General features: G+C 38.8%; 1 pseudogene across 1 annotated transcript; it reads left to right on the forward strand.

Moving 5' to 3' along the window:
* The first annotated feature begins 35417 nt into the window (after window positions 1-35417).
* On the forward strand, window positions 35418-49933 carry LOC308551414 (large ribosomal subunit protein eL42 pseudogene; annotated as a pseudogene). Its single transcript has 2 exons — window positions 35418-35528; window positions 49586-49933. The product of its transcript is annotated as a large ribosomal subunit protein eL42 pseudogene (transcript).
* The last annotated feature ends 22156 nt before the right edge of the window (window positions 49934-72089 follow it).

The raw sequence follows: 72089 nt of genomic DNA on the forward strand, positions 1-72089 counted from the left end.
CTTTTAAATATTCAAAAGGTTAGTTGATAAATCAAATGACCCTCACCACCCAGACAAACAACCTACTTCTGTCTTTCCTGTCTCTACTAGCTCATCTTCATTCTCTCTACCAGCTGCTCAAGCCCTCTAATTATTCCACACTTACCAAACTCCATCATCCAAATCAGTTTCCCAGTGAGTCAACATCCCCACCATTTACCCACACAATTTTCTTGCTGTTCAAGGCCATGCCCACCAACTAACCTATCTTGCTCCTAAGTCTTTCCTTTTTTAAATTTATCTTTATTGTTGAAAGTATAACAGATGTCTTCCTTTTTTCCCCCCACTGACTCCCTCCACCCCGCATCCACACCACCCCAGGCCTTCCCCATACCAATGTCTGTGTCCATGGGTTATGCACATATGCATATAAGTTATCTGATTAATCTCTCTCTACCCACTTCCCCACCCCCCACCTTCCCCTGAGATCCCTCAGTCTATTCCATGCTTCTACGTCTCTGGATCTATTTCTCTGCTCATGTGACAAATGCAATTCCCTCCAACCCATTTCTGCCATTACTACCCACATAGACTGGCATCCTCAGACTATCAGCCTGATAAGAGACCCCTGGGGCAGAACACATCAAGTTGGCCTTCTCGCGAAAGCAGAAAAACCAAGTTTGTTAAGTAGATGTGAGCACAGAGCAGCAAGTGTGTGTGGGGAGTAGGTGGCAGTCTTCAGGCCATGTCAGGAATACAGGACAATTGGTAACTCTGGGTTAGCAAATACAGTTCTGTCCATCATTAACCCATAGGTGCAAACAGAAGTCCACTGGTGGGCAAGGCTGGGCGAATGGTTTTAAATGCAAAGATAAATGTATTGAATAAAATATTTTATTTTCTCCTTAATCTACTTCATTAACCCTGTGAAAATCAGCATTGAGAAAGTGTGCTTTGGTTACACAAGAAGAAATCTTTTTTTTTCTGATTTATTTTCTTTACATATTTATTTAACAAGAAGCATCCTCAGAGGGAAAAGTCCCTTCTCTCTCTCTCTCTCCCTCCCTCCCCCCTCTCACTTCCTTCCCTCCTTCCTTTGTTCCTTCCTTCAAACTGTTTTTTTAAACTCCGTGCAAAGAAGTTCAAACTGCCTGAAAATGTCCTGGCTTTGATCAACTCAGCTTAATGAGGGAGAATGTGTCACTGAAGGTCATTTGGTTGTAATTTTTTACCTTTCCACCAGACCCCTTTTATTATCTCCCCTCATGTTCTAGAGGGGCTTCTTCTGACCCAGCATATTGACCCTATCACATATTTGCCTTAGGATCTTTGGAAGTAGTTCTCAGATATTAATATCTCTGGAGACTCCATTTCTACCATTGGTCTAATGTACTCCTTTCCTTCGGTGAAAATTTTACATAAATAACATTAGCCATACAAAGAACATTTCTTTCTCTCAAGGACAAAAAAAAATGGACAAGCCCATTGTTTAAGCCACTGATGAATAAAACAAATAAACAGAGATCGAAAAGAACTGGTCTTCTCCAATAAACCATTCTTCATACACTTGAAAGTGTGTATGTCTCTCATTGCCCTTCTGTTCCCTGGCTAGCGTAGCAACTTACTTAAAATATGACCCTTTTATTGTATTGACTCAAATGTACATTCATCAAACCTCATTTCCCAAAACCCATCTGTGTCCAACAAAGAGTTCGCAGGAACAACCGAGTAGGCCTGAAATAAACACCGGTTCCACCTCCTAACACTGAAAGTTTCACGCAGAGGTTATTGTATTTTCTCTTGACTTTGCCATCAGTTTGTTCTACTCATCCAAGGTTGGTATTTCTTCTAAAGTGCTAATTGTGCAAACAGAGTAAGCTATCACTGGGTATTAATCAGAGTTCTTTTCGCAGAAGACAAAAGTTATTTAATGTAACTTAAGCACCATAGTTCACATAATCAAGTCCTACGGACAAAGTAACGTTCGCATCAAGGTCAGTTGCATCCAGGGATTCTAAGGGCATTCGGCCTCCCTGTCTCCCCCTCAGCTTCTCTGTGGGCTGGTCTCCATCCCTCAGGCGGAGAACATAGCTACTGACTGCTCTGAGGTCACATACCAAGAGCTCAGAGTCTAAGGAGGAGGGAATTACAGGTTTAGTGTTCTTGGAACCACTGGAACAGGTCTGGCCAGGATAGCACCACGTCCCTCAGAGGAAGGGTGGTGGTGCTGTCAGCAGGGTGGTGATAAGATGGAGAAAGTCTGCTGGGCAAAGGAAAGAGCCATGGCGATTCCGTGTAGAAAAAAATTAAAATATGAAATCCTGAATGTATTTTCTTACCTTTCTTCCTCTTAACGAGCACATCAGTCACTGAATACTTAACATTATTTTCTTCGTTCTTTGTCCAAGCATAAACTGAATTTCTTCCTAGATCTTCTTCAATGGATATCTTGCATTTAAACTCTTAGCAGTTTTTCTCTGCTTTTTCTTGGATTTTGTTAGAGAAAGCCATGGTTTGACATTCTCCACATTTTGAGGGTTTGTTTTTGTTTTTTCCTAGTTTCCTGAGTCCTAAGAAGTTCTGCATTTTTCCATCCATTGTCTGGCCAAAAAGAGGAGGAAGGTGATGGGGCAGGTACAGAAGGCAGAATCTTTCAAATTTCACTAATCATTAGCCTGACCTTGAGAACTTATAAATCCAACATGAACCTCCCTCAGCTTTAGAATGTGGCTCCCGATACTTCACACTCTCAAATTCTGATGTTTAACTAATTGCTTCTCCACGGTTATTTAATGATCAGTTATCTGAAAACACAGACTTTCTTTAACCACTATTCCTAACTCAACAAGTATATGTATTATGTATTGAAAAGTCTTATTATTCCCTTTCACAAAGCATAACTTTAGAAAAATAGCTACATAAAGAACTGGGATAATTATTTTTCTAAAGCCACTATTATAGAGAATAAAATATACTACTATGTTTCTTAAAAACACAACTCCCTTCTGTACAAAACTTACATTTATATCAGAAAAAGAGACTCTAAAAGGGATTTAGATACAAGTAATTCTTTGATAAAAGCTCCAGCTTTTCTGTAAAAGTACATCTACATTGACCCATGATTTTTCTCTCTGCTAGGCCTGGAATAAAAGGGAAAAGAATCCATTTCTAACATCTATCGCAGAAAGTCCACCTATAAAGCTCCTCTTCCAAAGGAACCCTCTGGGATATTAGTGCCCTGTCTACAATCTGCTGCAAGAATTTGAGGAACTGGCATGATCTGTGTGTTAAGTGAGGAATAAGTGTCCTTTAAAACCTTTCTCTAAATGACTAAACATACACACACACATATATATACATTTAAAACTATAATTAAAAAAAAAAATCACTTTGATTGTGTATACTGTATTTCGCATAAAACTGAGTTGGCTACTGACAGCCTAAAGATGCTTAATGGAAAAACAAAGCATATGAAGTTCATCTTGTGTATTCTGAAAGTGCTTTGTAGAGAATTTGTGAGAGTCAAAACAAATCTGTGATATTTGTTTTGCGCAATAGAACAAGAATCTTTGATCTTCTGTGTGAAACATTCCAAAGAATAGGACTTGGTTTCCATAAAACAACAACATTTAAACTAGACAATTCCTGAGGTCTCTCAAATATTCTTTGGTTCTAGGCCTACTCTTTACCTCTAATTTTTTAAGTCGTTTAAAACCAGAAATAAATTCAATTATGGTTAGAGACAAAAATATTGCTTAAGTAATCAAGTCTTGTTTTTGTTTCTAATTTTATTAGAAAATGCCTTTGAAGTATATTGAAGAAAAAAAAAAAAAGTGACAGTAATACCTGTTTTGTTCTCTCTGGTTTATTTATATCAAATAGACCTATAATCATGATTTGAAGGCTGATGGGGAAGGGAAGGCTTTGGGATATGTTCTGGACGTAATGATTTCTCTTTCCCAGAAGTCAATTAAAGGATAATTTTTTTAAAGATTAATTATGGCTTCTATATAAATATCAAATAAACATGCACCATAGATTATATTTAACTCATTAACTAATGAGTCAGTAAGATATTACAATAACTCCAAAGGGCACTGCGACCAGCAGACACACACGCAGAGAGTAAGGAACTCTGAAATGAATTTGCTAATAATGCAAAATGGGCCATCCGTGAGGCAATAAGTAACTGCATTTCACTGAACACAATTAATTTGCAATTCTATAAATAAGAATCTTTTATATTATCAGTTTGCTACAATTTTCAGTTGTAAAATAACTCAAAACAATGAAAGACAGCAATAACCCAGATGGATGAACTAGGCAAGGCACCCACTTATCTTTCTTTGCCCAGTTCAATGTCTTTCCCTGCTTTTCCTGACAGGTATTTTCTCTTCAATCCAGAACTTCTATAAATCGAAAATACAGTCAGTAGGAAAGGTTAAATAGAGAGCTCTGATCATCTTCAAATTGCTCAATCTGAGCAGATAGCTTCCATATTTTCTGAACAGTTTACTTACATAAAGCAGATGGGGTTCTCATCCTGTCTTCTTAAAAATACCACATAGTACAAACCAACCAACTCACACTCAGATTTCTTTTCTCTGGGCTACAATTTTGCTTTTCTCCCCAAATGACTATTTTTCTCAAGTCCTCTGAGATAGCAGGGAGATGTTAGATATTTGAGATTAACATTTCAACAGGTTCCAAATCTGCATATTCTGCCAGATGCCCCTGAAGTGTATCTAGTGATCTAGAGATTACTACTGTGTGTGGTCACAAGGGATTTTTAATAGAAGCATTAAACAGGGAAGTAATTTTAGGACTACTGCTGAAGCAGAAGGTTTAACATGAAGCTGGATGAAGTGTTTGCCATGCAACACATTTGCCAAGGAAGGGGAGATTTCCTTAAGTAAGTGTCTTTTCCTTTGCAGGTTCCGGGAGTCCCAGAGAGACTGCATATGCTCTATTGCCTACTGCTCAGCTGGAGCAGAAACCCCATATGCACAGCTCCTGGTGCTGCAAGCTGCAATTAAGTGCTACCATTGACTAATGTCGGTTGCCATTCATTGCCAATGATAGAATATTAACCTCATTCTCACCAAATTAAACCCAAGCACTAAACTCCTTGGTAAGAATGAATCTTGTTTGTTCTCAGCATAAAGGCTTCTATTAAATAACTGGTTTTGTTACATTTTCAGAACTTCAACAGTGTTAGACAATAACTTGTCTTTGCTTGAAACTATTTCTGTCCCTCCTGGGCACATCCACTAGAAAGTAAGCTCCTTAAGGGCAGAAATTGGGCCTAACTTATTCCCCTATTATATCACCAGAGCCTAGCAGAGTATCTAGTGCACAGTAGTCACACAGATATTTGTGCAATAAATTACAGAATGGAAAATATGCACATACATACTATAAACAAGAATGAAACCTCACACTTCAGGCTGGGCTGTTCAAGGATGCCTTTGTCTTTATAGGACAAAGAGCTACTTTATATCCCTCCCCAGTCTGCAGAGCCCTGGCACTGAATGAAAAGGTACAATGAAGGGCCTGGAAATTTCACCAAAGAATAGAGAATGAAGGCAAATAATCTATGAAACAGGGTGCCAACCACTTTACATCCATTATATCATTTAATATTTTTAAGGCATTTTACTTTGATTTTCAAAAGATCAGTACTATAAAACATGTGAAATATCAAAAAAACATGTAAAGGAAATTCTTTTTTTCCCCCTAATTCTACCCCACATTCTGAGGTAACCAATAATAGCAACCTAGTATGTCCTTCAACACTTCCTCCTTGCTCAAGTATTTACGTATCTGTAAAACTTATTACATGTTTCTCTGCTTTTTTTTTTTTTCACCAAAATGGAATCATAGTTCCCACATTACTCAATACTTTGACTTTTCCTCTTAAGAGTTTATAATGAGTATTTTGGTCACACCAAAATCATTTTCTAATTTATTTATGCCTATACTCATATAATAGAAAAACATGGAAAAACACCCTTTTTTGCAGGAAATTAGCAGCTAAGGCCCTAAAGAACATTATATTAAGTGAAAGCTAGTAACTGAAAGGCAATTTTTACATGACCCCACTGACATGAGTTATCTAAACTATCAAACTTATAGAAATAGAGTAGAATGGTTGTTACCAGGGACCAAAGGGATGGGGGAAAGAGGAAGTTACTCATCAATGGATACAAGTTTCAGTTATACAAGATGAATAAGTTCTACAAGCAATAGATTGGAGGTTCCCACAACCCCTTCTTGGACTGAAGATACAAGTTGCTACTCCAGGTTATTACCTGAACTCTGACCGACTGGCTATAAATCAGAGATTCCCAGGATCCCCTTTTTGGGTTTAATTAATTTGCTAGATCAGCTCACAGAACTCAAAGAAAGGTTTTACTTACTAGATCACCAATTCATTATTAAAAGATATAACTCAGGAGCAACCAGGTAGAAGAGATGCATAGGGCAAGGTAGGCAGGAATGGGCAAAGCTTCCACACCCTCTGGAAACATACTATTCTCCCCAAATCTTCACATGTTCACCAACCCTGAAGTTCTCTGACCCCTATCCTTTTGAAGTTGTATAGAGACTTCATTACATAGGCATGACTGATTAAATCCTTGGCCATTGGTAATTGATTCAGTCTCCAGCCCCTCTCCCCTATGGAGGTCAGGGTGTAAAACTGAAAGTTATCCAATTACATTTTGGTTCCCCTGGCAACCAGCCCCCATCCTCAGGTGCTTTCCAAAAGTCACCTCATTAACATAACAAAAGGCATCATTATTGCTCTCCTCAATTTGGAAATTTCAAAGGGTTTTGGAAGCTCTGTGCCAGAAATAGAACAAAAACCAAGTATGTATTTCTTATTATAAATCACAGTATCATATTACAATTTTTAAAAAAATAATGAAATTATACAGTACACTGCTCTTTGTGTCTGGTTTCTTTCTCTTAGAATAATGCCCTGATGTTCATCTATGTTGTTGCATAAATCAATTTTTTTTCCCCTGAATTGTATATTCCATGCTATAAATATACAGGGTGGAGAAAAAAGTAGGTTTACCGTTATGAGCATGTGAAACACAGAGTTTATTCTTGTATTATTATTTATTGTATTATTTTCCTATGTACAACTATAAACCCACTTTTGCCCCACCCTGTACAACAATATGATTACTCACTAATTGATGGTCATTTTTGTTGTTTCCAGTTTGAAGTAATAGCCCCAATAAAGCTACCATTAACATTTGCTTACCCATATACTAGGATATCCATTTTCATTTCTCTTGGGTAAATATAGAAGAGTAGAATAGTAATTACAAATAAAGCTGCTAAGAACATTTCATACAATTCTTTGTGTGCACATGAGTTTTCCATTTCTTTGGGAGTGAAATTGCTTGGCTATTTGGTAAAAGTATATTTAATTTTATAATAAACTACCAAATTCTTCTAAAATGCCTGTACCAATTTTACCCTCCCACCACTTTTTTTATATATTTTTATTATTTTAATATGAAACAATCTAAACTTACATACAAATGAAAGGAATAATACAGTGAATGTCCAAATGCCTACTGTTTAGATTCAAAAGTTAACATTGTGCCACATTTACTTCCTTTCCCTCTCTCTCCCCCCTCAAAACTTCCTTAACCTGGTAAAGAAAAAAGACACACAAGTTCAGGCAGCACAGAGGGTCTCAAACAAGATGAACCCAAAGAGGCCAACACCAAGATACATCATAATTAAAATGACAAAGGTTGAAGACAAAGAGAGAATCTTAAAAATAACAACAGAAAGACATTTTGTTATCTACAAGGGAGCTCCCATAAGACTGTCAACTGATTTCTCAACAGAAACTTTTCAGGCCAAAAGGGATTGGCACAAAATATTCTAAGTGATGAAAAGCAAGGAACTACAACCAACTCTTCCCAGCAAGGCTCCTTTAAAATTGAAGTTGAAATAAAGAGCTTCCCAGATGAAAAAAAGCTAAAGGAGTTTATTACCACTGAACCAGTATTACAAGAAATGTTAGAGACTTCTTTAAGGAAAAAAGAAAAACATAGTTATAAAAAATAAAATGTCAAGAAATACGTACCCATCAATAATCACTTTAAATATAAATGGATTAAATGCTCCAATCAAAAGACATAGGGTAGCTGAATGCAGAAGAAAAAAAGATCCATATATACACTGTCTACAAGAGACCTAAATCAGATCCAAAGATACACACAGACTGAAAGTAAAGAGATGGAAAAAAGTATTTCATGCAAATGGAAACAGAAAAAAATAAAGCTGTGTCATTCTTTTTTATTTTATTTTATCTTCTATTAGTGGGCCAATCAGAGGATGGGTTTCCTGGAGGGCACATCTTAACTTGCTCAGACTTGAGAACAAGTCTGTTTCTTTAATTTCACCCCTAAAAATCATCCAAGGTATAATACAAGAAGACCATTATCACCACACCCAACCATGTTCTGCCTTGGGGCCACCAGTCCAATTATAGGAAAACAGGTAACCAGTGCCACTTATACATTTGCCTACTGCATTCACAGAACTCCCTAATGGGCTGCTTTTCTCTCATTTAGTGCTTGCTGTTTTGCTCAATTCGGTTTCAGGTTATGAGTGAGCTAAGAGGACTTAGAAAAGCCATTCTTGAATTTTTCTTGATAATCCAAAGCCATTCTATAGTACAAGTTTAAAAGAAAATGAAAGGCAACACCAACTAAAGAGCATTCAGAAGACAGTGCTTTTTTTCTTAGGGAACGTACATGGCTCTCCTAAAATGAGTATCCTTATATTAGGTTCATCTTAAGTACCTGAAAGCATTTTCTGATAGGTCTCCCAATTAGGTAATGATGCTATGCCTCAATCTTCATCCCAAATCCCTCTGCATGGTTTGCATTTTGTAGCTGTGAGTAGAAAACAAATAGCAGTGACATTTCCCCCTACCTCCACTCAGGGGCTTTAACACAGGTGCCTTACTCCTTGTCCCTTACTCCTAGCCAAAGACTTCAGTAGAAATGCTAAAGCCCACATCTGATCTCAGGAACTTCCCAATGTGTAGAAAAAATGATTCCTCATCATGAAAACTGAGCTGGAGGAGGAGGAATAGGAGAGTAAGAAACCTTAAAAGGGTTCCATCTCCAACTCCAGGATCTGTCTACCTTCTTATTTCAGGCACAGTGACCTTCAGTGTAATTGTCTCTGACCACCCTGCTTTTGAAGTACAAGAGGCCTAATGGGCTCATAGAGCCAAACATTATTCCCAGGACGTCTGTGCCAAGTATTAGCATTTCTATCTCTTCCTGAAGGAAGCTTGCTTGTCCGGAAAGTGCTTTGATGACTCAGAGATCACAGTGTGTTCCAGAGGCAGAGGTGGGATCGGAGTTGCATCCAATCACCACCCCAAACTTGGATGAATCCCATTTACAGGTCAAACAGTGCTCTATCTCAAGGACACAGTAAAAAATTCAAGTGACACATGGATATTGACTTAATGAAGTAGAAGTGAGGCAGGATGGTAAGAAACTAAGGAGATTCCTTGACAAGTGGAATAAGGGAAATTGAGACATTATAATTAAACAAGGACAAACCATCTTAGCAATCTACAGCCAGCTAATGAATCACAAGGTTTTTATCTTCCCTAACCAAGGACACTTAGGAGCAAATGACTTACACATTCCAGACTGTCATGGGACAGAACAACCTTGGTCCCAGTCCCTCTTCAATAACATTCTTTAAAAACAAAACTAACCAGAAAATAATCCTGGCCCCTTATACACACATTTTGATGAATCAACATATTGAAGGATACATGTGAAAAGCTAATGAATATTCTGTTAAGACCCTTCTGAGAACTTCCCTAGGATTGTGGTAGGTCAAAGAGAGATAAAAAGCCTCAAGGCAAAGGAGCCACTGCGTGCTCTCACAAGAGCACTCCCATGCCTTGTGTCTTTGCTGATTTTCTCCTAAACTCTAAGGGACCCACGAGACTTGCAACCAGGGGAGCCGTGGGCAGTGGCAGCTCAGCCCAGGCTAATCCCTTGAACCTCTCTCCAAGGCCACATTTTCTCTAACCTTTCCTCTCCTGTTGCTTCTCCTACCTTAAGCCCTCCCTTTGTTTCACTGTTCCCAGCTTTAATAAACATACTCTCAAAAGACACCTGGACTCATGTTGTGAAATTCTTTCTTCATGAAGTCAAGAACCCATAGACCACCTGTGGGCCATAGACAGACCCACCCGGGGCCCGGACCCCATCCACTAACAGAAGCATCCAACTTTTTCCCTCAAAATCATTTTTTGTAATTTATTATATATTAAATATTAAGTGTAAAAATAATTTTATTTCTGTGTTTCTACCACTCAGCTCAAAAAATAAACCGCTGTTAACCCATGTGAAATTCTTGTGTGCTCCTCTCTGATTCTTCACCCTTTCCCTCCTTAGCTGTCTTCAGAGATAACCACTATCAGAATTTGAAGTTTACTATGTAGCAAAAAAAGAAAAAAGAAAATGCATGGTAATATGTCTAGATTGCTGGGAAATGTAGGATAGGCTGTTTAATGTTTTTAAATCTTACATTCAAGGTGTGATATTCTGCAACTTATTTCTTTGGTCAGCTTTATATTTGTGACTTTTATGTACGGCTATACAGTATTCTGATTTTGTTTATACCATAAGTTTTATCCATTCTCCCACTGAAAGACAATTAGGTTGTTTCCCATTTTCTTTTTAAATTACAGATATAGCTGCATTAAGTACTATTCTACATGTCATTCCGTGCACCTGAGGGAGAGTTTCTCTAGGGTATATCTCTAGAAATTGTATTGCTGGAGCAGAGGATAGGCACAGCTTCAACTTTTCTTGAGACTGCCAGGTTATAGCCCAACAGGATTGTGGCATTTTATATTTGTACCAAGATTGCTCTCCGTTCTAATACTTGCCATTTTGGTGACTATAAAATGGTATGCATGTATAGTTTTAATCTTGAATTTTCCTGATGAGATGTATTCAAGTAGAAGTTTCATGAACAAACTTAAACAGGGTTATGCAATAGTAGACAGAAACCAAACTTCAGACTGAATTCAAATCTGCTGAAACAAAGGCCAGGAATTTTCAATGCTGGGGTGAGCTGTTAGAAACATACTGGAGGACGTTAAGAGGGAAGCTGATCCAAGGGATGTGCCAAGCACATTCAGTTACTCTCACATTGGCAATTTTTTTCTCTGTGACTAGGCTACGTATGCTTTCCCTTCCATGGAACCTGGGAAGTAGCTCCCAGGTCCCTGAGAAACCATTTTAGTTTATAAAACTGGCAGGAGGCTTTTTTAAAGATTTATATCTCAAAGGTGCAAAGGAAGAATTTATAACTTGAAGTTTTCATAAGTAAACACTCTAAGAAGATTTGGAGATTTGGCCTACCTGAAATTTAGTCAAGCTGAGGAGGTCAAGGCCCTCTTGGTCAGAGGTTATCAGTCATTCAGTTTTCTGACTCTGAGAACAGTATCTTTTACCCAGTTTTCTACTAAGTTGTTAGTTTTAATGATTTGTCAAAGTTCCACACATACTCTGCATACTATTCTTTTATCAGTTATATGCATTACATATCTCTCAGTGGCTGGTCTTTTGATTTTTATAGTATCTTCTGATAAAAAGCAGTTTTTCATTTTAATGTAGCTGAAGTTATCCAGTAATTTTCCTTCTGGATTGTATTTTTTGTGTTAAGAAATCCTTCCTTATCCTAAAGGCATAAAGACAGCCTATTTTATTCTAAATTCTGCTTTCCAAATTTAAATTATCTAGTGGTTCTTGTGTTTGGTATATATGCCTTTGGAAAACTATTTGTTATATATCAAATTTCCATGTGTGCAGGTCTGTTCACTGACTTATTCAATCCCAGGGATCTATTTTTCTGTATCTACACCAATACCACGTGGACTTATAAAGCTGCAATAGACAAATCTTGACATCTAGTAGCCCAAGTCTCCCATCCCCCCCCCAAAATGTTCTTGCGTTCAACTGTTTTATGATTAATACATTGTTACTATGTTTAAAATATCCCAAGGAAAGAGTACATTGAAGTTTGTTTCACCACTTAGGGGAACATGATTCTATCAGAAATTATTTTGGTAGAGAACAGTATGCTATGTGTACAAGTAGAAATGGAGATAGGAGTTCACTAAGAGGAAAAAGCACTGAGAATGTCCATGGTCCATGTCCCCTCGTCATTACTTTGGTAAGTCTGGCCCTACAGAACGCAGCGTATCCCCATTTTACCATTCTCCAGGAACACCCAATTCTTTCTTCTATTCCTATGCACATCTCTGGAAAGATTCTATCACAAAACAAAAACTTTCCTCAATATATATAAATGCACCTGAGTTGAAACTATGGGCATCCAGAATGAGTCTCCCCAAAATGTCCCATGCCAGCATGCAGCTATTTCTAGCTGAAAACAACTTAAGCCCAAAAAACTCAAGAACAGCTTTTTAACACACACCCCCTTTATCTGCTTAAACAACTTTAGATTAAAGAAAAAAATTAAAACACCTTAGCATATTTACTTTAGCATCTATGAATTAAGTGTAGCCGGCAGGGAGATTTAAATCCAGCAAACCCTATTTGTTGGACTCCCCTCTCCTCTTTATCTACCTGTGAATTGCCTGCTTTTCCTTTGAAACCTTAGACTCCTGCCTCCCACTCCTTTGTCCAGAATGGCATGTGAGCCTCAATGCGCACTCTGTCCTGGGGTCTATATGCCTATGGAACCCGTGTATGTACATATGTAATAAATTTGATAATTTTCTCCTGCTCATCTGTCTCATGTTAATTTGACTATTAGCCCAGCCAGAAGAATAGTGGGAAGAAAACTATTCTTCTGCCCTGACAACACTCAGCAACTAAGGAAACAGTAGGGGTTGGTAATGGTATTCTAGGTCATAACTGCTTCCTTGGAAATACACTTTCTTGGGCATCATTTATTAAACACTAACCCTTTCAAATGGCTATTTCATTACCTACAATGTAACGACTACTCCTTTATCCTTCAGCCTTAGTAACGTCTTACTGCTACCAATCGGATGATATCAAACAAAGAGATGCAGCAAGATTTTCCAATAATTGCCACATTCTTTGTAACCTCTGAAAGTTTCATCTCTCGGCATGCAGAAGGCTGGTGGCAGAAACTAATGAATAAATAACAGCCATTCAAAACCTCCTTCATTCTCCTTAAAAAAAATAAAATTAGAAAAGGCAAATTTAGCTGTTCAGCAATAAACTTTCTTTGAATGGCCACATAACCTCAGTATAAATATCAGGTCTCTATGAGATTTTGACAGCTCTATGGCTTTTATATATAATATCCCTTCCTTTCCTTGAATTCTACTTCCCGAAACACATTAGCCCTTTTTAAATAAAGCCAAATAAAGTGTAGATTTTACTTTTAAAGTGGCATGTGCAAGTAGGAGTTCAACGAGGTGCCCCAAATGCTGCTTTCAGCTAACCTCATTTTCTGTTCCACTTATTTTTTCCCCTCCCTCTCTAGGAAATAAACAGGACAACCGAAAGCTCCCTACCAAGCAGAGATGGTAAAATCAACTTTTACTCGCTGGGAATGCAATTTTCCAAATCGGAATTGTAAATGGGTAGGTTTCCTTCCACTCTCAAAGCTGGGTTCTTTTCCCCGACAATCCCTCTGAGCCCCTCATGAGCCAGTCTGAAATTTCCCTTATGAAACTCGAATCCTCGGATTGCATCACCATGAGCATTCCACTGCTGATGTGCCTCCCAAATAGTTATCAGGAGCGCTTTCTTCTTTAATAAAACAGGATGCCCTCCCTGTGACCTCTCAGTTCCACCTACGGGGACTTATGCGAAGGAAATAAAAGCAGAGGGGTTAAGGGCAGGGACTCTGGAGCCAAGCTGCTTGAGTTCAAACCCTCACCTGGCCATTTACAAGCTGTTTGTGTAAGTTACTTAACCTCTTTGTGCATCAGTGTCCTCATCTGTAAAATGGGGATAACAACAGTAAAAACCTCCTAGGGGTTATTGTAGGAATTATTAAGCTGGTATATTTTAAGCATACAGATGGACACTGACGTACAGTAGCCGGCACATGAGAGTTTGCTGTTATTAAATAATTAAGGATAAGCATGCTCATCCCAGTATTGTTTCTGATAGCAAAAGTTCTTTAAAAATAATACAGACATGTATTGATTATCATTTAGTTAAATAAACAGGGGACTATTAAGAAGCCATTAAAAATGATGAAACTCAAATCCTCGGATTGCATCACCACGAGCTAAACCATATCACTTTAAGGAAGGCTGGCAGCATGGTGCTCATACCCAAGCTAAAAAGCAAGACATGCTCTTTAAAATAAAGTATGTTTACCAACTGGAAAGGGTTAGACTTTCAGCATGAGTGCTCGCACTACAGGGTATGTTTTGGCATTGGAACAGGGGTGGAAGAAACAGGCATTTAAAGGCTCAAATGATTTCCCATGCACATCTTCATATAATATTGCTTGAGGATGTCTTTCAGCAAACACTAAGAATTTTAGAGTTAAGGAAAACATGAGATCCAAAAAATAGTAAACATAACCAAAGAGGGAAAAGGTTGGAAAAACCAAAATACTAGGAAAACCTGAGCTGTCGACCTAGAAATTTAGACCCAGTTGATCTAGACTAGAACAAAATCCTAGCCCTGAGCAGGTGGCTCAGTTGGTTGGAGCACCGTCCGGTACACTAAAAAGGTTGCAGGTTCAATCCCAGGTCAGGGCGCATGTGGGAGGCAACTGATCGATGTTTCTCTCTCACATCTCTTCCTCTCCCTCCCCACCTCCCCTCTCTCTCCTTCTTCCTCTCTAAAAAAATCAATTAAAAAAACATATCCTCAGGTGAAGATTAAAACAACCATCTGTACAAAGTAGTTTTAACAAATATCTCATTTAAGATTTAGTGATGAGCTTTCAACAACCACAATAATTAAAATTAAAACCCCAATGAGGGAAAAAAGCCAAACAAAAAATTATGGTCAAAATCTGAAGCAAACTGAAATATAACATGATTTTAAACCAAGTGAAGGCAATAAGACAAAAATTCTTTTATCTTCATGCTTAGGACATTTTCTACAAGCAACAGAGCTTTAGTCACATAGGAATCTACATTTCCATTTTTATTCAATAAATATACAAAGTTATCATATTTATTGGTTTTCAGGTTTCAGAATAAGCGTATGAATACTTTATTATAGTTGCAGAATACACTACACAAAATGTATGAGTCTTGTCTCTTTTTAGCCACATGGAGTATTTGTGTGAATTACAAAATAGCAGCCCTTCTGCAAGACACTTGACTGCAATAGCTACACCAATGTCTGATGACTATGAATGAATGGCACCCCCTGGAGTTGTGTGCAAAACCATCAACTGTGGCCCTGTATAAACTAACACAACTTGTAGAGAAAAAACAAAAGGGAAGGATTGCTGGAGATGCACATTTATATGTATTACCTAATAGGGAGTCAAGATATATATATATTTAAAGGTTTTGGATCAATAAAATATACTTAAGTTTATAATTTAAAACTAGTATTAAGCAAATAGAAGCCAATATATTTTCACTAAAATTTGCAAGTTAGAGGAGAGGTGGATATTAGTATATGTGAGCTGAGTTTCTTTCATAGTGTGGGGATCCACTAATCAATCCATAATAGAATTATGAGATTATTACTGGAGTTATGAAAGTGGGTATCAAAACAATAAAAATAGAAATAGTCAAATACTACTGCATATACAAAGAGAGATGAGAGAATGGTAATGGACAGAAGACTAGTTTTTTATTTCATAACATCCATTACTGTTCTCTTTTAGTCTTCATCTTAGATTGTTTTTATAATCCTTTTAAATGATGCTGCACCTTTATGAACAAGTGTATAAAAGATAAATCAATATTAGTTTTGTTTATGTCTGGGCTTTGGAGCTAAATGATTTTGTTTAATTTTGGATTTTGTCTATTTTTAATTTTTCCAGCCTTGTGTACTATATTTATAAAAAATAAATAAGTTGCTATCATCAAAGATTGAGATGCTGAAACTCCTATTGTAAGAAATTCTCTCCCTTTCCTTCTCTCTGCCTATGTTATCTCCCTGCATTTCTAACCAGTGGAACTACTACTAGTATGGAAACCAAACCAATGCTCTGACCATTTTACCAGTAGAGACTCCAGCACATGTAATAGGCGATGGCCAGGAAAGGCCAAAGGATGCCATCACTGTTAAAGGGCACGCGCGCACACACACACACACACATATATATACACATATACATATACATATATATATAGTTTTATTCTTAGTGGGGTAAGACTACATATTGGCAAATCAAGTTATTCCTCCCATATGAGCCCAACTGTATGAAACAGTACTCTGGAGAAATTATATATGCTGTTATGTTAGTTTTTGACACAATAAAAATGTAGAGTTTACCAGACTATTGGCATCATGTGAGCACATTTGACATCTACAATTGACTCATCTGTCTTCCAAAAGACCCACAATGGTGTTTTTCATATAGAAACACTAAATAGTCATCATACTAGAAAAAAATGAGTGAAAGAATGAAAATTTTTCAAAATATTAAAAATGGAACTGCCTTTTGACCCAGCAATTCCACTTCTGGGAATATACCCTAAGAATCCTGAAACACCAATCAGAAAAAGTACATGCACCCCAATGCTCATAACAGTGGTATTTGCAATAGCCAAGATCTGAGAACAGCCCAAGTGCCCATCAGTAGGTGAGTGGATAAAAAAGCTGTGGTGCAAACGCATGGAATACTACTCGTCCATAAAAAAGAAGGAAATCTTACCCTTTCAGGCCCAGAGAGGTTACGCAACTTACTGAAGCTCTCAGAACATGTAGTATTCAACTAGATGCTGGCATCCAAACTGCTATCCTGCCTCTACTCTGTATTAGTGGGGAAGAAGAAAGATTCCTATAAAAAGTTGCTACTTAGGCCCTAAAGGGTCTCAGGTTCAATTCTGGTCAAGGGCATGTACCTTGGTTGCAGTTGCTACTTAGGAAGACCTGCTCATCTTTAGGCCAGTTGTCCCCAAGCAGCTTGAAGCTTGACAAAAGTAGTTGCCAAACCAGGACCTCAATTTGTGCAGGACCCCAGACAGTTATAGGGTTTTTAGGTTGACATCAGTCTGGCCTGGAAGCCCTTTAACAGCATAAGGAGGCTGCTGCAGTGCTGAGTTAACTTCCAAATTGGAAAATCGAAGCAGAATCCTTTATGAAGCTTCCCCAAATACCATCTATAATTGTAAGTGATGTGTAAGCTCAGGTTCGCTGTATTTGTGAAATAGCCACCCTGAAATATGGGCTTTATGGGAAAAAATACAAGTGCTTTAATTCTTGAAGGAATATTGCCACGGTAGGCAAGGGTTAAGAGTAAAGCAGGCAAAACTCATAAGGGCAATACTGAGCTCAAGGACAGACATGGGAAAGTCTTCTGTAGGAAGGATTCTAAGGTCAAAGGAAGGATTTGGTGCCAAAGCTTCGTCCTTAAGAAAAAAAATTGCCTTTGTAAACCTCCAAATACTTAAAACAGAGTCTTCAAACTGAATTCCATTGTTTCAAAAGATTTAGTAAAGACCAACTTGAAATAGGAGTAAATTACCCTCACCACCAGTCCTCAGTATCACAAGACACAAAGTAGGTGGAGATTAATCATTTTCCACCCCAGGTTAACCCCGGCTATTGACCCCTTAAAGAAACCTGCCACTCTGAAAAGCCACTCGAACGAGAAGGACACGGTCAGCACTGCTTCAACTACAACCAGCAGGGCAGACACCAACATCTTCCTTGGTGCCAGGGAGTGATTCTAAGAGTGGCGCCTATACCAGGAGGAGGGAATGACACATCTATTTCTCATGAGCTAGAAAACAAGCACAATGCTTCCAAGTAGAGAAAAAGCTACAGTATATGTCTAAAGTCTGAATTTCCACAAAGATTTCTGTTGCTGTCATGGGGGAAAAAATAAATTGCAGGATGAATCTCCTATAGCCTCATGGAAAGATCAAAAGTCAAATGACTAGGAGAGTTTGGATTCTACACAGGAACTCTGGGAGTCATTTGTTACTGCTCTTCTTGACCCATCATTGGCCGGCAAACATTAAAAAAATTAAAGCAATGCAAACAAAATATAACGAAGTTTCAGAGCTTCATTAGCTCTGTATGTCATGGCAACAGAGAAAAGCCTGAGCGGAGTAGAGAGACTGGACGAATCCTTGACTTCTGCCTCTCACTGTAGGTGAGGTGGCTGTCAGGGTCACACCTAGTGATGATGGAAAACAGAGAGATGCAAGGGATTCCAGAAACTTAAGATATCAAGGGGTCAGCCAACCTCAGCAACGAAGAGATTAAACCACTCCTAGAAGAGATGCTCCCTGCTGCTTCCTCAGACCTTCCAGGACCATGAGGGATCAGGTTCATCTTTGAAACCTGGCACTTCCCTCCTAGTCTTCCTCAGGCTGCATCTCAACTCAGGAAAGGAAACAGATTAATTTTTTTTTTCCCCAAGTTCCGTTAAAAAGGCACATGGTGATTCTAAGAAAGTAAAAGGTTATCCAAAGGAAATTAATTATTTGAAGCAGCTCATACACTAATATAGCACTTAAAAGAAAACTGACATTTCTCTCACACCAAGTCTCAGAATTACCAGAATTCACGCATCACCAAAACAATCGGATACATTGACCCCCCGTGAAAGCTGCAGAGAAAGCTACAGAGCTTGGTCCAAAATCCAAGAAAGGCACAGAGGTGACTGAAGTTTTAAACTCTGTTGTAATTCACAGACATGGAAATAAACATTTAGAGAGGGTGCATAGTGGAGAGAGATGATGAACTAATGAGAAAGGTCGTGGGAGCTCATGAGTAAAATTACACATCTTGCAAAGTGAAAGCTCACTAACTGAAAGGTTTTGAGGAAGATGGGAATTTGGGGCATTCGTTCTCACCTGCTGCCAGGCAGGAGGGCCCATTTTCTGAAGATTTTATTTTGTTTTTGAAACTAAACATCATCCAATGTTTACCAGTTCAGTAGTCATTCAGTTTGGCCCCACCTCTCCGCTCTGGTGTCCCCCTCTTCCTGTTTTATTGAGATTATGGACATAAGATTGTTTTCATTGAAGGAGTACAGCATGATTTGAATTGTGTATATATTGCTAAATAATCACCACATAAGTTTAGTCAGCATTCATTACCACACAGTTATAATTTTTTCCTGTAATGAGAAATTTCAAGATCTACTTTCTTAGCAACTTTCTAATGTACAATACAGTATTTTTAACTAAAATCACCATTTTGTACATTAATCCCAGGACTTCTTTTATCACTATAAATTGGTACCTTTTGACCACCCCCACCCTCCACTGCCCACCCTCATCTCTGGCAACCACCAATCTGTTCTCTGTATCTATGAGTTTGGGGTTTTTCTCTTTCTTTTTTCCCCCAAGATTCCACATATAAGGGAGAAAATATGGCATTTGACTTTCTCTGCCTGATTTAGCTATTTAACATGATATCCATGACACATTTTTCAAATAAAATTTAAAAAAAAGAATGGACAGGCAAGCAGATTATGCAGGTGTATATTTATTCAGAGGGAAAGTATTTTATATTTTGTGTGAAAATTTATAACTGGTTACTTGGCCTTAAACCACATAAAATAGCAAATAGAAACCAGCTTGACAACACAGTATAATGATGTCCAGTTGGAGGTTCTGAATTTTATTGAGGATAAAAGCAACTGCTGAGACTAAGTCATATAATGAATCTAGCCACATAGTAACTGTTTCTGTTAATACCCCTACATGGAGGCAGACACACTGTAAAATAGTTCAATGTGTGATTCTGCAAGACCTTAACCTACCTGAATGACTGAAATCCTGCCTAATATATTGGTGAAAACTGTAAACTGTTTTTGTTTAATATGAATGTTATAAAATACACACAAAATTGAAATCATTTAAGAGGTATTTTGGCTTTTTAAAATTAAGGTATAATTACATGCTGGATTGTTAGAATCGTTTGTCCCCAGCATCCAAAGTATGTCCAGATTGTAATTCCTTTAGAAATGAAGTTATTTAGAAGGGACGGGTCATTTTTAGTTTAATTGAATGTATTTAATGTTTATCCAAGATATAGGATTCCGCTTCCTTGCACATTTTTTTAACATCACAACCTGTATGATCTTCCTATGTTTTTAATGCATAGTGTATAGAGCAAAACCTTTAATAGTTATTCTGTGCTAAGTTTTGGGATACTTTTTCTGAAGGAATTACAGTTGAAAAGGGAATAATAGTCATGTAAACCACCCAGAATAAAACAACACACCCCTGATTATTTATAGCTCTTAAATCTTTATCATGTAGCAATTTATCATGTATATTAATTACATGATTATAGATGATTATCTGAACTCGTTTTCCTTCTAAAATTGCTTTTGCTCTTATCTTCCTTATTGCAGTAGAAGCTGCTTACACCCAAGAACCATGGCTTGATTCTCTGGGTGACTGCTTTGTTAATTGCATTATTTCTTCATCACGCTTACCTAGGAAGTCATCCTTTACTACTGCCTGATGTATTCTGAAATGTCTTCCATATTTCAAGATTTCTAATGCCCTTCTAAAACTCCAATTAGGTTAAAATATTCAGACGAAAATGGAATAAAATAAACTTGCTCTGAGAACCTGTTTTGATGATGTTAATCTCCAGAAACCTAATTCCATTCATTCTCTCCTTCTGTAAGCTCCAGAAGGGCACAGACGGGAGGGGAAGCTCCTGTTTATGCCTGTGTTCTCAATGCCTCAGACATTTCCTGATACGCAGTAGATACCAACATAACATATACTACTTGCGTGTTCAATTAAAACTTTCACACCACTCAAGAAAATACAAGACAGGATTCTTCAAGCCTTAGAGCCTATGAATCTGATATCTTGATGATCAATTTCTCCAGATGTTATTAGGCCCTACAGTTTAGCTCTTAAAATTCAAATTCATACGAAAATAAATCGTGTATCAGCTTTCAATTTTTCAAGTCAAATATATAAGCCAACTTTTACAATACAATTTTTTACAATACTGCTATATTCAAAGTCTGTGTGGCCTATAACAAGTATATGAAAAGATGGTCAACATCACTCATCCAGGAGATGCAAACCAAAACCAAAAGGAGGCATCACTTCACACTTAGTAGGATGACTATTATCAATGTGTGTGTGTTGGCATGTAGAAAAAGGGTGTGGAAAAATTGGGATCCTTATACACTACTGCTGTGAATACTTTTTTTAAATGGTACAGCCACTATAGAAAGCAATATGAAGTTTCCACAAATTGAAAGTAGAACTACCATGTGATTCAGCAATGCCACTGCTGGGTATGCATCCAAAACAAGTGAAATCAGGATCTCTAAGAGATTAGCACCGCCACATACATTGTAGCAGTATTTACAATAGTCAAGATGTGGAAACAACCTAAATGTCCATCAGTGGATGAATGGCTAAAGAAATCGTGATATATACATACAATGGAATATTATCCAGCATTAAAAATATAAAATCCTGATGCCTGGCCAGTGTGGCTCAGCAGTTGAGCATCGACCTTTGATCTGGGAGGTCGAGGTTTGATTCCTGGTCAGGGCACATGCCCGGGTTGCAGGCTCAATCCCCAGTAGGGGATGTGCAGGAGGCAGCCGATCAATGACGACTCTCTCATCACTGATGTTTCTCTCTCTCTCTCTCCTTTCCTCTCCCTAAAATCAATAAAGACATATTTAAAAATAAAAAAAATCAAAAAAAACCCTGTCACATGTGACAACATGGATAAGCCTAGGGACACTACACTAAGTCAAATTAGCCAGTTGCAGAAGGATAAATATTGTATGACTTCACTTCTATAAGACATCTAAAATAGTCAAACACATAGAAATAGAGGAATAATGGTTGCCAGGACTGGGGAGATGGAGAAATGAGGAGTTGCTCTTCAATGGGTGTAAAGTTTCAGTTGACGAGATGAACAAATTTTAAAGATCTTCTGTACAACATTGTGCCTAGAGTTAACATTATGATATTGTGCACTTAAAAATTGGTTAAGAGTGCAGATGTCATGTTAAGCATTCTTATCACAACTTAAGAAAAGGCTTTGTGTGGTCTGTCACAGCAGTTGGCAGGCTTTGATCATTGGGCAGGACATATTCTTCCTGGGTTTGAAACACATCAGAAAACTAATAGGTAATTTCATTATTTGCTTGGAAACTACAGCGATGGGGCAAAAAGCATTGGATACAATTGAAAGGTTCTTCCTTCCATCAAGCAGGGGTAGGCTGGTGAAGCACTTTTCCTCTTTGTAGAGATATTCTTGCCTAACAACTAGAATATTCTCATTCTCTAGTGAAGGACTTTCTCTTTGAGATACTGTGAGAGAGACACCAGTAAATCCTTATTTAACAACTCCATTTTCCCTGCAATTACAAGTTGTGTCCCCAAAACAGATATGACAATGTCTTAGCCCCCAGTACCTCAGAATGTGACCTTATTTACAAAGAGGGTCTTCACATAAATAATTGAGTTAAATTGAGATGACTAGTTTGGGTTCTAATCCAACATAACTGGCATCTTTATATAACAGGGAAATTTGGACACAGAAACCAAATACACACAGAGGGAAGACAACAGTGAGGTACAAGAAAATAAACAGGTAACAGGAGTGATGTATTTATGAGCCAAAGAATGTCAAGGGTTGTTGACAGACATCAGAAGCTGGAAGGAGCAAGGAAGAATTCTCCCCTAGAGTCTTCAGAGGGAACATGGTCCTGCTGGTGCCTGATTTCAAACTTGTAGCTTTCAGATCCATGAGAGAATAAAGTTCTTTTGCTTTAATCCACCCAGGTTTTGGTACTGTGTGAAGGCAGCCCTAGGAATCTAAGATACCTGCACTTAACACTGCAAGCCCTTCCTTGTTTCACTGTACTTTTATTATAGAACATGATTACATATTTTGTGGCTTAGTAGTTATATATGTAAATGGATTCCTTTCTAATGATGCTTGGAAGAAATAGTTAACTGATATTTCATATACCTCCCTCCAAAGAGATTCTCTCAAAGTCACATCCCTTACCCTTCTTTAAATCATTCCTTTCTCTGTTCTTTTGGACTCTTTGCAAGAGTGTAGATGACGCTCTTCTTTCTTATGGCTATTATTTGGTACAAAATAAAAAATGACATATGTATTAAACTACATGAGAGACATCAATCAAATAGGTTTTCTAAAGTCCTTTTACTTTCGCCCTGGCTGGTGTGGCTCATTTGGCTGAGCATTGTCCTACTTACCAAAAGGTCACCGGTTCAATTCCCAGTCAGGTCAGGGCACGTGGCCAGGTTGCAGGCTCCATCCTGGTCGGGGTGCATGTGAAGCCGATCGATGTTTCTCTCTCTCCCCCTCTCCCTTCCTCTCTCTCTAAAATCAATAAAAACAAAGTCCTTTCACTCTCAGTCCAAAATAATATTGAATAACAACTGAATATTAACCAACCTATTCCTCAGAACTCTACTGGTAATATTTACTTCCCTTTTCAAAAGTCCACACAGTTTTGGGTACCTGATAAGAACAGAAAGAAGAAAACTTTCCTCAAGGCCAACATTTAAGGGTTCAACTTAGAGTCTATAGAAAAGGAAATGGGCATTCTGATCTCTTCTCATTATTTATCCCAGAGTAGAAATTACCTATAGAGATGACATCTAATTGTAAGATTTGTTTTCTCATGTGAGGCACTAAGAGGCATTTTCCCTCTACTTTCTAAAAAACATTAATAGAGCAAGCATGCATAACAGAGAGATCATCATTTAAATATATGTGAGAACACAATACCTTTTAGTTTCTTTCACTCAGAGTAACAAATATACATTTCCTCTTGACATGGAATGTTTAGAACGGTGTCATCTACACTTCAGAAACAGTAGTTTCAATTTTCCAAAGAAAAGGAAAAATTATCAATGACAAAACCCAAAAGACTCTCAGCCCCACACCAAGACTAAGAATATTCTGGAAACATCTGAACTAATATGCCCTATATACTTCCAACACTGCACTGAACACCTGACGCTATTAACACCTATGTGTTTATAAGACATGTATGTTGAGGGGGTGTATGCCTGATCTTTTTCTATAGCTATAGCAGATAACACACTTATTAGTTGAATGACTGAACACATTTTCTAATAAACCCATCTCTAGATTATACAGAAAGTTAGAGTCCTGAGCACGTTTCCAGTGAATAACTTCACTCATGACTTGTGGGTGATGTTGTCTTCAGCGTCAAAGGGGTACCCTTCCATAGTGGAATCTCTTGTTCTCTAACATTTTCTTTTCACTTCTGACCTGTGCCTTTTTACTACTGACACATCAAATCAAACTGGATCTTGGAAGGCCATTCCTATCACTTTTACTCAATGTCAAATTCATTTCCTGACTATAAGATTGATCACTGCAAACTCTCATGTTCAGCCTTTCCCTACAATCCTGGATGGCAGCTCAAGTTACAGCAACAAATATAAATCAAGCATCTGCTTGGAGAACACTTTGTAAACACTGTGAAAACATTGGGATCACTGCATCCAAGGTGTTTACAATTTAGTCAACTTTTGAAAACCTAAAGACAATAAGATTTTTGATTGAACGTTTAACACAATTTTTGTCTAATAATGTTGTCTCCTCCCCCTTCCCTGAAGTCCTTTAAACCAATTCAAGAACAACTTTGTACAGGAAGCTTTCCCAGTGCACAGACTCATCTGTCACCACACCCCAGAATATAGTACCCAGGAGACTTCTCCTGACGTAACTAAGTAGAGTGCAGAAAGCTGAAGCTTTGTACAAGCAAATCAGAATCCTGGTTCTGCCCCACTAAGTCTACAACTTTGACAAGTCAATTAATCTTTCTCAGTCCCAGCTTCCTCATCTATAAAACTGGCAGGATAATGTTTACCCTATGAAATTATGATCAGACAAACTAACATTTTCACATAACCATCACTAAGATATTTATAACTATTCCATTTTCTTTATGTGTTTATTCATGTCACTGGAGAGTCTGCATCTTAGTAATTTGTGTGTTATTTATTTTGGTTCTGTTCTTCACTAGATGCTACATCCATTCAGAAAGGAAACCACCTCTTAAAATCTCCAAAGTGTGTGTGACCAACTCCATATACACACACACACACCTCCCTCAGAAAAAAAATTAAAGGATAAAAGATTTCTTCTGGTTTTGCTAGAGCCAAAGATAACCCCAGGACTTCAGAAAGCCAAGATCATACACATCACTGCAGAGAAAGTTGAGAAATCAGCGCCCACTGTGTCTTTATTTCTAGTAAACAATTTTTCCCTGCTAAAATTCTCTATTTTCATCCCACTTTCATTTGTATTGCTAAGCAACACCCTGTACCCCCAGTTTTATTTCTGGTCCTGCATGTATTGTCACAGACACCTACAAAGTTACATCCCACATACTAGAGTATTTTTAGGTTTCATCTGTGAGCAGTCATATGTGCTATCAAGTACCTCAAGTCACAATAATAATGTGTTGTACTTGTACAGAAGTTATCTTCACTGGCAAACATACTATAAACTTTCTCACCAATTTTATGATTACTGAACTAGTCCAAGAGGCTACCTCTGGTGATCTCACTATATGGAGAGATGGCTCACCTAAGACTGTGACATCTCAGAGCAAAGGCAAACACTCGGAACAAAGGCCCATCCCAGGTTTCCCACCCCTCGTACAACTCTGAGGCCCATCACATGTCAGAGAGGTCAACTTACTGATCTAAAACACAGAGATTTAGCTTGGTCATTTCTATGCATCTACATTTTGCACAGCATCTAACATCTCAAGGCCCAAGAGAAATTCCTTGCTTCCTGGTGACTCACTGCCTTCTTCCACTAATTTTGAAAATGCAAGCAAATGGAAATTTGGCTTATATTTTATAAAAAACTGATGAATATAAAGATGAAGCCAAGGAGATGACACTTCTTAGAAGAATCTTTGCAGAAGAAAGAGTAGACAACTAAAAAGAAGACATTCTTGCCCTGTCTGGGTGGTTCAGTTGGTTGGGTAATCATCCGGTGCACCAAAAGGGTTGTCAATCCCCAGTCAGGGCATGCACAGGAGGCAACCAATCGGTTTCTCTCCTCTCTCTCTCTCTCTCTCTCTCTCTCTCTCTCCCTCCCATCAATAAACATATCCTTGGATGAGGATTTTTAAAAAAAGATATTTTTGACTTAGTTTTTATTTGACCCTTCATCCCATTTCCTAAGTATCCTAGGATCAGTGAATACCTAAGAATATTTAGAAAATGCTGTCCACCAAGGATCAATAGTTATAGTACCAAAAGCTCAGAGAATCAATCATAGGATTTTAAAGTCAAAGAGAACTTTGAGACCAAGAAATCATGAATAATAACCAAAGGAACATGTCACAGGACAACAGTTGGTGATTTAGGACATGGATGGGAGTGAGGAATGTGTCCTGGAGGCCACACCAAAGACCACTTCCTAAGTGGCCAGAACTATAATTGTGAGCTCCTGTGAAAGCCAGTAAGAGGAACTAGAAAGAACAGCAAGTGGCTGAAATATGCATGCAACTGTAGCTTTCCTAGTTTGCATACAGGTTATTTATTTATTATCTTGTCTTATTCCCAAAAAAGGGGGAGGGGTTAAAGCAGTTTACAAAGACTCAGACAATATAGCAGTTTAAGGGAACTTTTAAGAGGAAAAACAGTAAGGCAGAGGAAATGTGAAGGTAGGAGGCATATTGTTTTAACTCAGATTCTCCAGCACTGCAGAGAAACACAGATTCATTTTAAACAACTGAACTTCACTGTTGTGGCAGGAAGCACAGTCCTTAGCACAGTGCCTGGTACATAAATACTCATAAGTTATAGTAATTGCTATTCGTGTTATTTGTTATTAGCCAGCCCAATGCTAGTTTTCTTCCCTAACTGACTCCCAAGAAAAAAAGGCCAACCTTGTCATGATGGAAAACTTCCTTCCCTGTCCTACCCATTTCCTCCCTTCCCACTTCCTTCATGTCTCCAAATGCCCTAACTCTCTAAAATAAATAAAACAAAATAAAATGAACCTTCAGGGGCTTGCAGCCAGAATCTACACTGTAGGCAATATAACCAGCTCTTGGCAAAGCTGTGAAATTGGCCACATTTCTCATTCTTTTTTCTGGCTTCCCTTTTCTGCCCCTTTATTCCTGGTGTTGTGCAGCCTCATGGAGAATGTCTCAATCTCCGTTCTAGACCACCAGTGTAAAACACATCCCTTACCCTGAAGAATAAATATGTCATACTAGTTTAAAGCCCCATGAGGGCTACATTTTCAAATGCAATAAAGCTTTACAATAAAGGCGTTAAGTTCTTAAAGTGGAAATCGAGTTGTCCATGGGCGAGGGGGTATAGGAGGTGTTTTTGTTTTGTCAGAGAGAGATATGGAGAAGTAACTGTAAATCATTTATTGGTTATAGCACACAGATAGACTTACCCAAGTAACAGTATCAAAAGAAATGTTATGCTCATACCCTTTGAGACAGCATGGAGGGACCTAGAGAGTATTATGCTAAGTGAAATAATAGTCAGAGGAAGGCAAGCCATCACATGCTCTCACTCATATGTAGAATCTAAAGAACAAAATAAACTGATGAACAAAACAGATCCAGAAACATAGACAAATGGAACAGACTAATGAATCTCAGAGGGAAGGCCAAGTGTGGGTGGTTGGCAAGAGATTAACCAAGGAATTTATATGCATATATGCATAACCCATGGACACAGACAATAGTGTGGTAAAGGCCTGGGGGGGGGGCGGAAATGCAGGGAAGAAGGGGTCATTGGGGAGAAAAGAGGACATATGTAATACTTTCAACAATAAAGGTAAATTTGAAAGAAAAGAATTCACAATGGAAAGTCCAAAAAAATTTAATTTACAAATTTAAATCTTTGGCGTGAGGGGTAACTACTGCAGGGGTTCAGAGCAAGTCACCTCACGATGTGCTCTGTGGTATGCAGATTGTTTGAGTTAAAGGCAACCAAGACCCTGAGGGCTCAAGAGAAAATTCTGTCTCTACTCAACTACCTAGAGTTTGAATTAAGGGCTTTGCCCATAATAAGAGATTATCAGAGAAAAAAAAACAACTTTTTTTTAACCTATCTATAGGACAGGGCAAACTTCCAATTACTGAATATCTGTGTTTCTTATTGTTCCAATATTACCTTCCTTCCCCCGGAAGCTCCAACGTGATTCCTAGCTCAGAATGTTATATATAATTCCCTTTCTGTCCTTGAACCTCCCACCTATGTGGTGTCTCTGACTCTCGTGTACGTTGTGTTTCCATGCATATGTGTATAATTAAATTTGCCCATTTTCTCTTGCTAATCTGTTTCATATCTATTTGATTATTAGACCAGTCAGAAGAACCATGAGGTTAGAAGAAAGTTCCTTCTTCCTCCATACTATCTACTTTATATACAGCAAAAATTGTTTCAATGTTTTGTCCATCTTGGCCATGCTCACTCTCCTTTGATGGCACTGTTTCCCCCTAAATTCTCTAACTCAATCCCAAATAAAAAAGGTTCCTAAAACATTGATTTCCTGGCCCCTTTCACTTTCTGGGACTCTTTCTCTTGCTTGAAATTTCTTGCTTTACTCCAAGCCTCTAGCCCTTTCTACCCAAGGGCATGATTAACATAACAAAAGGCCAGTAGCAGCAGTGAGACAGTGACACTGCCTTTAAAAGGCTGGCAAGGAAGAGAAAGAGAATATCTGGCCCTGCTCTAAAGGTAAAAAAGAAGATTGCCACTGAAGAGAGAATGGAGGAAGGAACCTAGAACAGGACCTCTCAGAACCAGGACCATGTGAGATGGCCTACTGATGGGAAAGGAAGATGTACTAATATTACTAAGGCCTCAATTTCATGAACAAATGGCAATAACAGGCATGCTCTTTGAAGAAGAGCGTGTATAGCCATACTTAACGCCCACTTTTTCATGAACTATAGAGCCCAGCACATCTCTAAGAGTGAAACATCTCAAGGTCAGCACTGAGCTGTTATGTATCCTAAAAAGATTATCTCTGTACCTTCAGGAGGTATTTGTTCTAGACTATTTCCAAAGAGAACTGAACAACATTGCTTTCCTCTTACTACACAAAGCCTTTGGTGCCCAGTGCCTTCCTCTTCCAAGTGCCTTCTATAGTTTTGTATGTGTATTTTATTCCCACAGCCACCATGGATACTTCACTCCCACAGTCACCACGGGTAAGTACAAGACCCTTCAGTCAAGTGCTTGCGTCAATTGTAGAAATGAAGACCTTACCTTTATTTATTAGACAAGTTCATCTTTCAGAGTTACCTCCCATTGTCAAGGGCAAGAAATCTGCTCTGAGTATATTATGGGGCATTTTACATTGTTATAATACACAGCTGTAACTCAATTTTTCTAGACTTAGATGCCTGGAAATTTTACCAAAAAGCGGTACTTAGTTGCTATGCCATTTAGCCATAGGTATTCATAAATATTTACTTTCTTTTTCCCCATGCTTCTTTTACTTTCTCAGATTATCTTTTTTTATTTCCACAGGCCACATAAAGAAAAAAGAATAACTTGTACTGCAGCAAAAACAACTCATTGCTAACTTTACCCAAATGTGCCACGGCATTACACTACAGGAAATAAAGAAATTCAACCACCACTAACATTGAAACTAGAGAACCTCCAGGATATAGCCCAATGCCCCTGTAGTTCAGTAGCTATTTCTACCCATGAAATCATGTCAAAATCACCCAGTGTTGGTTTTCATTTCCAGTTATTATAAAGAAGGATAACAGAGCCTCACTCCTGTGGTAACAAGATAAACCCAGATAAAATAAAATTTTATTTTTCTATAGGGTACAAAAAGCAGTGGGATTAATAAAATAAGGATGAACTAAATTCTAGTAGGAAAAGATATCTGCATAAGTGAGCAGAGAGCTGTAATAGCATCCATACCTGGTTGTGTAGGAACAATCAGAGAGGAGACCTGCTGTGGCCTGGGAGATGTTTTTTCGACATGAATACAGCACTGGATGGAAGTATGGGCTGGAATCTGGAAAAGCCCAAAATGTGAAAACAAATCACTTTACCCAATAACTCTCCATCCCAGAAACAGTAGTGGATGAAGGACTATGAAGCGGAGAGAAACTGTCATCCTGCGCGTTCTCATAGAACTTCAGTCCTAGCATCCTGCCAGATTTGAATATAAAGATAGAACAATACCCGGTATTGAAGCCCAAACCCTTCCCACATAAACCAGTGGCCAGATCAAAGAAGCAGTGGTGGTGCAGGAGGTTGTGGTTTTGGTTCAAGAGATGAGTTCAATCTAGTTCAAGTTGCTACCTGCCCAGTTCAACCAGATCATAGGAGAATCTAAATGATCAGCCCTTTACCCTAACTACTTCATGGAGTAAAGGCCATTCTCTAGAAACAAAACCAAAACACTATAATTCAATCTCCACTGTTACCTACTGAATATTATGTATAATAGAGTAAAAAGTTGACACATGGAAAGAAATAGACAAATGTGATCCATAGTCACAGAAAAACACAACCAGTAAAAAATCACAATGACCCAGTCAATGAATTAGCAGCCAAGGACTTTAAATCAACTATTATAAAAATGCTAAAAAATTTATATGAAAAAATAGATGTAATATGTGAAAAGAAGGTATTTCAGAAGAGAACTGTAAACTGAAAAAATAGAAATGCTAGAGCTTTAAAATATAAAGTATATGAAATAAAACACCCATTGAATAACTTAGAAGCAGACTGAACACTGAATGTAGAAAGTTAATGGCCGGAAATCAATCCCAACCCAATAGGCATGCCCCTTTTTTATATGACTTCGCCATTCCTCTCAGTGGTAGAGAATGTTTCCATACCCCTTAAACGTAAGTTGGCTTTGCAACTTGCTTTGAGTAAGAAAAAAAAAATGCAGCAGCAGTGATGTTAGTCTTTCTTCTAAGGTTAGGCCTTCAGCTAAGGCTAGACCTAAATCGACACCGAACATGTGATGCCGTCCCATGAAGCGGCCTAGGATGAAACGCCATGTAGACAGAGCCACCCCAGCTCTCCCAGCCGCACGCGGCCCGCCAGCCGCCTGCTGAACTCAGGCCGCTCGGAGAACGGGGAGCAAACGCATACGCCTGTGCCAAGTACCAACTTGTTGTTGCTTTAAGCCACTAAGTCCTGTAGTGGTTTACAGCAATAATAGGTAACACGCTACAGGAGAAAGGATCAATTTGACTATAGGCCAATAAAAGTTACCCAAATTGAAGCAAAGACATAAGATGATGGATAGAGAATAAACGAGGCTCATAAAGCCCAAGCTGGAGAAGTACAGAAAAAAAAAACACAAAAACCTACACCTAAGAACATTATAGGCAAATAGCTGAAAAATAAAAAAAAAATTCTCAAAAACATCCACAGGATAAAAAAAACAGACGTTACCTAGAGAGACACTGTATTGAGAACAAAAGTTACCTTTTCATCAGACACAGTGGAGGCCAGGAAGCAATGGAAACATATCAAATGGGAAAACATTCCAAATAAATATATGTATGTACATATATAGGCTCATGCACACATATATGTATATGTGTATACCGTACATGTATAATCTCACAAAATTGTTAGTTAAATGTCAAGCTTATTGAGGTATGATTTATATACGGTAAAATGTACTGGTCCATCCCTTTTAGGTATGGAGTGATGAGCAACAGGCACATAAATCTGTGTCACCAATTCCCTCATTCCCCTTTGTAGTCATTTGCTCCTCCCACTCTCAACCCACCACTGATCCGATGTCCATTCCTATAGTCTGATCTTTCCAGGTGTCATATAAATGGAATCTTATAGCATGTAGTCTTTGGGGTTCAGGTTCTTTTTTAGCAAGATGCATATGACACTTACACATGTTGCTGCATATAGCACTAATTCAACCCTTTATATTATTGACTAGCATTTCACTGTATGAGGAACCACAATCTGCTTATTCATTCACCAGCTGATGAGAACTTGGATTGCTTCTAGTTTTTGGTAATTATGAATCAGGATGCTATAAACATTTGCCTACCAAGTCCTTCTGGTGACATGTTTATCTTGAATAAATACCCAGGAGTAAAATTGTTGGATTACATAATAAGTGTGTGTTTGATGTTAGAAAAAACTGCCAAGTTGTTTTCCAAAGTGGCTCTGCCACTTTGAATTCTCACCAGCAAAGTCCAAGGGCTCTGGGACTTCCAGTTGCTCCATATCCTGTTGGCATTTGGCATTTTAATATTAGCCATTATAATAGATACATAGTGGCATGTCATTACGGTTTTAATTTTCAAAACCCTGAATGACTAGTGATGTTGGGCATCCTTTAATTTGTCATCCACATCTCTCCTCTGAAGTGTCTGCTCAAATATTTTGTGATTTTTATGGTGGTATTTGTTTTCTTAATGAGTTGTGTGAATTCTTTATGTATCCTGGATAGATCGCCTTGATCAGATACATGTTTTGTGAATTTTTTCTTGAAGTCTATGACCTGTGTTCTTGTCCAGTGCCTTTCAAGGGACACAATGTTTAATTTTGATGGACTCCAATCCATACTATTTTTGTTTATGGTTTAACCTTTGTGCTTTCTAAGAAATATTTGCCTAATTCAAGACCACAATGATTTTCCCCTATGATTTCTAAGTTTTGTAGTTTTAGGTTTTACATTTAGATCTGTAATATATTAAATTTTAATTATTGTACACATGAGGTATGGGTCAGGTTTTACTTTTTAAATATGGATGTCCAAATTTTCTGGCACCATTTGCAAAAAAGACTGTATATCCCTCCATAAGTTACACTGTTCAGTTATTCGATCCTTCCCACTAAATATATAATTCATGCCCCTTGCCACCTAACCTTGCAAGTGCCCCCCATTACAGTAGATGCAAATGCTTCCTCACCCCCTTGGTCATGAAATTGGTTCAACCAATGAAAAGATAGAAGGGACAGCATGTGCCAATTTCAAGCTGAGACCTTAAAGAGGCCTGGAAAGTCTCCTATAGTCTTCTTGAAGTTTCTGCCATCTACCATTAGAAAAAATGCCTCAGGCAGCTTCTGATCCCAGAATAAAAAGACACCGGGAGCAAACTTTAACCCAAGTCATTGTCTATTCCAAGGCCAGTCAAAGGCAAGCCCAAAAAAAACTATAATAGCAAGGCTGACAATCCCAGGAGTGAGAAATATGGTTAGCTCTCACTTAATGTTGCTGATAGGTTCTGTAACTTTAAGTGAAATGACATAAATGATACCAATTTTACCATAGGCTCATTGATACAAAAAAAAAGTTAACTTCCTAGGTATCTCATCAATGCTATAATGAAAATGTTGAAACATTTAAGGACCTGCTGCAGTTATTTTGGTAAACTGTTGAGCTTTCTGGAGTTTTATTTAGCATTATCATAAATAGCCATTTAGAACATACACATAGTGTTTACCCCTTGTTTGGGCTTCAGCTCCAGATTCCTATCTGGTTTCCTGAGCTCTAAGCTGAAACTTTCAAGAATTCTTACGTATCATTTTCCCCTAAATTGTTAAAGAAACCATGCTGTGAATAGACTTAATGAAGGCTGTTACTGAAGGGGACCCGCAACCAGAAAGCTAAGAAGGAAAGGAGCTCTGCCTGAGGATGGGTCATTTTAACCATTCCTCAAGGAAAACCTCTCCTTCAAATAGAACAGATGTACTGTTTTTGTTTCTGTTTCTTTCATGAGCATCCCATAGTGTTCCTCCCTATGACAAGACAGTCAGGATTACATATATACTCATAGACTGGATGGATTTTTGTTTCCTCATTTCACCTGTCTTTGCTAGCAGCCTACAACACTATAAGCCAGTAGAAAACCACATGACAGCGGCAGTTAGGAACAGAAATTATACATCAAGCTATTCCCCACATATTAACCCAGAAAGAATGAGATGGCATTGCATGATACTTTCTCATTGACAGAGCAAGTTCTAAATTGGTAACTCAGCTATCACTAGCACACAGACACGCATGCAGATTCGTAAGCCCTTTTATAACTTCTCTAACAGCAAAAGTCAGCTAGGGTGACTTGAAAGAAAAATTGCCAAGCTTGACAGGGCACTCAATAAGGAAAGCTCCAGGATGGACTCACCTCATACCTGTTAGAATGGTTCCCATCACAAAAACAAGAGATGACAAATACTGGCAGGGATGTGGGGAAAAGGGCACCCTTGTACACTGTTAGTGGGAATGTAAATTGGTGCAGCCACTGTGGAAAACAGTACAGAGGTTCCTCAAGAAATTCTAAATAGAACTACCACGTGATCCAGAAATCCCATATCTGGGTACATATTCAGAGGAAATTAGAGCAGGATGTTGAAAAGATATCCACATTGCCATGTCTGCTGCAGCACCATTAGCAATAGCGAAAATATGGAAATAACCTAAGTGTCCATCAACAGATGAATGGATATACAAGTGCACATGGGACCTCTCTCTACTAACTTTGCAACATTCTGGAACCTACAATTATTTCAAAATAATTTTTAAAAGTTCACTCTGGCTGATATGGGGAAAATATATCCTAGGAGCAAGAGTGGAGTCAAGAAAACCAGTTAAGAAGTCTTTACCATCACCCACACAGAGACACGGGTGACTTTTCACTAGGGTAGTATCAAGAGAAGTGGTAGAAGTAGTTGTCTTTGACAGGTATTTTTTAAAGTTCTATTTATTTTTCCTCACTTAACTTTTTCAATTTAAATTTAGCAGGGTGACCTTGGATAATAAAATTACATAGGTTTCTAGTATACAGTTCTATGATGAATCATCTGAATATTGCATTGTGTGTTTACTACCCAAAGTCAAGTCTCCTCCTCACCATATATTTAACCCCTTTTCCCTTATGTCTTTGACATATTGGGAATGTTAAGCTATAGGACTTGCTGATGAATTGGAGGTGGTGCCTGAGAGAATGAAAAGCAACAAAATAACTTCAGTGTTTATTTTACCTGAACAACAGGGTAAATGGAGTCTTCATTCACGCAGGCAGGAAGACACGAGTAGGAATGGGTTGTGGGTAGCGGGAATTGGTTTTAGCCATGGTGCCCCTTAGCCACCCACCTGAGTATGTCTGGGAGAAAGTTGTATATACAAATTTTGAGTTCAGGGAGATGGTTGAGACTAGGATTTAAATTTTAAAGTTATCATCTTACAGATGATATTTGAAGCTTTAAGACTATATGAGATCCTCCAGGATAGGAGATGGAGAAAAGGTCTGAGGACACTCCACAGTTTAGAGGTTGGGAAAGTGAGGCGGATTCAGCAAAGGAACCTGAGAAGCAGCCAATGAGGAGGGCAGGCTTCCAAGAGAAGGTAGGACACCTGAAGCCAACAGAAGGAAATTGGGGTGGGGAGCACAATCAACAGTGTGAAAAAATACAGGATTAAAAATGAGAACTGGGAATTGACCATTTGATTTGAAGAGACAATCATTTTAAAAGAACAGTTTTAATAAAGATCCAATAGATGTATTCAAGAGAATATAGGAGGTAACATTACATTTATAAACAACTCTTTGGAATGTGTGTAATAAAGGGAGCAGAGAAATGGGACAGTTACTGAAATAGTGTGTGTGAGTCAAATAGAAAAGATTTTTAAGATGGGAAATATTATCATGTGTATGTATGTTGGTAGAAATGCTACATTAGAGAGAACTGATGCAAAAGAGAAAGAATTGTACATGAATAAATGAAGTCCTTACGCGGATAAGAGGAAATGGGATCCAGTGCCCAAGCTGAGGGGTTGGCCTTAGCTATCAGCACTGGACAGAAGCAGAGTATAAGGGAACAAATGCATACGTGTTGATAGATTTTGTGCTTGGGAAGAGGTGGTGTTTTCTTCCAATATTTCTATTTTCACAGAGCAGTAGGTCATCAACTGAAAGTAAAGAGAGGGGAGAAGTTTGGAGACTAAGAAAGAAGAGGTATGAGATCATCTTTTCAGATAAGAGCAGAAAGGTAAATTCACAAAGAAAATGTAATATGATAGTGTGGCAGCCCTGAAAGCCCACTTGGGTATTTGATACATATGGATTTAATGTGAGACCAGTCAGCATGGTTGTGAGTTGTTCTTCCAGCCTCATTTAGGTGTTTGGGTGAAAGTGCAAAATTGGGCAAATGTAAAAAAAGATCTCAGGGGAATTGAGTACAGATGCAAATGAATGGTAGTAACAAATAGAGGAAACAGGAAAACAAGGAAAGCAAATCCCTTTGAGGGGGTTGATAAACAGTTAAAAAGTGGCAAGGTCAACTGTGGGATATTTTGGGTAGTCAAGTTACTGGAGGGGCCACCTGCAGAGCATGTGGGGGAAAAGGAGGTTATGTCAGAGTGGGGTGCTGAAGCTGACAGGACAGAGAGAGCAGTGGGTGAGGTGGGGTGGACGACAGGAGCAATCCAGGCGAGGACTTCAAAGAACTGAGAGGTCAGGAGTAGGATGGATCACCTCTGTGGATATTAATATTCAAAAATGACAACAGAAGCAGTGGTAAGTGAAGAGAGTAAATCGGATGCTGAAGCCATTAAAATATAAGGGAAAATTAGAGTCATAAATTACTCCAAGGAGTGGTGGGCAAGAAGACGCTTTAAAAGCCCTGAGAAGGGGGGAGGGGTAGATGAGCTGTGGATGGAAAACAACAATAATGAACAAGCAAAATACCCACCCCCACCTCCAAGTCCAGGAATACGTGAGGTGTGACAGAAACTTGAAAGGAAGCCACTACAGAGGGCGACGCAGAAGCCATCGCCATGTGATTCTTCTGCGACCAAGCCTCACAGCAGCACAGAGGTTTATACATATCCACTCACTAAGGCACTGCAGGCAGGGTTTTCAGCTGCTCTGTGATGAATGAAGGCCTTAGAGAATTAATGCGCAGGCTAGATGGGGTGGGCGGGAGGAACACCTGAAAGGCTGTTTCCACCTCACAAAAAGGCGACTATGCTGTCATCCCTCTTCAGGACCATGACAGATTCATTTTGTCTTCGCCTGTCTTTAGAACATTATGCCAAGTGAAGGAGGCCAGTCAGAGCAAGACAAGTACCGTATGATTTCAGTCATAGGCGGAATTTCATGAACTAACTGAACCACCAAGCAAAACAGAGACAGACTCATAGACAGACAGCAGGCAGACAGTTCTTGGGGGGAGGGGTGAAGGGATTGAACAAAAAAACAAGAAAAAAGAGGGAACTCATGGACATGGACAACAGTGTGGTGATTGCGGGGGGTGGGGTGGAGGTGGAAGAGGGCATAGAGGATAAATGGTGACGGGAAAATAAATTTAAATAATTTAAAAAATAAAACAGTAAAAAGAATCACACCAAGAAAAAAGTCCCTCCTTTTAACAAATCTCAATAATTGAACTAAGCCCTGTGATCCTGTCTTCTGTCCAAATCACTGGACCCAAATTTTAGAGCACATGTTTCTGCCTATGGACTAAAGTGACTTACTATCTGATGGTTAACCCACTTTTGTGCATTTTTGGACAACTGTACACGTTCCAAACTGGAAGGAGTTTCAAGGATCATCGTTACATAAATCACAGGCTGCAATGATAATGTTTCAACATAGTTTATTCTCCTAAGATCTTAAAATGCTGAGCCACAGAAATAGCTTAATTAGTCTCAGCTTTCTTCCGAGGTATGAGGGATGCTGTAAGTATTCCTCAATTAAGAGTTGAGGTTCAGAGAAGTTGTGGCCTACCTCCCAAACCCCTGCTTGCTCTGAGGAGGCAGCTAAAGAATCAGCCAACTGATCTCAATGGAACTCTTCCACAAGGAGGTTCTGCATGAACAGCTCAGTGAGCTCTGTTCTTTGCCATTAATAGTTTCTATGCCATAAGCGGTTTGCAACTGGTAAAAGTAGTCATGCAGATCCATCGTCTCTCTTCTAATCACACACGCACACACACGCACACACACACACATGCTTTTTAGAAAAAAACTGATTACCAGGTACAAGGGTGATAAATGACCTTACAATAAGGTAAGACATGCCATCCACACAGGTATTGAAACTCTGACCCTGACATAAAAGCACCATAAACAGCTAACATCTAGTGAGAATTTCCATAAGACCCTGCTCTAGGAGCTTTGCATAAATTGATTCTTACAAGCCTTACAACAATCATGAGGTAGGTATGACTATTATTGCTACCTTACAGATAAGGAAAGCGAGACACAGAGAGGTAAGTAATTTACCCAAGGTTTTACAGCTAGTTCAGTGGTAGAGTCAGGATTTGAACCTAGTCATTATGGCTCCAGATTCTACAATTTCAGCCAGGATGCTATGTCGCCTACAACATACACACACACACACACACCAGTCCACCAACTGTACTTTTCTAACATAAATCATTTTCTCAGAGGTGGGATCACTTCCTAGAACAAAGATAAGAAACCCTTTGCTATAAGACAGGATGATAGTCTTGCTTGATTTTACCCCAAAGTACTATATGACCTGGAAGCAGCTGCAACTCAGAATAAATTTGTTCTCAGCAAAAATTATCCTCTAGGACAGTGGTTCTGAAAGTTTAATGGTCATGACATTCACTTGTCCAGCTTATTAAAAATGCATTTTCAGAGGAACTGGCTCCCAGAGTCTGACTCACTAGATCTGGGATGGGGTCCAGTAATCTGTGCTGTTAACAACCTTCACCACCAGCTTCAGGGAAACCCAATGGAGATGGCTCCCAGACGACACTATGTCCCAGGAAGAGACAATTCTAGTTATGAATGGGGTGGTTACATTGGTTCTTGGATGAAATAAGACAAAAACAAGAACTTTGATATCTTTTAAAAGCCCAAAAAACAACTCAAACCATTGCTAGTAAAACAGTGATAAAATACATTAGAAAGAGCATGAGCCTGGGAGTTAGAGAAATGTGTACCCCAGACTTCCTGCTTCACTAGTTGTGTACCTTGGGAAACTGGACCTCCATTTTATCATTTGTGACCCAGAGGTGATTGTGTATACAGTTCTGGGGAAAGCTGGGACAACTTATATTTATTCCCACCATATGCACATCAGGTTGAAGGTGGAGCAGCCACCTTGGCACCATGAAATGAGCAGAGCGATAGAAGCAGCTTGGGTCCGACACCATCAAGGGAGGTCACTCCAGCTCTGGACTGCCTGTATCTGACAGTTTTTACCAAGTATATAAAACTCCAGATTTCAGCCATAGATTTTCAGGTTTCTGTTACTCCCCACTGAATGTAATTATTATCTGATATGATAGAATTATGTATGATTTTATTTGTTCTTTATGCCTTATATTTTTCCAAATTTAAAAAAACTGTACATGGAAAGAATATTCATTTGTCTCCACCCCCAGAAAAATCTGTATTGCTAATGCATACTACTACTAGACCTTGCCTATGGGTTCCCAATACTAATTTTGTTCCTTGTGAATCAGAAAATGGGAATAGTTTTAAAAGATTAAAAAGCCCTGGCCAGTTTGGCTCAGTGGTTAGAGTGTTGGCCCACTGACTGAAGGATTTCGGGTTCAATTCCAGTCAAGGGCACGTTCCTCAATTGCACGCTCGACCCCCGGCCCTGGTTTGGGCGTGTGCAGGAGGCAGCCAATTGATGCGTCTCTCTTGCATCAATGTTTCTCTCTCCCTCCCTCCCTTCCTTCCTCCTTCCCTTCTACTCTTTCTGAAAAGCAATGGGAAAAAAAACAACCCTCAGGTGAGGATTTATTAAAAAAAATTTTTTAAAAGATTAAAGAAAAAAGTGCCTGGTATGTTTTCTTAGAGCATTAGATCAGGATGCTTACTTCATTTTTCAAACAAATGATTTGTGAGCACTTACAGAAAGCAGTCATCATGACAAGGCAGCATGAATTCATTAAGAACAAACCCTGTTGAATTAATGACTTTACCTATAAAATAGGTTTGTGACATTGATCGATAGTGGATATGTCACAGGCAGCATCCCTGGGAAAGATGGAGAAACATGGATGGACAGAAAATGAGGCGAGGCAGGTTTCTAGCCTCATTTTGAACAACTCTGCCTAAAGAGAGCCAGTTACCGAATAGATGGTAAGGAAATTCAACAGCATCGGTATTTTATCAACATCCTGGAAAAAGATGTAAAAGGGAAAACGAAAGGTATGCTTATCAACTCTTCAGATAAGCTGAGAGGAGTAGTTAATTTGTTATAGAAAAGAATCAAGATCTAATAATCTCCTGAAGATAGTTAACAAATGACAGGACCTTGATTTTTATGACCAAAAGAATAAAATATCCAAGACTGTTTTGTGAAGCCAAGCTTAATAGTAGGTGACAAATAATGCTGTGTTGAAATGCCTAAAAGAGCTAACACAAACCCGGGCTTAACAAAGGCATAATTTTCTAGTGGAGCTGTATTGTCTCGAGGAATACCGTTAGTAAAGGCATAATCGATTCATAACGAGGTGAGCCCCATCTGGGTTTCGTGTGCTAGATCTGAGGTTTACATCATCTAAATTCCACCTGGATATTCAAGCCCTGCCCAGACTCTGGGACCAATACTACCCACGAGGCAGCCCCCCTTTCCTTCTCCCTAGACAGGTAATGCGGCAGCTTAGCTCAGCTTAGCTCAACTCCAGGTGGCCACCCTTCCTCGCTGGCCTTAAGACCGCAGAGAAAAAGACACCACGTTCTTAGCTCCAAGATTTGAAAGGCGGTAGGAGATAGACCAACGGCACCACTCACACACAGGAGGTCAGGTAGCTCTTCCTGTCCTGATCGGCTGTGGAGGCAAAGAGTTATCCTAGAGCAGAAACAGGACAGAAGAGCAGGAGCCATATGCTCTACTCATGCCTGTCCGTGTGGCCATTTGTCTGTCTGTCCTCAGATCTATTTTCCACTCTTCTGCCTCAGCTCCCTTGCTGTCTGCCTTCCAGGTACCATCAGTTAATGGGAGGGACTGATAAAAGGCTGGAAGAAGGGAAGAGGGACAACTAGAGTGTTTTCATCTCTTCGTCTGACTCAGGCCGCGCCTCCTGCAGTGATTTTGCCTTCTCCATGGCTCCAGCTGCCCCTGGCCAGCTCCTCCCTCTGCAGCCCTCTCCTGGGTTTTAGACACCGCCACCTTCTTGGCTCCGGTAGCACCACAACCTGCCTCCTGCTTCCCTCCCGCCCAAGACGGCCCTAAGTTGCTGCACACTACTATAGTTCTGTCACCCATATAACCCATAGGTTTTAATATTGCCCATGTTATATTGTTTCTGTTATCTGTATGGGCTCTTTGTTTCCCCTGAGACCCTGGCTGATGCAGCCCTACCCTACTATTGTCACTTAGCCGAGTCATTGACTATAGGAGAAAAATAGATAAAGGCAGATAAAACAGTCCCCTTTAAATCTGGAAATCAGAATTGAGTGGACTTGTGCCTCATTTATGGCTGAGTATTCAAGAGCTGTTGCCTGAGAGAGAAGCCCCAACCTGTGCATGGTAAGGGCCACAGAAAGAGCAATATGCTACATCCAGGCCCAAGAAGGCTCATCACCACTCCCAGACTTCTGTGGCTGCCAGGGGCATGGAAGAGATGCAAGAGTGTGCTGGGGCAACGCTGTCACTTCATGTTTAGTCTTAAACCTGAAATCTGACTTTGGCTCTTTTCTAAAATCATTTTTACAAAGGTCTGCAGTGGTTTTTTGCTCTAGATTTTTTAGTGTTCATTTTCTGGGACAGCTCATCAACATTTGACTGTGAATAATTACCCTCTCAACCTGCAACTCCAGGTGGCCACCCTTCCTCGCTGGCCTTAAGAAATAATGAAATTTACTTAGAACAATGGAACTGTCCATTTTGCTACAATCCAATTCAACTATGATGATGGTTAGTCTCCTTGGTTTTATACACCTTTGTTTTAGGTATTTAGGGCTATTAGGTTCTCTTATGTTTACATTTGTAGGCATCTTCTATATTCTTAAATCTGCTTTTTGCTAGATATATAGCAACCATAGATTTTTGTTTAGTGTACATCTGACATATATAATCCTTTCTGGACAAGATAGAGATTTGTGTTAACCTAATCTAAGTCTGTTTATTGAAACCATGGATTAGATATTTTGGATTTACTCCTACCGTATTACTTTTTTCCTGTTTTTTTGTGGAATTTTTCCTTGCTCCATTTTTCCTTATGTAAGAGTACTTTATTTTAGCAATATGATCCCAGGGAACAAAAAGTAAAAACAAAAATAGAAGAATGGAGAACCAGGACAACGATCTGTGGACTTGGCTGCCACCAAGGGACTGGTTGCTTCATTATGTGAGACCTTTCCAGGATGAATCTCAAGCCATATGCCCAATGGAAGAAAGAGAAAAGCAGTTATCCAATCTATCCACAGCCAAAAGTTCAGCCACAATTCAAGCCCCTCACCATAGGTAGTTGGTCACTGTCTTCTGCACAAATTCATTCCCAAACTCCAAGCAAGCCCCTCCTGCTATTGTGGTCTAAAAGGTCAAGTACTATTTTTTTTTTTTTAAGCAAGAATTTATTGGCCATAGCAAAAACACACTTAGGACAGAGAAAATAGGAAGGGCATATAAGAAGTAGCGAGAGAGCCTAGGCTGGGCTGCTTTGGCTCACTGGGAAGTCAGAGAAAAGGGGGCCTTGGATACAGGTTCAGGGGTTTAGCCCGGGATGAGCTGCTGCTGCCCATTGTTCCTCTAGTTGCAAGTTCCTCTAAGGGATCCCTTAGAGGTTAGAAGATATGTGCTTATGGGGTAAGAAGAAGGGAAAGGGGAGATATGGGCATGCTCCCAAGATGTTTTCTTATTGACTATGTCATGTTCAACCAATTCTATTGATTTAATATATCCAATTCACAGGGTTTCCAGATCAAATAAAAACAGAATGCCAGGTTAATTATGCATTTTAGATAAACAATGAATATTTTAGTATAAATATAACTCATGTAATATTTAAAACATACCTACCTACCAAAAAAAAAAAAAAAAGGCTCACTTATGGAAAAAACAATACAAATAACTGTCTTTTTGTAATGTACCACCTACAAGGAACATTACCCATATATATTACTTAACCAAATAAATGTCCCTGTCTGTTATAGTATATTTCACTTTTAATCAATACTACCAAGATTCTTTATTGTCTTTAAGATAAAGACAATAGCGTGTTATACAAAGTCTATCCTGATTTGACTCCAACTTCATTCCCCAGTGTCATTTCTCACCCAATCACGTTCTTTTCTTAGATTACATGTGGCTTCCTAACAGAAGGGCCAGACACTGCTCTGTGCTCCCACACACTGCTCCCCCTAGCCAGCAGTTTCCCTGAGCTAACTCCTACCTATTCCAAGATTTAGACTTCCTGCCAATTCTTTCTCATCCACAAATTAGTCTTCAAATTAATTCCACCAAATCTCATGTCACCCCAAAATTTGCTTATAGTCAGAACACTATAGACAAGATTCTGTAGAGTTTTCTGAGTGCATTACTCCTGATTTTTAGCCCCCCAAATAAGCCATAATTATGCATAAGCTCTATTCGTGATAGAAATACCATTTTCTGAGGAAAAGAAGTATACTTTCCTCTTTAAAGGTAGCTCACAGTCACACTAAATTTTGACTTTTGGCCTCATGTAAAAGGTTGCTACCCTTGGACTATCACGCGCTTACTTTTTCTTTCTTTCTCTTCCATGGCTGTGCACTTGGGGGATCAAATTCTCTATAGGATGAGTGTCTTGGGTGAGGGTGGCAGTGAAAGAATGAATTGGAATTAAATTCTGCTCATTTCTCTTCCCAAATTGCATTAGTAAAAGAACTGCCAGCCTCTTCATCATAAAAGTTGTTAGGTCACAGAGGCCAGCATGGACAGAGTAAAATTACAGCAGCGTAAAGCCTTCCTGAGGTGAGGAATTAATGAAAAGAGGAGCTAGGCCAGCCATCCCTGAGCATTCATTTGTCACTTAGTACTTTTCTAAAACCCCAAGAGGGGTATGTCACATCCCAATCCCCCATATCCTAATATCAACATTTCTGGAGTTTAAAGACAAAAGCCTGACCAGAGTTTTGCCCGGAGAAGGGTAGTAGCAAAGAGTGGTTTTGTGAAGCTTGGGGCTCTCTGTCCAGATTCTCACCCCCATCCTTCCCTTCTTCTCTCCTTGAAATGCACAGGGAAAGATGCAGATTAGAACTTGGCCTTGGGACCTACTCCAGTATATATACACAATTATGTAAAAACAATAGCTAATATTTATTGGAGGGCATGGTAAGTTAAGTAAAAAAAAAACATAAGGGTGGGCAAAAGTAGGTTAAATTGCCAGCCATCATTACCTAGAAGATAAATCATAAGGATATGAAATGATAATAATATAAGAAGATAAATAATACAACTAAAGAATACAATAAATAAATAATACAAGGATCAATTCTGTTGTGCATACTCACAACTGTAAACCTACTCTTGCCCACCCCTATATATATACAACTAAAAAGGATTAAAAATAAAACTTTAAACCACCAATATATGCCAAATGAAACAGAGTTATTGTATTGTATAGATTAAAGTAGGCCCAATAAATATGTTAAGGTGATAAGGAAATAATATTACATGAAGCAATACTGTTAAAATGTTTATACTACCTAAAGAGATCTATCTACAGATCCAATGCAGTTCTTATCAAAACCCCAGTGACATTTTTTTTACGGCAATAGAAAAAAAATTTCTAAAATGCACATAGAACAAAGAAGACGCTGAATAGCTAAAGCAATCTTGAGAAAGAAGAACAAAGCTGGAGGCATCATACTTTCTAATCTCAAACTATGTTACGAAGCAGTATAGTATAAGCAAACAGACAGACATATAAACCTGTGGAACAGCATAGAGATTTCAAAAATAAAGCCGCAAATGGTGATGTGAAAACTGGATTTCCACATGCAAAAGAGTAAAATTGGACCTCTGTCCTACACCACATACAAAAACTAACTCAAAATTGATTAAAGATCCAGGTGTTATATTTAAATCTACAAAACCCCTAGAAGAAAACAGAGGGAAAGCTTTATGATATTGCTCTAGGTAATGATTTCTTTGCTCTGACACCAGAAGCTCAAAGAACTAAAAGCAAAAATAAACAAGGGGGTGGGGGGAAGAGGCAACCTACAAAAGAAAAGAAAATATTTGCAAACCACACAGGCATACCTCAGAGATACTGCACATTCGGTTTCAGACCACAGCAATGAAGCTGTATTGCAATAAAGAAAGTTGTAATATTTTTGCTGGTGGAGGATCTTGCCTTCAGTTTGTAAAAAACCAATACCTATAAGGAACTCCCACAACACATTAGCAAAAAAAGAAAAGTATCTCCATTTTTAAAATGGACAAAGGAATGGATATTTGTTCAAAGATGACATACAAATGGTGAACAGATACATGAAAATATGCTTAGCATCAGAAAAATGCAAATCAAAACCACGATATAACACCTTGCACTTGTTAGCATGACTTTTTTTTTTTTTTAAAGAGCTAAGTGTTAGTGAGGATGTGGAGAAATTAGAAACTTTAAAAACTGTTGGTGGAAATGCAAAATGGTGCAACCACTGTGGTAAATTGTATGGTATTTTCTCAAAAAGTTAAAAATGGAACTGCATAGGAGCCAAGAATTGCACTTTAAGGTATATATCCAAAGGAATTTAAATCAGAATCTCAAAGAGATAGCTGCACTCACATGCTCACTGTGGCAATAGCCACAATAACCAAGATATTAAAACCACCTAAAAGTCCATCGACAGATGAACAGATTTTTTAAAGTGGTATATATACACACAATGGTACATTATTCAGCCTTAAAAGAAGGAAATCCTGCTGTGTGTGACCACATGGATGAACCTGGAGGACATTACGCTAAGTGAAATAAATCAGTCACAGAAATATAAGCACTGCATTATTCCACTTAAAAGAGTTATTTAAAATAGTCAAACTCACAGAAAAACGATAAAATGGTGGTTTCCAGGGACTTAGAAAAGGGGAGATCGGGAGTTGCTGTTCCACGTGTATAAAGTCGGCAGTTATTTGAGATGGATAAGTTCTAGTGATCTGCATACTATACTGTGCTGAGAGTCAATAATACTCAATTGCACACTGAAATATTTAAGAGGGTAGTTCTCATGTTAGGAGCTCTAACCACAATTTTTAAAAAGCTTTGTAAGTGACAATAGGTGAATTTTTTAAAACCAAAATATTTGGAGTAAATAGTATGAAAAAACTAAAAGCTTAGAGATTTGGAAGTTCAGATTGAAGAACTCAGAACACAACAGAAAAAGATGAGAAAGTTTTCAAAAGACAATATCAAAGATAGAAGTGTCAATAACTGCCTAATAGAAAAATCATAATCATCTCAATAGAGGCAAAACTGTTTTTACCAAAATCCAACATCCATTCATGAATTTAAAAAACCCACTAGTAACCCAGGAATAGAACAGAATTTCCCAAGTCTAAGAATACCTACCAAAAAAATATATATTGAGGATTATAATGCAGAAAATACTGAGGAATAGGAGAAAGAAATAATTAAATGAGAATATTCAGTAAGATTGGATTCAAAAATACCAACCTACCAAAAAGAGTTTCAATGGCATTTCTCTAAATCTGAAGTGACCATCTAGAAAACAAAAAGTGTTACCATTTTTAATAACAACAAAAACGATAAAGTACTCAGGTTTTAGCTTAAAGAAACTAAGTCCTCTATGGAGAAAACTTTGTAAAATCTAATAAAGGACACAGATGATAACTGATATAAAGGGAGATTTCCAGAGTTACAGGTGAAAAGAATCATGATACTTTTCATCCCCAGATTAATCAAATTTAATGTAACCCTACTCTAAACTCCAGTTGTATTCAAAGAATTCATTTACTCTAAAACATGTATGAAAATGAGGAAAATAAATAACATCCTTGAAAAGAAAGAACTAAGAAAATATTATGATGTTACACTACAGACATGAAAATATACTATTAAAAACACTGATAAAAACTAAGTATGGTACTAGTATGAAAACAGACAAATGATCTAATGGAATAGAGAGCTGAGATAGACTCATTTACATATAGGAACTTAATATATAATTTTGAAAAATGGTACTAGGGTAATTATTTAGATAGAGCTGGGAAAACTGGTTCATGCATTGAGGAAATCTAAATGAAATCCTACTTAACTCCAAAGGGTGGGTTCCAAATGAATAAAGACCTAAACATGAAAGGTAACTAGAAAGTCAATAAAAGAAAATATGAAAGGATATCCTCAAGATATAGACAGGAAAGAATTTCTTGGAATGACAGAAACACAAACCACAAGGCAGAAAAACTGATTCTGACGGTACCAAAATGAATTTCTATACAAAGACACCATGAAAAGAGTTAAACAGATGACAGATTTGAAGAAGACACTACTAAAATTCAAACTTAACAAGGGTCTGTTTTTTTAAATGAAGGAATTTCTGCAAATCACTAAGATTAAAATCCCCAGTAGAAAAATGGTCAAAGGATATAAATTTATAGAAGAGGGAACCCAAAAAGCTAATAAGCATATCAAAGTATAGTCAACCTATTAGTAATCAGAAAAATGCAAGGTAAAATAATGCAATATAATTTTATGCCTAATAAACTGTAGGGGGGATGCCAGATAATGCCAAGTATTCCTGGTACGTGTATAGAATGTCTACATCAATCTGGCAGCACTTAATCAAATGAAGTAATTATATACTCTTTGACCTTAAAATTCTACCAGTGAGCATTTATCACAAAGAAATTCTTACACAGGTCCATTAGGGGGAATGTATAAAGAAGTTCATTGCAGTTCTATTTGTGACAGGATGGAGATGAAGGCGATCCAGTTATCTCCCCCTCATTCCCTGGGCAAAGGGATACATAATACATGATGCACCACAGGGTACCATGAAGGAGTTAGAAGCAGTAGACTAGATGTACCCACAAACACAAAGATAGATCACCAAAAAAAAGTGTTAAATAAATATACTATAAAAATATTATTTATAATGTTTAAAATATATAGATAACATAAACAATAAAATCTGGAATTTGCTTCAAAATAATCTAGATAGGGTAGAAATGGAATAGAGTTGGGGGGAAAAAAATCTGGGCCATGAGTTTATAATTATTGAAACTGGTAGTGAGTATAGAAAACTTATAATTTTCTCTCTACATCTGTGTACTTAAATTATTGTATAATAATTTTTAAATACATGTATACAAAATACTAATTTTACCAAAAAAATAGAGAACATATATAAAATGCACCAGAATGGTTACCTGGGAAGAGTAAGGAAAAGATATGTATATTAACCAGCATATGATCATTAATTTTTCACTTCAGAGAAGTTTCTAGGTCTGTGGCAGTAAAAGGCAACTGTTATATGTCCCATTAATTACCAGCCATTGCTTTCATTTGTCAAAGCAAACTAAGATGAAACAATGTTCCTTAACTCAAAAATCAGTTCAGTACCATGACCCTCTTTTAATGAGACTATTTTCCAGGTGACTCATTTGGCACATATTTCACTACTGATTTACTATTACTTTTTAATATTTACCTATTTCCAAGTAATTGGTTTATTTTCTCTCTCATCATGATTTTCAGACCTTATTAAATATTTGCCCTAACTCAACTTTCACATATTTTAAAACACACAGCCAACTTGAACAACAATGCTAGAATAAAGGAGTAGAAAGAACTACTCATTACAATGAGAGGTTGAATATTTTTATTTCACTTTCTCCTAATACGTCTTTTAGTCTTGAGGTCATCTATGTGCTACTCTGAGAAGTAAACTGCACAGTGCCTATAATCAGGCCCCACTGAATCCAAAGCCAACCTCAATATGGTACGCCAGGAGCAGACTTTTTTTTTTTTTTTTTTTAACCTATTAACTGCAAATGGAAAAACAGATGCAGTCAGAATATAGCAATTATTTTTGATCCCCAAGCAAATCTTAAAATAAAAGCATGGATGCCAAAGGAGTGAAATAGGTGAAGGGAATAAAAGGTACAATGAATGGTTCAAGCTGGGAGCTCTCAAATGTTAGCCTGTATCAGAATCATCTGAGGAGCCCGTTAAATCACAGATTGCTGGGGACCTGCCTCCAGATGAAGTTCTGATTCAGTGTGCCTGGGTAAAACCCCAAGAAACATTGCTCTAGCACGTTCTCAGGTGCTGGTGATGATGGCGGTGGTCCAGGGCTAAGACTTATATTGTCCCTGACCATTCCCAGGGTCCAAATCCTTGACTGCTAGAGCCTACTGCCTACCATACTAAAATGAAGTTGTTTTGCTTAACTGCCAAAAGTGTTTAACTTATGTGCATATCTATGAGGAAAGTCTAATAGGATTCACCAAAATAATACTCCACTTAAAGAAACTGGATTTCCAGCTTTCCGTGCCAATAGCGCTCTCCCAAACGTGGGGAGCATTCCTAAAACCTGCCGGACTTTCTGTAGGAAGTGTGGCAGATCAACCCCACAAAGTAACACAGTACAAGGTGGGCCAGGATTCTCTGTACGCCCAGGGAAAGCGGCGTTGTGACAGGAAGCAGAGCAGCTGCGACGGGCAGTCTAAGCCGATTTTTTGCGAACAGGCTAAAACTACAAAAATTGTCCTGAGGCTTAAATGCGTTGAGCCCAACTGCAGATCTAAGAGAATGCCGGCTATTAAGAGATGCAAGCATTTTGAACTGGGAGGAGATAAGAGAAAGGGCCAAGTTTGATCCAGTTCTAAGCTTTATATTTTGTTTTATTATGTGACAATAAAATCTTGAGGATATGTTCGCTGGAAGGGAGGGAGGGAGGGAGGGAGGGAGGGAAGGAAGGAAGGAAGGAAGGAAGGAAGGAAGGAAGGAAGGAAGGAAGGAAGGAAGGAAGGAAGGAAGGAAGGAAGGAAGGAAGGAAGGAAGGGGAGGGGGGGAGGGAGGAAGGAAGGAAGGAAGGGGAGGGGGAGATGGGGGGGAGGAAGGGAAGGGAGGAGGAAGGGAGGTGGGAGGGGGGGAAGGAGGAAGGCGGGAGGGGGAGGGGGAGGGAGAAAACTGGACTTTCAGAAACTTCAACCTGCCCCAATATTGTGCCAACACTTTTTTAGTTCATTCTTTCTACAAATGTTTATTAGGGACTAACCATGTGCCCAGCACTGTGCTAAGTACTCACATACAGTATGAGGGAAACAGCCAGCCTTTACCCTCCTGGAATTTACACTGAACTCCCAAAATAAAAGTCACCACAGGGCTCCACTAGACCATGTAGTTCTTCCTGTGAATTAGAAAAAGTTCCCACATGGCAAGTGGAGCTCTGGCTGCATTTTAACTCCTCTACCTGGCGTTGGCCCCCTGTACAGACACAACCTGCATTCATCGCTAGTTTTTCTTTTCCTTTTCCCCTTCCTTACAGGAAGCATACTGTTTTAAATACTAACCATACACACACACACACACACACACACACATATTTCAAATGTATATATGTTATAAAAACATACAAAAACTATACATGTTCCTTTAAAGGTAATGTATCCGTGTTCTTTTGAGGTCGATGTGTTTTTAACTTCCAAAAGTTGCATTATTCTGTGGACTTTGTCTTCTTTGCTTTTCACTCAGCACTAGAGCTTTAAATTCTACCCATGTAACTGAACGTGCACCCGCTTCATTACCCCTAACTGCCGCGAAGTATTCCACGGAGCGCACCTACCGCATTATTTTTCCCCAAGTGAGGGACACTCAGGTCACCACCAAAGCCCAATAACCTCCAACAATGTCACAATAAAAATTCTGATACGTATCTCCCTGTGGGCTATCTCGGGCTGGAATAATAACTACGAAATGAGACGCGGTGGTGGGAAGTAGGTGGCTAAGACAGAAAAATTCAAAACTTAGGCAAAAAAATAACTTCTCAATAGTGTTAGAGGCTGTGTTGTTGGAGTTGCCGCTTTACGGTGAGCAAAATAAAAGCAACAAAACTGACTCCTTCAAGAAACCGACAGGCGTGCCCTACAGCCACCCAGAACCTGGCGGCTGAGAAGGAACTAGAAGGATCAGAGAGTTCGGGACAAGCCACCTACTTAGAAGAAATTAGTTTATAAATTTAGAAAAGTAGTCATGTAAACCTAGTAAACGTTATTTTAGTAGCAACTGTGTGAGAAAAAGGAAGCCTTCCCCCACTTATAAGGACACTGCCCGCCCGCGTCTTCCCTTATACAGCTCTCATCCCGGACAGTTGGCAATACCTAGACAAACAGACCCTCGGCAGTTGTCGTCACCAATGGCCCTTGAAGCCACCTGCATCTCAGAAAAAGCTATCAGAAAACTCCAGTGTCAGGGCTCCCTGCTGGGCTACTTAACTCAGATTCTCCAGAAGTGAGCCCAGGAGTGGCATTTTTTAAAACTTCTCATATAACCCAAATGTGCAGAGGGCACCGCGAGAAATCACGGAGCTGACCACTTTAAGTTAAAAGCACTCACGCAGAATGTCAGTCAGGATATTAAAGACAGGTAACAGAAAATACTGCCTCAGATTGGCCAAGACAAGGGAATTTATCAGCTCACCGAGTCACAAGTCCTTAGCGCAGACAGACTTCTGTACAGGTGCATCCAGGTAGCAGCCCGGCATCTGCAAAGCTCTGCCGCTTCTGCTCGAACTGAGGCCTTCTAGCTTACGTTGGTAACAAGAAAGTTTGCAGCCCCTTCAACACCATGAGACCCAAGCACACCCCGTAGCTGCTTCGCTACAGAAATGAAAGCTTTCCCAGAAGCCCCCAGCTTAGAACCACTCACAGCTAATTGGGCAGAGCTGGGCTCCAAGCTGCCAGTGGTAATTGAATTACTAGCACCAGGAGAAGCTGATGGTTCTCAACTTGACTGTGCATTAGAATCACCTGCAGAGTGTTAAACCAGAGATCCCCAAGCCCTATCCCCAGAGTTTCTTACTCAGTGCATCTAAGGTAGGGCCTACCTATTTGCATACTCAGTTACCAAGTTACGGTGATTTTGCTGCACCTTGAGAACCACCTGCTAGCTGAGAATGTAAGCAGCCTTCCCTAAAACACACGGCTCTGTGAAAGAGTAAATACTTGTGGTCATTTAAATAGGTCCACAAATGCCTAACATTTCTCTCAAAAGGTGGACTCTATTCCCCTTCCCCAGACTGTGAGCTGGATTTCGTGGCTTAGTTAGACTTAACTTCTAACAAAGTGTAAGTGATGTGTGTGACTTCGGTAGGTCATGAAAGACATTGCAGCTTCCGTCTCGATCAATCTCTCCTTCGAAGGATTCACTCTGAGGGAACAAATGGCCACGTGGTGAGGACACGGGGAGAACCGCACCGCACCCGGTAGAGGACTGCGGCCTGCAGCCCACAGCCATGCGAGCGAACCCTCTTGGAAGCAAGTCCTCCAGCTCCAGGCGGCAGAGGACTGCAGCCCTTGCCACTGTCCCCACTTCAAACTCGTGCGAGTACTGAGCCAGAACCCCCCGCACTAGCGCTCCTGAATTCCTAACCCACAGACACTTACAAATGTTTGCTGTTTCAAGCCACTAAGTTTTGAGAGTAACTTGCTCGGCAGCAACAGGTAACTAATCGAATAAGCGAACAGAATTGGAAGGAGGAAAACGAGAAGCCATCTGGAGTAATTAACAGTGTCTGGTGCGGCGTACTTCAGTTAATGAATGTTTGCTATGAAAACACGCATGCCTAGAGACTCAGCAAATCCCAACTGGATTTTAAAGAACAACAGGAATTAAAGTCTTTCATATCCAAGGAACCTACAGGAATCTCGGCATCAGGAGCTATGGGCCTTTAATCATTCTATAAATGGACTAATCCTAATCCAATCAATTGTGGGGAAAAGGGTAAGTATTGAGGAATTATATGACCCAAAACATAACTTCTGCTGCTTGGAAAGGCTATAGGAAATGAAGTTTCCTTTAGTTCAGTGTTTCTCAATCTAGGTTGTGCATTAGAATAATCTGGGAGCTTTAAAAATCGATTGCCTAAACCCTGCAGAATAATTAATTCATAATCTATAGGTTGAATCCAGGCATCAAAAGAGTGTTAACCTGCCAAGATGGTTCCAATTTGCAGCCAACACTGAACAGCACTTTTAAAATAAATAGTGGGCAGCCCTGGACAGTGTGGCTCAGTTGATTAAGCCTTGCCCCATACACTACGAGATCGCCAGTTCAGTTCCCAGTTGGGGCACATGCCTGGGCTGTGGGCTCGATCCCTAATAAGGGCCATGCAGGAGGCAGCCAATTGTTTCTCTTTCATTGATGTTTCTATCTCTCTATCCCTCTCCCTTCCTCTCTCTCTAAAATCAATACAAGCATATTTTTTAAAAATAGTGAGCATAGCAGTGGACATGTCTATATAAATAGTATTCCAAAACAAATACAAATCACAATTACATTGGCTCTAAAATCATGGTTATTAATTTATTTTTGGCCTCAATCCAAAAATCAGTTGAGTCAATGGAAGCATGGGGTAAGGGAAACAACATAGGTTTTGATCCAGACATACCTGGGTTTAACCCAGTGGTTGAGTGGATTGGGGCAAGTTTTTAATCTTGAAAATTTTCAGTTTTCTCATCCATAAAATGAAGATAAAACCAAATAACTCTAAGAGTTATAAGAACAGTAAATTTTGCAATGTATATAAAGTATAAATGTTATTTGCTTCTTCTTCATGTGGGGGCATATTTACTTTTAAATAGTGTAATTCTGGGTATTATTGAATATAAACCTCCCCAATCCCATGGGGTAGGAGTACTGTTGTTATTCCAGCTTGACAGATGAGAAAACTGATGCTCAAAAGGAGATTAAATAATAAGTAATAAAGCTGAGATTCAAACACAGGTTATCTAACCCCAAAGCCCAAATGATCAACCATCCGACCCTACCCCTCTCTAAAATACCTACCTTCTTCCTTGTCATGAAAGACAAACATTGGTGTGCATACAGGGTGGAACTGAGGTATTGGGAAAGGAGAGTGTAATTTCGTTAGTAATTGCCCTGCTCTTTTTCTCCCCTCAGTCCAAATTGGCAATCACAGGCCTTTCAGTCCTGTCCTAGGAGGCCACAGTGCAATTCTTCAAAGGTGGTGCTGTCAGCGCACTTCTGAAAAATCACTAGAATGTGTTTATTTTGTTCATACACAATTCTTGCCTACCGAAGCATAACATAGTCTCTATTTTCATAGACTAAGAATGTCAGAGATCCAAACCTATAAATAACCATTTTCAATTAACCTTCTACCCTCTTTGTTTTTCAATTTGATCCAAGTTATCTCTCCTTCAGAAGCCAATTACAATAGTCACTTGATTTTTTTTAATACATCTCTTTTCTTGTTTACACTGCTTCTGTTATCTTCTTGTAGTTAATCCCTGCAATACCCCTTGGTAAATTCATTAGCCAGGATGTTTTTCAATTTAACTAGATTTCATTTGCACTTCTTTTGCATATTTTTCAACACATTCATCCCTGTATAACCCTTCAGCTTAAAACATGTGCAGAAAAGATGTCTATCAAGATTTATAGACTACCCCATTGTCTGTGTCCATGGGTTATACATATATGCATATAAATTCTTTGGTTAATCTCTTCCCACCCTGCCCCTTTTCACTTCCCTCTGAGATTCCTCAGCCTGTTCCATGTTTCCATGTCTCTGGATCTATTTTGTTCATCAGTTTATTTTGTTCATTAGATCCCACATATAAGTGAGATCATGTGATATTTGTCTTCCCCTGACTGGCTTACTTCACTTAGCATAATACTCTCCAGGTCTCTCCACGCTGTCTCAAAGGGTAAGAGATCCTTCTTTTATACAGCTGCATAGTATTCTGTTGTGTAAATATACCACAGCTTTTTTATCCACTCATCTACTGATGGGCACTTGGTGGAGAGGGCAATGACGGAATAAAAGGGGGAACATCTATAATACTCTCAACAATAAAGATTTTTTTTTAAAGAAAAAATGTGGGAGAAAACTTTAAAAAAAAAAAAAGACTTACAGACTAAAGAGTCAGAATTAGAACAAGCCCAAGTCCTAAATATAGTTTAAAGTTTGTCTTTGGCATACACTTACTCTCTTTAGTTTCTAGGACCTCTTATTATTCAGACCTTTTTATATTTCTCTTTCCCTCTCAAAATGTAACTGCCCATACTCAAGTCTCTTGGTTCTCTGCTAAATAAAAAAAATCGCCTCTCCTTTCTACATCATCATTTTACTCCTTTCAACTGGATCATTCCTATTGGCATACAAGCATGTTCAAACATTTCACATTCTTTAAAAACAAATCTTCCTTGAGCCTACATTACCTTAAAACTACTATCCCATTTTTTACACCCCTTACATAAAATTAATCTAAAGTTCTTGATAGTCTCTCTTTCTACTTCCCCACTATTTAGTCGCTCTGAAACCACTCCAAACAAACTTTCATCCCCACCACTGCACTGAAACAGCTCTTGTCAAAATTACCAATTATTTCCTCCTTGCCAAATTCAATGGGAAATTCTCTGCTTTCAGCTTCTTCAGTCTCTCAGCAGTATTCTACAGTGTTATTACTACCTCCTTTCTAAAACACATTCTTACCTTGGCTTCTATGGCACCAAGCTCCAGGTTTTTCTTCCATTGGTTGCTCTTTCATAGTCTCCTTGCTTAGTTTTCCCTCCTCTGCCTAACCTCTGAGTATTATCCCTCACCCACTTGTCCACTAAAATTCTCCCCCAAAGGCATTATTATGTAGTCAAATGACTCTGAGTACCATGTGGGTGCTAAGCATTCCCAAGTGTACATCTCCAACCCTGACCTCTCCCCAAGTTCAAACCTGCATATCTACCTGCAAACCTGCAAGTGTCCACTTCATGTGTCTTGTATGTTTAGCAGGCTTCTCAAATTTAACATGACCAACACAGAACTCGATTTCCAAACCCAAAACCCTTTTCTTCTGCAAGATTTCCTACCTCACTTGATAGCATCACCTACCAATCACCCACTGCTCCTGATTGACCCTTTTGCCCTTCACCTTTATCCTTGATTTGTCTCCTTCATTTCCTTCGGCTCCCTACCCTACCTCCATACGCCATTCGTCAATCCAGCAACTAATACTTTGGGCTCTACCTCTGAAACACACTCCAAACCCAGCTACCTCTCACTATCTCCATTGCTACTGCTTTAGTTCAAGTCTTTGTCAGTTTTCTCTAGTTAAGTGTAATAGCCTCCTAAATGGTCTCTGCTTTTATTTTGCTTTCCCTTACAATCTCTTCTCCATTTAGCAGATAGATCAAATAAAGACAGATCAGAAAATATCTCTTCCCTGACTAAAATTTCCAATGGCATCTAATTATACTTGGAATAAAACCTGACTCTTTACTTTGGCAAACATTTCTGATGGTCTGATCCTTGTGGTGGTCTTCATACTTTCCTCACTAACATATATTCTTTCTTCAAATATTAGCCTAAAGAAGTGGTTCTCAAACTTAAATGTTAAATGGCTGATTTGGGGATTGGAAAAAGAAATATGCAAGATTAGCCTGGAGCATATTGTAACATCATAAAGGAATTGCTAACACACATGTACACACACACACACACACACACACACACACACTCTTGAAAGTGTGTCAAGGGGGCATAGGACCCAACTGAAAGAGTTCCCAATGGCCAAAACTGGAATAATTTGAGCAACAAAATAAATAAAGTAGAAATAGGTTATAACTCAAAGTATAAAATCTGTAAGTCTGCACCAATATAAATGAATGATTAAATAAATAAAGGGGGAAAGAGACAAATGTCCTATAAAGAAGAATTCCAAACAAATTATGTAGATACTCCACCCTAAAGGAGAAATCTAAGAAACACTATTTCAGACAGATAGTCAAGATCAACATCAGCAGTGATAATCATGGTCACAGTATATACCCTTAATGAAAATGACACTTTACTTCTGTGGTTTTTGTCCTAAAATCCTATAACCACAGTTTAATCATGGCAAAAACATCTAACAAATTCCACTAAAGGGAATCTTACAATGTGCCTGACCAATACTCCTCAAAACTGTCAGTCAACAAAAACAGGAAAATCTGAGAAACTCTCACTTCCAAGAGGAACCTAAGGAGACAACAACTAACTGTAGTGTGGCATTCTGGAAGAACTCTGAATATATTATGGCCTTTATTTAATAATAGTGTATAAAAATTGGTTTATGAAATGGAACAACTTAAGCATACCAACGTAAAATGTTAATAATACAGGAAACTGGTGGGTGGCATATGGGAACTCTCCATACTATCAGTTCAACTTTTCTCTAAGTTTAAAGCTGTTCTAAAAAAATTAATGTCTGTTTTTTAAGAGTTTTCAAAAAAAGACAAACATTATGGGGATGTTATAAACTTTCTGAGAAGGCAGTGGATCGCTCCAAATAGTCTGAATAAATCTCTTTTTTTATTGTTGACAGTATTACAGATGTCCCCATATTCAAATCCCAGCTGACTTCTGATTTACACCACAAAATTACTAAAACTAGGCACTGCATTAATGCTCCAGATGTAAATAAGAAGCTCCTTTCCTCTCTCCTCCCCAAAGGTATGATAAAATTGGTCTGAGGTCCCTCAACCCTGTTCACCTGAAGATGTTCTGATGATCACCTCTCTTTGACTTTCTCAAACATCAGGCTATGTCACAGTTGTCAAAAGATCTCACAAGTTTATACCTTGTTCTACTTTGAATATGTACTTAAAAGTTAAAAAACAAAAACAAAACAAAAAACTTGAGAATTACCTGGAAGTCTTGTAAAAACATTAATGACTATGGCTAGATGCCAATCCCAGAGTTTCTGATTCCTTAAGTCTTGCATTTCTTATGAGTTCACAGACAATATTAATGCTGTTAATCCAGGTATTACACTTTGAGAACCACTGAACAAAACCAAACATGGTAACTCCATTCTCACCACTATTATTTTAGAAATGAGCAAGAGATTCAAACTCAACCAAATGATACATGAGAGAAAATTGGATGGATGCATTGCTTCAGAGGAAGCCTCCCTCATTCTAAAGAGATGCCCCTTTCTTCCCCTGCATGTATTGTGCTTGAATATAATGACTAAACCAATTACAATCATGAGGGAAGATGCTTGAGATCATGAGGAAAGATGCCAAAAGATGGCAGAGCAAAGAGATTTAATAAAACAAAACCTAAATAGTTGATGATGTCATTGAGCTAATCATGGGGTTGTACACCTGAAACTAATATAATATTGAACATGAACTGTAATTTGTAAAAAAGAAAAAAATGACTCCATGAAGAGAACCATGTATTGCATCTACATGTAGTGCACCTAGATTCTCAATAAGAGATCAAGTGTCACTGTAACCAAAGCTAATGGTGCATGCAGATGCCATTAGATTCATACAGAAGACTTCAGCAATGCCAACAAAAGAAAGGGTGGAAACTTTTCAAAGTCAAAGTCACCAAAGACAGAGAAAATAAGCCCATGTCTAACCAAGGCAGTTTTCTGTAATCAACAAGATAAAGAATTATTTCATGTTTGTATTTTTTTAAAATAGTGGTGTATGTCCCACTCTGGGTTGGGGTGGAATTACTACCACTCACTTAACCTGACCCAGAAAGTCAGGTCAGTTTCTGGGAAGAGATCAGATATAAACTTAGAAAGGAACATGAGCCAGATGAGTTGAGAAGCATTTCTCACTATTCTTCAGAGAGAAGCTGCTTCCAAAGGGCACCCCCAGGAGCATCTGCAGCAGGGCTGTGGGATAATTTGTTTCTTCCTCCAACATCTGCAGGTTCCCTGTTCTCTGGATTAATTGCCTGCTCTGAACCAACTTAGAGGAAGTACCCTCTCTGCCTCCTTCTGGGACATCACCATACAGGTCAGACAAGTTGATTCTCCCCATATTCTGCTTTATCCTACATTTTCTATTAGAAAATTGTCTTTACCAAGGCCAGGATGGCCTGATGGGTGAGCAGAATCAGCAGCTACTGAGGAGATAGGATTTATAGTTGAGAGTTAATTCCTTTGACTCCCAAAATACTTCCCCAGTCACTGCCCACAGTTGAACGTCACCTAATAGGGACAAAATCATTTCCAAGCTATCAATTCTTATTTTACATGGTGTTTATATTCTATAACTCTGTTTAAGTGTCTTGTTGAAATTAAAATACTTCAGAAATTGCTTTAATAAAGAGACAAGCGTAAGTTCCTGGAGGAGTATATCAATTACTGAAAGATACATTATCAGGTCTTCCCTACTCAAGTGATCTTATGTGTTCATAAGAAGTTTAAACATGATCTGCTATCTAAGGCCTTAAACGAAATGAATATTTAGAGGAAAAATTTTGTTTGGTCTTGTTGTTTCTAAAAATTACTTTTTAAGTCCAGGGGATATCTTCCCTTCCTCCTTCTCTAGGAGGGAAAAAAAAACACCTTTTTCTCTTTTCCCATGTACCATTCAAATAAGCCACAATATGTATTTGAAGTCTGAGAAGCTAGAGAGTTCAAAGCATCAGGCTATCAGATATTGTTCTGTTCAGAATTATGAGTGTGGAGGATAAAAACTCTACTCACTATTGCTGCATATATTACTCAAGCATGGATTCATAGACAAAAAATAACAATTATAAAAGACTTTCTAAACTAGGTTTGGTTTATACATGACTCTTCCTGAACTGACTTCCATTTTTTATTTATTCCTAACTTCTATAAATATACTACATTAGCCCAATTAGGTCTTTGTCTCTGATTTCTCAAATGATTTTGGGCTGCTTGCCATGTTTTTGCTACTAGATTAGTTATTCTGTTTTCTTATCTGCCTGATTACTCTATTAAGGTTTAATGAGAGAGAAAAATATTTTCAAATATTAGTCTTATGTTAATTCGTAATTAAAACTATCAGGCTGTGACTTCACCTGTTTATTTATAGTTATCAACCACCCATGTGTCAAACTTTATGCTAGGCACCGTACAGAAAAATTTAATGAAGACAGATTTTACTCATTATGTCAGTTGCAGCATAATAAGAAATTTATTTTTAAAAGTGTTATATGCAGTAGAAAGTGATAAATCTTCACCATAGATTTTACTAAGATTTGGTTGGGGGACATAGGTAGAAAACAACAGAGGAAATAGACACCAGATTTAAAAGAAATATCTCAGCAGGAAAGATGATGTAGTAAATTTCATCATCAAGAAAAATATATAAATACAAGGAATATGAGTGGCAGTAACTTTCAAAGGATTTGATTTTGGGAAAAACAGGGCTGGAGGGAGAAGTGAATGATTGCAAAATTATACAACAGAGTACATCCCAGATTGAGAAAATATATTATGAATTAAACTTGATACAAATTATAAACTTTATGGGCACAAGTTATTCAAGGGATGTAGGAGATCAACAATCAAGACATCTCATTTGGTCAAATTCTATTTGAGACATTCTGGATTTGCATTCAAAATGTGTTTCCCTCTGTAAGTGTAGAAAATAGCTTGTGGCAACTGCTTTTCTTATAGGGACTAAAGAGTTGGTTAAATAAAAATGTCAAAACCTTGATGAAAAGTAACCATATAACTTTGGGCTTTAGAATAGCTGGTAAAAGTGGGAGTTAGCCCATTCAAGAATACACAATTTGGGGGAAAATAGATTCCAAAACATTAAAAGAAAGGCAAGATTGATTATACAAGGGACATTCCTGGAGCACCCAGCTCAGGTGATAAAGGAGATTGTACCAATGGACCCCAAAGGCCACCTACTACATAAGGCCACCTGACCAAGACTGGGAGTCATAGAAGATCTATCTAATACATAGAAACAAACTAAAAGAGGCAGCCAAAATGGGGAGACAAAAAATGCCCCAAATGAAAGAACATGAGAACTCTTCAGAAAAAGAGATAAATGAAATGGAGGCAAGAAATCTATGAGATATAGAGTTCAAGAAAATGGTTATAAGGATGCTCAACAGCATAAAAAAATGACAGAAATCATAAAAAAGAACCAGTCAGAAATAAAGAATGCAATATTTGAAATAAAGAATAAAATGGAAGTAATAAACATTAGGTTGGAAGAAGCAGAGGATCAAATCAGTGATTTGGAAGACAAGGTAGGAAAAAACAATCAGAGAAGAAAAAAACAGAATTTTTAAAAATTAGGATAGTTTAAGGGACCTTTGGAACAACATGAAACGTAAAACTATCTGCATCGTAGGGACATCAGAAGGAGAAGAGAAAGAGCAAGTGATCAAAACTTATTTGAAGAAATAATGACTGAAAACTTCCCTAACCTGGTGAAGCACAAAGACACACAGTACAGGAAGAGCAGAGTCCCAAACAAGATGAACCCAAAGAGGTGCACACCAAGACACACATCATAATTGAAACAGCAAAAGTTAAGACATAGAGACTTTTTTTTTTTTTTTAATATATCTTTGTTGATTTCAGAGAGAGGAAGGAAGAGGGGGAAAGAGATAGAAACATCAATGATGAGAGAATCATCATTGATCGGCTGCCTCCTGCACGTCCCCGACTGGGGATTGAGCCCACAACTTGGGCATGTGCCCTGACTGGGAATCGAACCTCAACATCCTGCATCCTAGGTCAATGCTCAACTACTGAGCCACGCCCAGCCAGGCTACAGAGAGACTCCTAAAAGCATGAAGAGAAAGACAGTTACCTACAGGGAACTCCCAGAAGACTCAGATGATTTCTCAACAGAAACATTTCAGGTCAGGAAGAATTGGAATGAAATATTGAAAGTGATGAAAAGCAAGGACCTACAGCCAAGATTACTTTACCCAGCAAGGCTATCATTTAAAATTGAAGGAGAAATAAAGAGGTTCCCAGACAGGAAAAAGCTAAAGGAGTTTGTTACCACTAAGCCAGTATTACAAGAAATGTTAAAGGGCCTTCTGAAAGAAGAAGGATGAGGAGGGGGAAGATGATGAGAAACATCGTTACAAGAATTAACTGGCAATAAATACATACCTATCAATAATACCTTTAAATGTAAAGGGCTCAAATGCTCCAATAAAAAGATATAGGGGAGCTGAATGGATAAGAAAACAAGATTCACGTGCAGCACGCATGACTCAGAGGTTGAGCATTGATCTATGATCTAGGAGATTGCAATTCAATTCCTGATCAGGGCACATGCCCAGGTTGCAGGCTTGGTCTCCAGTGGGGGGTTTGCAGAAGGCAGCCAACTAGTGATTCTCTCATCATTGATGTTTCTATCTCTGTCTCCCTCTCCCTTCCTCTCTTTGAAATCAATAAAGATATTTAAAAAAAAAAAAGTAAAGGAAACAAGATTCATATATATGCTGTCTACAAGAGTCCCAAGATCCAGGAGATAGAGGTTCAATTTCCGGTCAGGACACATGCCCAGGTTGCAGGGTCAATCCCTGGTCGGGGGCGTGAAGGAGACAGCCGATCAATGACAACTCTCTCATCACTAATGTTTCTATCTCTCTCTCTCTCTCCCTCTCCCTTCCTCTCTCTGAAGGCAATGGAGATATATTAATAAAAAGAAAAAAAGGTGAAGGGATTAATAAAATAAAGACACAGTCAACAGTATAGTAATTACCAGAGGGAAAGGGAAGTGGGAGCAGGTAGACTAGGGTATAAGGGGATAAATGATGATGGAAGGAGACTTGACTTGGGGTGGTGAACACAATACAATATACAGATGATGTATTATAGGATTGTACACCCAAAACCTATATAATTTTAGTAACCAATGTCACCCCAATAAATTCAATTTTAAAAAAAGAAAAAGAATGATTGATTCTATACTCTGGTCTCCATAAAAGAACTGAATTACAAATTTGGAAGATTGTTAAAATAATTTGTATTACATAGCATGAAATCCTGATTAAAAGAATAAGAAATAGATTCAAATAACTGTTATATGGGGTTTTTTTCAAAATGGAAATAGGTGGGAGAGAAGGCTATATAAGTGTATATTTCAGGAGGTTCTCTGGTGAGATTAGAATTTCTAAAGTGTACAAAAGTTGGAGATAAGATACATAATCAGATATACATATGAAAGAAATAGAAAAAATAGTGCCAGGTTGGCTAAAACCTGTAGTAGGCTGAGGTTTGAAGAAAAGATGGGACAAAGGAAAAAAGAACAAACATAGAAAGGATGGAAAGAAGCTGTATCCTGAAATCTCTTCAACATCAAAGGGAAGAAATTAAATAATATCAACTGCAGCTCCTAGGCAAGGGAATGAAAATGGAAAGAGTGGTGGGTTGGGCCCCAGTGAAATTGCTTTCTCACCCCCAGCAGCGCCACGTTTACTTTCCTGAGTTTCCATTCCCTTCTTGGCCCTACAGAGCCCTTTGTCAGAGCACCTACTAGGATCTGTACATGGCTGAGCCACATACTGGTTCCACCTCCTTGATGTCCTGGATGGGGTCTCCTCTTTTACAGTCCAGCTCCTGCAGCTCTTCAGCCTCCTTAGCATTCCCTTACTCTAGAGTGTTTGGGTGAGTAAAGACAAATACAAATTAAAAATAAGACAATTTTTCCTGTCGAAAATAGAGGAGATCTCTCTCTCTTCCTTTTTCTTTGAGCATTCACCTTAGAAAACAGAATTGTAAGTACTTTCTCATCTCTTTGAAATGGATATTAATCCTTTTGAAGACCAGATGGGGCCTTTAGTCAGCTAACCTTTTGTCTATTTTATGACCCAGAATGTCTTTAGCAAGGACCTGGGAGCCATCTGTTTGAAATGCAAACATTAAAGGAGATAGCACCCCTATCTTCTAGTTTTTATTGAAGGACAGGAGCTCAATTTTAGTGGGCACCTTGCCCCCAGTTGGAAAACTACCTCCTCTCATAAAGAGATAAGAAGGTTTTTTTTTCTCTGGATAAAACAAATTAGCTAACCCAAATGCCCCCCCCCTCCCAATTCCCAGGTGAAGTTAGGATGAATTGTGTGTGACAAACGGTGTTGCCAAGTCCTCTTTACTTGAGGACCAGTTGTTGTTTATCCTGAAAACATGTATGTGACAGGTTGTATCTGGTTGGCTACATGAGGGGATGTGATTCCTTCCTATCTTTGCACCTATGAGCGGATTGCCTATGATGTGCAGCACAGTATGTCTCAATGCTTATTCAGTAATAAAATTGTCTTCTTTCTCTACTACCTTTGGGAAGATGATTTTGGGGTTGAGAGATTTTGTTTTTAATTCTATTCCTCCAACAGGTAGCAGTAATTTTTTTCCTGATGGCTCACTGAAAATTAGCATGCAGCCATACTTTGTAGCAGGATGCAAAAGACATCCTAGAAAGGTTATGCCCGCAGGGAAGGAGGTAAACTTATAGTGTGTGTTGTTTGGGAGTTTTGCTGTATTCAGTCTCAGCGTCTTCAAAGCTGTATTTATTATTATGGCACGAAAAACTCATAAAGTAGCTTTTTTTGCTTGTTTCCAAGCAAAGTTCAGAATTGGCCTTAAGTTTTTGTTCTAGGGGAAAAAAAAAAAAAAAAAGTGATCCATTCACTAATGTTGAAATGACACCTCCAAATTTTCCCAAATGGAAAAACAATAGCACTTTGGGAGTTGTTATGGGTATATCTGAACCCTCTGCTAAAATTGGCCGTCTACATAACAGAAGAGCTGCTGCATTCTACTAAAATCACCATCTTCTGTAATTAAACGTTTCATTAGAGGTTACAAAACCATAGAAATTATTCGACAGCATATTCTTCCTTATCAGCTGCTGTATATCAATAGTGTTAATTGAATTTGGACAGGCATTAGCTGGTGGAAGTGATTCTCCATGTCATAGGGACTAACAGTCACAGTGTTGGCTGGCTAGGTGTCATTGTCCCGCTTAGACAACAGCAGATCTTAATGAGAATTACAGAGGACTAAGTTCCCTGTGATCAGTAGCCAGTATGTTTCAGAAATACAAAGTTAAGCAAAACTGTCAGAGATGCCATTGTAATACTAAGATAAAGCATATGGATGACGTATGAGTTTCATTTTATGAGTCAGCTTCAACTGGGAGTGATTGACTGGAACACTGTGCTCAGAAAGATTCTGAGGTTGTGTTTATCTTGCATATAGAAGCTGGGAGCAGCAGTCCATGGGTCACATATTTACTATTCCTAATATAAAAGCTCCTTTTGTACTTTATACCTTGGTTAGATCTATTGACAGAGTATAGGCTGTCCTGGTCTACAAGAGAGAGTCAAAAAATGACTGCAACTGGTTAGGTGACAAATCCTGACACTGGCTACAGCATGAAGGATGACTGGTAAGTTTTGACTGTAAGAACCCAACTCACCCAAAGCCATAATTTGGGGAGAGTGGGGAGGAGACATCTGTTCAACAATTCCCCCCAGATTTAAGAACTGAAGGACTTGGCTTATCCAGAAAATAAACATATAACTAACTTCCAAGAAAGCAAAGAAGAGCGTGATGGTGTATCAGAAGCTGGGGAAAGAACTCTTACAATGGATGTAATATGGCCTTTTGAGCTACCAGTGGTTTGATGAGGTGAGATGGGTAATGAATTATGAACTTTTTCTAGAAGAACAGACCTGTATGACTCCTGACATCTCTCTCCTCCCCTCCTAATTCTCCTAGTGGTAAAATGATTCCTGGATTCAGACAGGTCGGGGTTTGAATCCCAATTCATCTACTAGTTGACCCTGGGCACATACCCTAATGACTCTGTGACTCAATTTCTTCTATTGTAACATAAAATAACAATAACTATATGCTAGGTGCTAAGGAGAACTAAATGAGACAAAACAAGCAAAACACTTGTCACTTCTTTCTCACTTCCTCCCTCCTCATCTCCTGTTCCCTTTAGTTTCCACTTATTTTACAATTCCTATGATGCACTTTCCTGTTTAACACATTTGTTATATCTTCAGAAGTGTTAAATACTTATTTATTTGAAGTTCTGTGAGTATCACTTTGCACCCTTAGGTTCAGGGAACTTTGGAAAGCTCTCTTTCAATATTTTGTGAGGATGTGTGTTTGAGATCCATCTTAGCTGTCGCCCGGGGCCTATTTGCATGAGGGAGATGACTAGCTGCATTTTTGAACTATAAGGAGGTCTTGGAGCACAGTCAAATGTATTTATCTTAAAAACGAATTTTAAAACTCATGTGCAGAGCTGGACAAGTGGGGAAGATGAATGATTGGGCATCCTTAGTCAGGGGGAGAAAATTTCCAGAGTGTTCCGATTCAATGGCATTCACCCTTCATTCGCTGCATGAGGTAAAAATAGCAGTCGGGAATCCGGTACGGAGATCACAAGAGGTCCTAAGTCTGTGTCCTGGAGAGCTCACTTTGATTTGAAATGGGAGCCACATCTAATGAGAGGACCTGGAGGTTTAAGGAGTGGGATGGATGACAATGCAATAAAAACAGAACAAGATTTAGAACCAGAGGACCTGGGTTTGGTCCTTGACTTCAGTACTGACCTTGAGGAAATTTTATAATGTTGTTGATCCTCAGTTTACTCATCTGTAAAAGGAGATCATATTACTTAAGAGCAATGCTATGTGCATTAAAAAAGATAATATATGTGAAAAATACTTTGAAGAGCTATGATGATCATCCCCACATCTGTTACACGGTAAATATAAGGGTTATACCTTAGAGGGGGCCCATGGACCACATCAAGCAAGAGACCTCAGGAGCAATGTCTCGGAGGCAATGTTAACTTTGGCTATACCACTGTCTAATATACTTGACATGATTCCTGTTTGGTGGTTGTGGGACCCATAGTACAGGTGTGATGAGTAACTTGATGAATGATTTATAGCAAATTGGTAACAGAGTTGAGACTAGAACTTATATTGAGTGTATCCCTGTGTCCTGGTTAGACCACTGATAAGAGAGTAGATTTGAGATTATAATCAGCATAAACATGTAATAGCTCTGTAGTAACACCCATGTGGATGGACTTTTACATGTCTAGATAGTGGTTTTCCAGGAACATGTGCCAGATAAAATGCAATCCGCTCACCATGAATATTGATAAGATTTGGAAGATGAATCAGAAGTTATCATTTTTTCTCAAGTCTTGTATCATACACCTATGTTTTAAATGCTATTGGGATTTTTGCTATTTCCATCAGTGGAAACTGTCACCTGTTATTTATTACCTATTTGTGGTTTTATCTAACAAACATGTACTGAGCATTTCTGTTTTTAAACTTCACTATTAGGGAGCCATGGATGATTCCTCCCCCCCCCCCAACATTTTATTGTGAAAATTTTCAATCATGGAGAAAAATTAAAAGAATTTTATAACCAGCAACTGGCTTATACAATTCCATATCTAAACATATCTATTCTTCTGTCATTCCATCAACCCATCTTATTGTTCCCCCTAAATACTAGATCATGCATATCAGAAACCACAGAAGATTTTTAAGCAGGGGTATAATAGAGTCAAGCTGCATATTATGCAAATGTCTCCTATGAAAATGTGAATGTGACGGTTGGTGCCAGAGATTGGTCCTGGGAATCGTGCCCTTCTCACTGCCTTAAGGTGAATGGGAGAGCTCAGGATGGTGCTGATCTAAACAGGCATGCTTTCCTACAAGTACTGGATTGATGATATTGGGTTGTTATCTTGTGGCATAGGGCTCCTTAAAGTCTGTAGGTCTAATTTATCCAGATCATCATTTTCTAAAACGTGCAGCTACTATGCTAGGAGTTTTATCTGTATTATCTTTTGTCATCTTTGCAACTAGGATATGAGCATTGGGAAAGTGCTGTAGTCCCTGATGAGGTTGGAAAATCTTCAAGGTTAGGTCAGGAAGGGCAGTGAGTGCCTGAGATGGGTGAGAAAGAATAATGTTGGCAATAGAGGTCAATTAGTTCAGCACAGGCCAGGTCAGGAGAGAAGTGCATATCCATTCCAGCAACAGCAATTCTGCACACGGCCCAAGAGGGAAATCTTTGAGTTGGCATTACTATTTCCATTTTTCAGATGTGTATACTAAGTATGAGAAAGTTTAAGTCACTTGCTTGAATTACTTGGCTGGGAGGTGGAGCAGCTGGACTCAGACTCTGGAAACAATGTTCTTTCCCCTTCATTGGCTGTTGCCCAAAGCTGGCACTAATTTTACCACTTGCAAGTCACAGTGCATCGGAAGTGTTATAAAAGCAAAGGAAACCAGCAAAAATTATGTTTCTTCTAATAGGCAAATTATAGGATCCAACAGTCCCATGGTAGCAATTATCTGTGTTCCTTTCAGTGTGTGGACGTTGGTAAGGAAAGATTTCCCTCTCGGGCAGTGTGCAGAATTGCTGTTGCTGGAATGGATATGCACTTCTATCCTGACCTGGCCTGTGCTGAACTAATTGGCCTCTATTGCCAACATTATTCTTTCTCACCCATCTCAGGCACTCACTGCCCTTCCTGACCTAACCTTGAAGATTTTCCAACCTCATCAGGGACTACAGCACTTTCCCAATGCTCATATCCTAGTAATATGAGGTCAGATTAGGGACTTGTTTTTTTGATGCCAATGTTCTGTTTATGAGTCAACTTTATTTGTTTGGTGGTAAGAGGTGGGAAGAAATAAGGAAAGCTGAGAAATTTACATTAGCCTCTTTTTTAAAAAAAAATAGTGATAAAAACCATGTAACATAAAATTTACCATCTAAACCACTTTTTAAGTGTACAGTTCAATAGGGTTAAGTATATTTACATTGCTGTGCAACAAATCTCCAGAAGTTTTTCATCTTGCAAAACTAAAACTATTTACCCATTAAACAAAAACTCCTCATCTTCCCTTCCCCCCAGCCCCTAGCAACCTACTTGTATGTGTATGACTACCTTAGATACCTCATATAAATGGAATCATACAGTATTTTTTTTTTGTGACTGGCTGATTTTACTTAACATGATGTTTTCAAGGGTTGGCCATGTAGCATATGACAGTCTTTCTTTTTAAGGCTAAATAATATTCCATTGTATGTATCTGCCACATTTTGTTTATCCATTCATTTTTAAATAGACACTTGTATTGCTTCCATCTCTTGGCTATTGTGAATAATGAGACTATGATTATGGGTGTGCAAATCCCTTTTTGAGATCCTAAGAGTAATTATTTCGTATAAATACATAGTTAGGCGTGCAGTGGTAGAGTTTCAGCAAGGATGACTCAGGAACAGGAAGTGGTTACCGTCCAGTTCCAGTGGGGAAGCAGTTTCTAAAGTCTGCAGATTCTGGTGATTTGACTTCAGTTCCTCAGGGGCAATACGGTGGTCATAGTTCAGAGTCCTTTCTCTCTCTCAGGATAGCTATACTAGCAAGCGAATCCTAGTAAGTGCCTGGTTGGCCATCATTGTGTTTTCATTTTTGTGGTTTCTATAGCACCTAGCATAAGGCCAGGCATGGGAGTAGCAAGATAGTCCAGGAAGTATAAAGAATGTTAGGTAAGAAATCAGAAGATATGGGTTAATCAAAGAGGTGCCACTTTATAAGGGATCTGACCTTGGGCAAGTCATTAACCAATTAGACAATTCATTTCCTTGCCTGTAAAAGGAAAGTTTTGAGCTCAGGTCTCTTTCGGGTTTCATGATTAATCTTTGATTCTCATAGGTGTTTCCTGATTATTCATGCTATTGAAGTGCAGACTTGCTCTTTCATCAGATTTTGCATTCTTGGAGTTCTTTAACTTGTCTGTAATAGTATTTTTTTATTTTATTTTTTTTTACATTTCTGAAGAGGAAATAGTTTCCAAGGCAACTAATCTCTTAATAATCTTGATATGAATTCTTGTAATATCTATGATACAGCATCCCTTTATAAAAGGACACTAATATTATTTAATAGCTACCTGTCCTATGGCTTTACAATGGGCCTAGAGGCTATTACATTCATACTAACTATGACACCATTTTCCTTTCTGTATTGGCTCTAGCAAATGCTGATCATGTTTTTGCACTAGGTTGGCATTTGTTAACTTAGTTCCCAGATTTTAAGGTAACTGGAGGAACTGATTAAAAGTTTGTATATAGTGCTAGTGTTACATTAAATCTCTTTTTTCTTTTGCCCCTTAAATTTTAGAAAATATATGGTGTTTGAAATGTCTCAGGGGTATAGAAATACTTCATAATTTGTTCAAAGGATTATGGGATGGTGCGATCTGGAAAGCAGAGAGGACTCTCAGCTGTAGTTGCTGTTCCCTGTGGGACCCTGCTGCCGTCAATTATATTAGGGGAGAGTGCAAAGTCATGCCGAGTCATTGCTAAAAATAGTCCAGACTGTGGATCAGCTCCAAGTCACTGCTTATGCTGCAGCTGCTTACTAGGGCTTGTTTTGCTCAACCTAATCCTGTAGCCAGGGATTCAGTCACCCCCGCCCAACCTTCCCCAATACACACACACCATACACATACCATACCACACCTCCGCACATATACCACACAACAACACACACACATACCACTCACACCACACATACAGAGGGAATGAGACATGTGATGCTTCACTGAGCACCTGTGTGTGAAATAGAAGGTCCATGAGCAAGGGCACCTAATTAAGGCAGCTAAGTTGCCGTCAGGGATCTGTAGGCCTCCCTCCCTCCACCTGTCTGTATGTGCTCTTGTGTGTGCTCTTGTCAAGGTCTTTGTCTCCTCAGCACTCAGAGTCTGTGACTGAGGAATTAAAGGGTCATTGTGCTATAAAACACTCCACCACAGCCTGGTGTGAATTAGGATGTATTCTGAGGCAGCCAGAGGCCAAATGGGCTCTCTCTCCCATGATCCTCTCTAAACGTTGCATCAGGCTATCGCAGCGCTGCCTGCCTGACAAACTAGTTTTCCTTGAGTAACTGACACTCCTGGTATTTTCATCAGCCAAGTCCTTTTCTTGTACTTGAGGGCAATGTTTTTAGCCTTGAATCAGTAGAGCCTTTCCTAGAAATTTTAACTCCTTGTCATTTTGATCCAATGCCCTAGTAATCCATCTTTGTGGGTTACAGGCTGGCTGAACAGAGGGCGGGTGAGAGATTACATGCCATCTAGGGCTTAAAGACAATCCCCTTCTGCATCAATTCATTCATCAGACATTGAGTGAGGAGAGGTGGGGGTGAGACTCGGAACACATTGGAAAAATCCTGCAATTTTTAATTTCAACATTTTTATACCCTCGAGGCAGGGGGAGAGTGTTGGGTTGAGAGTGACAAAAACAGTTTTGGTCCTGCATAGATAGTATATCAGTTTCCTAGGGCTTCCATAACAAATTACCATAAACTGGGTGGCTTAAAACAGTAAGAACTTATTCTCTCATAGTCAAGGAGGACAGAAGGCCAAAATCAAGGTATTAGCAGGTCCATGCTCTCTCTGAAGGCTCTAGGGGAGATTCTGTTCCATGACTTTCTCTAGTCTCTGGCACTGCCAGCAATCCTTTGAGTTTCTTGGCTTGTAGATGCTTCACTCCAATCTCTGCCTCTGTCATCACCTGGCATACTTCCTGTGGGTCTCTGTGTTTCTGTTTTATCTTCTTATAAGAATACCAGTCATATTGGATTAGGACCCACCCTAATTGAGTATGACTTCATCTTAACTTGATTAAATCTGAAAGGCCCTATTTCCAAATAAGGTCATATTCATAGGTACTGAGTGTTAGGACTTCAGTATATCTTTCGGGGGAACATCATTCAACTCATGACAGATGGGTTAACAGATAAGGCTCACATCCACAGTCTTGAAGCTTCTATCAGAACCTAGACAGAGCCCTGGCCGGTGTGGTTCAGTGGTTAGAGTGTCAGCCTGTGCACTGAAGGGTCATGGGTTCAATTCCCTGTCAAGGGCACATCCCCGGGTTGCATGTTCAATCCCCAGGGTGCGTGCAGGAGGCAACCAATTGATGTGTCTCTCTCACATTGA

The sequence above is a fragment of the Miniopterus schreibersii genome, assembly GCF_964146895.1.
Source record: "Miniopterus schreibersii genome assembly, chromosome: 1".
Classification (NCBI taxonomy): domain Eukaryota; kingdom Metazoa; phylum Chordata; class Mammalia; order Chiroptera; family Miniopteridae; genus Miniopterus; species Miniopterus schreibersii.